Raw genomic sequence first — 54,888 nt, 5'->3', positions numbered from 1 at the left:
GATTAAAAGACACTTGCTCCTTGGAAGAAAAGCTATGGCCAACCTTGACAGCATATTAAAAAGCAGAGACATTACTTTGCCAACAAAGGTCCGTCTAGTCAAAGCTATGGTTTTTCTAGTAGTCATGTAGGGATGTGAGAGTTAGACTATAAAGAAAGCTGAACACCAAAGAATTGATACTTTTGAACTGTGGTGTTGGAGAAGACTCTTGAGAGTCCGTTGGACTGCAAAGAGATCCAACCAGTCAATCGTAAAGGAAATCAGTCCTGAATATTCATTGGAAGGACTGATGCTGAAGCTGAAACTCCAATACTTTGGCCACCTGATGCAAAAAGCTAACTCTTTTGAAAAGACCCTGATGCTGGGAAAGACTGAAGGAGGGAGGAGAAAGGGACAACAGAGAATGAGATGGTTGGATGGCGTTACTGACTCAATGGACATGAGTTTGAGTAAGCTCCGGGAGTTGGTGATGGACAGGAAGCCTGGCATGCTGCAGTCTATGGGGTTGCAGAGTCGGACATGACTGAGCGACTTAACTGAACTGAAAAGGCACATGAGTGAAAGGGCCAGGTAGGGATCAATGTCTTGGTTCTCCTTATGGCTGGAGGCTATTAAGAGCCATGAAATTTGGAAATTAAATCTAGTATGATTGTTATCTATGTTCATCTACTGGGAAAGTCTGGGGATATTTAGATTGGTTTCAGATGGGTAAAGAAAAGTCAGGAAAATTTAACTTTTGCCCCAGTATTACAGGATTGGTGAGAGCAAGAGTTTGGGCTTAAGCCAAGTCGCTTTCCCACTTAAGAAGCTGATTCCATTGGAGTTCACTTACTGAGAAAATAGTCTATATTTTAGTGCAGCATAGTTTCAGTGATTTTAGGAAACTGATTTAAGTTCTAAGAGAAGGGGCCAATGCCTTGTACATCTTTCCTGTAGGGTGTGTGTTTGAAGCTTAATCAATATCTCATGAGTCATTTTATTCACTAGAACCAGCATCAGCATCCTCTCTTAAATGTTGTAGGAAGTTCACTGGCAAAGAATTGGGAAGACGTAGTTAAACAATAGACCTTGTATCTAACATTGCCACCCCCTCCAAAATGAAGAAGTGAAAGCCCTGGTAGCTTCATGGTTAGACAGAAACCAAGGGGAAGAGTACATGCAAGATGGTAGGAAGGAGACTGAGTTTAGGGACTTCAGTAAATATTAGGAGTAGTCAGATCTCTGAAACAGAAAGAAGAGTTGAAAATTGACCATCATTCAACAGAGATTTATCAAGTGCTTAGTACATGTCAGGTATTGTTCTAGGGACCAGGGATTCTGGGGACCACTGCTGAGTGGACAAAACAGAATTGATTTACAATGAAAGCATTTCAAGGATTGGGTTATATTTTATTTACATCTCTCCTTATTATGTTCTTGTTATTCAAAGATGATGGAAAGACTTGGATTTGTAAAATTTGTATCCTCCTTGTTCAAAAAAACAAAGCAACTTCTAAAGTAGTATGCAATTAATGATGAGATTATAAAATAGAAGTAGAAGCAATAGGTAAATACATTTCAAAAATTTAAAAATCATTGGAATATGGACCTGGCCCAGAGTAAGCCTTGTTACTAAGACACATGTATCTTTGAAATGCTAGACACCACAGGTGAGCCACAGACAGGGCTTTAGGCTTTTCAGTGGGGGAAGATGATACCACCACTGAAACAACCAACCAACCATGGTCTTTGGAAGAAGAATAATAAGTCCTAATACCAAGAGGAGGGAAAAATTTAAGAATCCTCCAAAAAGCAGGTCACTCTGTGAATATGCTAAAGGGCTGTATCAGAAACCAAACAGCACTTGGGTGAGGCTGGGAGAGCTCTCACCTGAATCCAGCGGCCGGGTCTCTGTGGGTTCACATGGCATCTCCTCCAACAACAGAGGGGAGGCATGCTCCCAGTGAGTCAGTCCCTGCAGCTTTCTTTGGCAGACATTAACACATGGGAAAGCATGGCTATTGATCCTGCATGTGTTTCATGAGATAAAGAACTTTAATGTGATTCGCAGAATCGCTAGAAGCAAGGCAAGAGGGAGATAAGAAGGCTTGAAGTGAGCTTCCTGCAGAGAAATGTGTGCTTGTAAACATGATCAGAACCATCTCCACTCGGGCCGTTTCGCTCACCCAGCTTGTTATGTACAAGTGGGTCTGGCCATAGCTGTGCTATCAGGTGGGTGAGGAAGGCCAGAGAAAGGATGGAAACAGGCTGTCACATTTTGTTAGAATAGAAAGAATAAAGCTGGAATGAAACTGCTTTGCCTGTTCCATAGGAATCATCTAGAGTGCCCTGCTGCCCTTTAAAAACGGAAGTACCCACGGTTCAGTCAGCCAGGATATCTGTGAATACAATACACGGAGAAAAGGTGAAGCTGCGTCTTTATGTCTTTCTTTCAATGTAACTCCGTGTCTTTTCTCTCTGATTTTAGAAAACAATAGAATTGGTAAGAAATAGTGAAGGAAGTTTGGTTCATCATTAGAAGGCAAGAAATGACACTAAAAGACAATGAGTAATAAAGATTAATGTGTAGGATACAGACTCATATAACCAACCATGATGAGTGGTTTTGGGGAACTTGCCAAACTGACATCCTCTTCTGGAATGAGCACACGCACAGGTACATGCAAGCACGCACATGCACACGTGCTCACACACACACACACACTCACATACTCTGCCCCCAGCCCCTCCCTGTAGCTGTGACTCATCCCTCTCTTTGCTTGTGTGGAACAAGGGTGGGCACCTGACCAAGGGCATCTGGTACAGAGGCTGGCTGCTTCATTTTGATGTTCATTCTCTCTCTCTCCCACTCTCTACCCTCTCCCTCCCCTACTCCCTCTCACTCATTGGTCCTGGGTCTTAGGGGATAATGTAGATCTTGTAGACAATGTAGAGATGGAGTTTCTCCTCTCATACTATAAAAAAAAACAAAGAAAGCTGGTGAGCAGAAAGAGAGGGGGAAGTGAATTAAAGGCTTAGGGAGAAAACAGGGGCCTGAGCCATGTGGCCTTAGATCCACACACACAGAGGAGGAGTAGGAGAGAAGAGAAAGGAAGGGAAGGGCAACCTTGGTCTCACTGGACTTTCCCATAGACTTGGCTGTGCCGGGGCTGAGTGCACACAGCGCCCTGGTGTACCAGTGAGATGAAGATGCCTTGTGTCTTTCAAGTGAATCTCTCTCCCATGCATTCTCTCTCTCACTCCTTTCTGACTTGAGATGTTTTAAGTGGGTCTTTGTTTCTAAATTAAATGTTTCCTGACCAAGATACTAAGTAAAACAGGATGTTTTCTTTCTTTTGAGGTAAGGAATAGAGGATTAATGGATATGGCAAAAATATATTTTATGTTTTTATATATTTATAAATTTTAAAAAAGGAAATAGCTTATTTGTGCAGGTGGAAGGGCGGCTGTGAAATTTGCTAAAAACTGAAAAAGAAGTGAAGCAGAGTTCCCAGTGTCACATTTCTTTTTAATTGATGTATAGTTGATTTACAATGTTGTATTGGTTTCAGGTGTACAGCACAGTGATTCAGTTGTACATTTTATATATACATAGTCCCTTGGACTTCAAGGAGATCCAACCAGTCCATCCTAAAGGAGATCAGTCCTGGATGTTCATTGGAAGGACTGATGCTGAAGCTGAAACTCCAATACTCGGGCCACCTCATGCAAAGAGTTGACTCATTGGAAAAGACCCTGATGCTGGGAGGGATTGGGGGCAGGAGGAGAAGGGGACGACAGAGGATGAGATGGCTGGATGGCATCACCGACTTGATGGACATGAGTTTGGGTAAATTCTGGAAGTTGGTGATGGACAGGGAGGCCTGGAGTGCTGCAATTCATGGGGTTGCAAAGAGTCGGACATGACTGAGTGACTGAATTGAACTGAACTGATATATATATATATATATATGTATCCATACTCTTTTACAGATTCTTTTCCCTTATAGGTTATTACAAAATATTGTGTTTAGTTTCCAGTTCTATATAGTATGTCCTTGTTGCCAGTTTTATGTTTATGTGTGTTTGTAGGGTGGGGCAATATTTCACTCGTTCTATTTGCTTTTCTGCCCCTCCATGCCTGTTTCACTCCTACACCTGTACTCCAAACACCTCTGCCCAGTCCAGGTAGCTACATATACAATTTGGACAGAAGCAGATGACTGTGGTGAGTGTAAAAAGTGATATTAAGTTCAATGGTCACTAACTTAGGAGTGAAACAGAGTCAGATACATTCTTGCAGAAGAAGGTTGCTTTTTTCTCCAAAGAGTGATAGTGTTATTCACTCAGTCATGTCTGCCTCTTTGCCACCCCATGAACTGTAGCCTACCAGGCTCCTCTGTCCATGGGATTCTCCAGGCAAGAATATTGGAGTGGGTTGCAATGCACTTCTCCAGGGGAGTCTCCCAACCCAGGGATCGAACCCAGGTCTCCTGCATTGCAGGCTGATTCTTTACCATCTGAGCCACCAGGGAAGCCCCTTTTCCTCCAAACTAGCTAGGAAATCCCTAGGGCCAGGAGGGGCAGGAAAAGGAGAAGAAGTACACTGCTGCTGCTGCTGCTGCTAAGTCGCTTCAGTCGTGTCCAACTCTGTGCGACCCCATAGACGGAAGCCCACCAGGCTCCCCTGTCCCTGGGATTCTCCAGGCAAGAGTACTGGAGTGGGGTGCCATCGCCTTCTCCAAGAAGTACACTAGATTATACCTAAAATCTCTGCTGGAGTGAGGGTCATTTTTTCCAGCACCAGAGAACACTGGGGAAACTGAGGCAGTGCCCAGGTGTCATCCTCACCGAAGTCCAGGTGAAGCCCTAGTTGACAGTAGAGAATGAGTGTCCTGTCAGTGGCCTTGCAGGAAGGACACCACTCAAGGCCTCAAGACTTGGCTTAGGACTTGTCTGACCCAGAACTGTGGAAAATTCCTCCTCTCAATGCCATGACCCCTCAGAAGGGGGAAGTGAGGGTAAGTGGGGCTCTGGAAGTGACAGTGGCTGCCTGAGGCACGACCCAGCTGACACCACAAACCTGGGTGGTTATGGAAGGCTCCCCCTCTCTCTCCTGACTCTTTCAGATGCATTAAAAAAAAAAAAAAAAAAAAAAAAAAACCTTTACTTGGTCTTATTAAGTATAGAGTTCTTACAACATCTTGTGAAAATCGGAACTCTAGGATAATTTTTGATTGGGGGGTGCAGAATTTATGTAGTTAAGGAGTCTCAACTACTTAGTTGGAATTTTTACTACAAATAAGCTCTGTCTTTAATAATAAATTGAAGCTTTAAAAAGAAACAAGGATATTGAAAGGACTTCCCTAGTGGCTCAGATGGTAAGGAATCTGCCTGTAATGTTGGAAACCTGGGTTTGATCCCTGGGTTGGTAAGATCCCCTGGAGAAGGGAATGGCAACACTCGGGGGTATCCTTGCCTGGAGAATTCCATGGACAGAGGAGCCTGGTGGGCTACAGTCCATGAGGTTGCAAAGAGTTAAGACACAACTGAGCGACTAACACTTTCACTTTTTTTCAAGGCAATTGAAAGATATTTTTCTTGGCTCTCAACCAAAGATCAAGAAAAAATGTTTATTAAAAAATGAAAAAACATTTTCCTGACTGTACATTTCCTCCCCCATCTTCAATGCTTTACATACAGCTAGATCCACTGTAGACGAAAGATTTGAATGAATGAAAAGGGATTTACTAACCAGCATTTGGGAAGCATGCTGAAGGATACCAGCATAAGTTATAGTATTCATCTACTCTTGAGATATTTACGCAGAAAATTCATTCTCTGGTCTTCATTTTGGGGATAAGGGGAAGAGTAATGTGGCTAGAGGGCCGGGGTTTCAAGGAAGGCAATGGTACAGACAGTCACTCAGTGGTTGTGGTGGAGGGTGCCCCTGGCCTGAGGCTGTATCTCAAGGGGCTTAGAGAGTGTCTCGTTGGCGTGAAGCAGAGCTTTCCTGGAGAGCAAGGCTTTGTTGGCGAGGCTTGGGTACTAAAAAATAACCACCCCAACTCAGTGGCTTTACAGAAAGTTTATTTACCACTCTTGTCACACTCAGGCAGGTCACAAAGCCCGCCTCTGTTTCGTTACCTCACCTCCTGGATCCCATGACTTCCCAGGCTGTACTGCCAGGGGCGGACAGAGGTGGAGGATCTCAAGTGAGAGTCTTCAGGGCCAAGCCCGAGAGTAGCTCAGGTCACTTCAGCCTACATCCCATCACACAGACTCACTCCCATGGCCCCAGCTGCAAAGGAGCTGGGAACTGTGGCTTAGCTGTGTGCCTGAGAGGAACCAGATGGGGAATGCAAAACATTATCCACTACAGAGGGCCAGCGGCGTAAAGGGGGCAACAAATGAGCAGGGCCAAGGGGGCCCCTGTGTGGCAGCCAGTGTGAGTCTGCAGCTTCTGGTGGGCAAGGATGCGCGTCAGACACTGCCCTTCCTTGTGTACAGGCACTGTCTCCATTTTGCACCGGCCTTGAGAGCATGTAAAGGGATGTGAGAGCAGCTGCTCTGAAGGAGCCAAGGGGACCTCCAGAGCAAAAGACTTTTGTGATCGGCACAGCCTGCACGGAGGGAAGGCGCCCTCCTCCGCCGCCTCCTCTCCCGCCCCATCTGCATGTGTTCGGTTCTGCAGCCTCCACGGGCTTCAGGGAGCTTATTGTGTACGTGCACAGGCAGCTCTGCCCCGGAGCACCTGGCTTTCCGTTCCTTGCTGTTCTTTCCCACAGCGTAGTAAGCACAGATGCTGATGGTGTGTGTGGACACCGGGAAAGGAGCGCCCTGCTGCGCTCCTGTTTGCTGCCCCGGAGCCAGCAGGGGGCCCCGCGTCCCCGTGAGAATGTGAGACCGAGGCTGCCACCTGGGGCGGGAGGTCAGACAGAGTGATGATTGTCATCCCTGGGCTGTGATCCTCCCAGAGGGACTCTCAGAGATCGACCTGGCCACGTCCTTCTTGGAAAGCTTTACTCGCAGGCCACATGGCACAGAGGTTTCTTCTGAGAGAAGAGAGGGAGCCAGCTTAAGTGCTGTCCTCTGAGGGCCTGGGTGGTATCTTGTGTTTTTGGGTGCGACCCACTTTGCAGGGACCGGCAGCCCTGCCTCCACTCCTCAGGGAGTGATCGTTCTCATCGGGGAAGATCATTCATTTGCTTGTTAGGCTGTCACTGGATTTTCAGCTGCTGCTCTGAGTTTTCTCTGTTTATGGAACAGAGAACAACCAGGGAGGTGTTTTCTAAAGAAGAAAGTTTGGTGTTAGAACTGAGGACAGAGAAAGGAGTCAGAAGGGACTGTGGGGCCTCTCGGGATCTCAGGCCAGTTGCCCTGGTCTGTGGAGTTCCTTGTGCTGTCCTGTCCACTCCTAGAGCAGCTGCTCTGAAGGAGCAGACGGGACCACGAAATGCTTCCGTATGTAAGTGTTTCATGAAGACTTCCAGAACTGGGTGCCCCCAGCCCATTACTGAAATAAGCAGCCTCTTTCTCACTAGATGGACTCATGGTCTTCTAGAAGTTCTCCAGGTTATCTTTCCTGAATGAAGGCAGAGAGACTAACATCTGGAAACGAAGTGAGTGTTCTGGTGTTAGCCTGTGGGCTTCAGGTCACCATCAGAGCAAGAATATGGTCATGTACACGGTCAGTCATTTGTTTCTTGTAAATTGTTCCCCGCCAAAAAAAGGATTTTTTAAAAAAGAGCCCTTTCAGAACCTCTTGTGTGGGGACTGAGTGCTGAGCAGCTGTGGGAAAGGGCCTGGTGGTCTGCTCTCTGTCATTCCCCACCTCTTCCCGAGTGCTTTCTCGGGAAGCAGCCGTTGGAAGACAGACGAATGGTCAGTTCTAGGTTCAGTTGCGGCCTCTGGTCAGCAACTTCATGGGTAACTGAGGAAAAAAGTCAGCTTGGGTCATGCTTTGTGACAGACCACCACCCAAGATGACAGTGATGCCGTTTTAATTCCACAACGTAATACGATTTTCATAAGTGGGACTTAGTGCTTGAAGACACTAAAAAGTTTGAAGCAACAGCTCCAATGAGTCATTTTGCAACGAATTTACTGGGAAGAATCACTTTTCATGATTCCTCAGTGGTCCCAGCAATTATGTCTGTTGAAAGTACTGAGTTTCTTCTTTTTCCCTTTTAGAGGTTTTATACATTTTGAATAACAGGCATGGAAATAAGACAGTGCTTTGAATGAGTTTTTAAAAAGTGCCTGATATACTTAGCATTGCTCAATTAATGCAGTATCATTTTAGGAAAGCAATTCCAGTTCTGTCTTCTGGTATCTGTGGCAACAAATGTGTGGATATTATCAGAAATAGTATTTGTTTGTTTTAAAATGTGTTCCTCAGACCTCTTGATTTCTTCCTGGCAGAGCAGACATTTTGCACTCTGGTGTGGATGTGGAGTAATGGTTTGTTCATTCTAGTCAACGGTCTCAACTAGCCAGGTGAAGCAATTTCCCACCCGGTTGAACAACCTTCTGAAGCCTTTCTTCTGTTCCCCTTCACTTCTGGCCTGTGTCCTTAGCACCCAGTTTGTATATAATATCACATAGGGTTTGGTGCTTTAAGCTGTGCATCTAAAAGGTTGAGCAAAATTAACCACAGCCAAGTGACCAGAGCTAGTCTCGTCTCTCACTGAGAATGACAGACATGTTGGCCTTTCAGTACATTAGGTCTGCAGCTACATTAGTTGTTTCTGTGTCTTTAGATTTCGCAAAAGGGAACTGAAATCCAGCAAATCGTATTAGAAGCCCATTCAGAAAATGAACAAAAAAGCAAATGAAAACCACCCAGAAAGAGGTGGTATATTTTTCACTTTGCGTTTTGTAGGCGTAAGTCCCTTCCTTGTAATTTGCAATTTTTTCTGAGAGGTGGTGGAGTTTCACTTCAGAGGCAAACAATATCATGACAAGACAGCCACAGGAGCCTGCAAGAGAAAGAACAAACATCGTGCTGGGACAAACATTTCCTGATTGTAAGGGACAAAGAAGAGGGTTTACGTGCAAACTAAAGAAAGCCTTTCCCACCATCTCATTTACATTCGTCTACAAAAATACTTCAAATATGTAATCATGAGCCTGATACCCCAATGACGGGTGGTAGTGTCTGGGTTATGGCTCTGAGCGAGAAGACTTGTTGCAGGGTAGAATCGAGCCAGTCTTACAAAGACTAGGAGATGTTCCACTTTGCATGAAGAGAGGCTGAATTGCTGGGCACCTTAAAAGCACGGTGGTGGAATCAGGCTACACAACAACCACGGCTGTGGTGTGACTTCAAGAGAACACATTTCTCTGTACTTCACAGGCCATATACGAGAAATGGTTGTCATCTAGTCCCCTTGTGAAAGGGCTAAAAGCTTTCTCCTTCCCCTCTTCTGGCTCCCACCTGGCCACAGCTGCCCAGAGGTGTCCCTGCGCAAAGGCAGCCATGTCTAACATGTTGAGGTGGAGAGTATCTATTCTCCTTGTTTGTAACAGAACTCAGGATTTTTACCTAGGTATGTGGCTGCCTTGAACAAAGACTACATTGGTTGAGGGAGGTTGGTATGTGGGGCTAGAAAAGTTTCCTTGAAGTGTGCAGCATTAGGGGCCTCCACTTTCTTTCCCTGTTGTCCTTCCTGTCGCTGAAATATGTATGCAATGGCTGGAGCACCATTTTGGGCATTGTGGCCTTAGAAATGGAAGCCGTGTGTTATGGAAAAATAGGAAAGGAGGAATCTTGAATATCAGATACCAGGAGTCACCAGACCAGCCCTGGACTTCAACTTCTAGGTTTTTACATGAGAGAATAATAAGTATTTATTTTGTTTAATCCATTATTGTTATTTTCATCTCATTTATTACTCATTGGTAGCCTAATCTACTTTTAAATGTTGTGACTATGGCCTGGAGTTCTCTGCAGGACAGGGGCACAACATATTGAGTAATGCCTGAAAACTCAGGCCCTCTCCCCTGAGGATGGAGGAAGGGAGCCCCCCAGAGGGGTGGGTGGCACAGAGGGGCAGAAGCACGTGGCAAGGAGGGGCAGAGTCAGGGACACCATGGAGAGCCAGGGCTCTGAGGGCTCCCACAGCTACAGATGCATCCCAGGTCATCATAACAGGTTGCTAGTTAAAAGGAGACTTGCTGAAATGGTTTTCTGACTTTGATTAAAACAATTTTGTTTCACACTCTGAATCTCCCTTTTGTTATATGAAAGTAGTCCATTTTAAATTTTATTTATTTGGTCACTCTGTGCTGCATGTGGGATCTCAGTTCCCTGATCAGGGACCAAACCTGCACCCCCTGCAGTGGAAGTTCAGAGTCTTAACCACTGGACCACCAGAGAAGTCCCGAAAGTCAGTTTTAACCTCCCAGTCTCCACTTCCTTGTCTATAAAATGTGGATAAGAAAGATGATTTAAGATTAACATTTGATATTAGAATTGTCACAGAGAAAGGCTTGCTAATTGGTCACTATTCCTCTGGTGTTTATGTATTCTTTTTGCCTTGCAAGTCTTAACCATCATCCCTTACTGCACTCTACTACACACCAAAAAACCCCCTAACTCCATCAGTTAGGCTACCCTGCCTTGTTCCTTCACACGCTCTCCCATTAGCTTTGTGACTCCTTGAAGAGGAGTAAGTGCTTTTGCCTTCAGTGACAGTTAATTCAGATGTCTGGGAGCAGCAACGTAGGGGCTTAAGTTCTCATTCATTAATTCACTCAATCCTTTATTCAATGAGACTTATTGATGGGCCAAGCTGGTAATAGTGGTGGAGCTTTCAACATGAAAGAAAAGGTAGATGGTGGTTTCTGCTCTCACAGAGAGTATAACTGGGCAGGGAACTCAGATAAAAAAGTTATAAACCTATCGCAGTGAGCGTCATAGTAAAGGGAGGTGCGGGTGGCTATACCTGAGAGGGTGGGCAGCATCCTAGAAGGTTCTTTGGAAGTAGCTGTAGGAAAAAGTTAGCCAAGGGAGGCTGGACTGTGTGGGGAGAACATTCCAGACATGAGGTGCTAACATGCAAATGTTGCCCCATTCCTTTTCCAAAGGCTGGGTTTGGGTTGGTAGAGAGGGGTAGGGTCAGGAGTGAAAAGGAAAAGTGAAATTCCATTTCTTCTATTAGAATTTCACTGAGGACTGGCCCCACCAGCTTGCTCCTCGTAATCATACACCCCCAAATAATCAAATGATATAATTTTCTAGAAACTTCACTTCCCACCGGCCTCGGGGAATATTCCTTTGTAAAAATTGTCAGCCTATTTTTGTATTCTGAGCTTAAAACCAGAGCTCTCCCCTGGCAAAACCGTATTATTCCTTTATTGTTCAAACTAACAAAGAGGCTGCGATGCTGTTTTCTCTTTATCTTTTATTTGAAAATTGTGGAGAAAATGCCATTGCTTTTACCATGAGAACCTTCTTTGTGTGAGGAGATGGTGAATTTCAGACAGAAGTGAAACACTGAATATTCTTGGTGCTTGAAAGAAAAATTCAAGTTCGGTTTCCTTTTTCAAGTTGTTTAATATTTTAAAGGTACTACTTTGTTAAGGAGACTGCATCATAGTGAGACCACATTTCAAATTCTTAAAGTCAAGGTTGCTGGGGTATCTTAAAACCAATAGCCCTTTGCTGGAGCTAATACTTCAAGCCTGCAAGCTCCCAAAACACGATGTAGTCGTTAAGAGGATAGTCTATGATTTCGCTCTGGATTTGGGAGTTATCCGTGAAGTAGACTTGGTCATTTCAGAGTCAGAGCATGGAAACCCAGCCTGAGTTTCTGCCAACCCCTGAGTGATGCTAAGACACATCGAGGGAAACAGCTCAGTGTGAACTTGGGGCATTTTTGCTTCTCTTTCCCCAGCTCTAAAAGAAATATGGGGCCACTGATACCTCTTTATGGCTTATGGAACAAAAGATACCCAAGAAGTGTTTCTCTTTTGGGCGTGGCTGCTGGGGACATGGAGAGAGGGGTGTAAGGGACAAGAATAAGTGTGAGTAATGATAAGAATAGGGTTCAGCATGTTTCCAGTTTGGTCCTTAGACTCCATCGAGGGGGTTCCTGCTATGGGCGCCATATTTAAAGGGTTCTGCTCTCTGTCCTGTTGATACCTCTCCCCCATAAGGTGAGGAATCCTTGATGTCAATGGAATGGGTCCGTCTACTGTCCTTGACTGCGTTCTAGACTATACTCTTGCTGTTGTTCAGTCACTAAGTTGTGTCTGACTCTTTGGACTGCAGCATGCCAGGCTTTCCTGTCCTTCACTATCTCCCAGAGTTTGCTCAAACTCATGTCCATTGAGTTGATGATGCCATCCAACCATCTTATCCTCTGTCAGCCCCTTTTCTTCCTGCCTCCAATCTTTCCCAGCATCAGGGTCTTTTCTAATGAGCTGGCTCTTTGCATCAGGTGGCCCAAGTATTGGAGCTTCAGCATCAGTCCTTCCAATGAATATTCAAGGCTAATTTCCTTTAGGATTGACCGGTTTGATCTCCTTGCAGTCCAAGGGACTCTCAAGAATCATCTCCAACACCACAGTTCAAAAGCATCAATTCTTCAGTGCTCAGCCTTCTTTATGGTCCAACTCTCACATCCGTACATGACTGCTGGAAAAAGCATAGCTTTTATATGGATCTTTGTTGGCAAAGTGATATCTCTGCTTTTTAATATGCTGTCTAGGTTGGTCATAGGTTTCCTTCCAAGGAGCAAGCGTCTTTTAATTTCATGGCTGCAGTCACCATCTGCAGTGATTTTGGAGCCCAAGAAAATAAAAGTCTGTCATTTTCCATTGTTTCCCCATCTATTTGCCTTGAAGACTGTACTCTTGGGACTCAGGAATTTTCTCTGCACACAGTCCTGAGCACTCTTCCTGAGCTGGCATGAGTGTCTCTCCAGGGTCCGTCTCCCCAGGGGTGGATTTTGTGGCAGGTGCTGTACAGCCCCGAGGCCTGAGAGTGGCCAAGGAAAAGAACAGCTGTTTGGCAGCATGGTCAGAGGTTGGATATGTGGTGGAGTGTTCATATGTGCTTGCTTGAGGCCCTTTACAGTGTGGATGGAACCAGGCATGGGAAGAGAAGTGAAAAGACAGGGGATGGTACTCCTCCCTTAGCCACATTCAGGTGCAGAATTTCCAGAGCTCAAGAATTCTAAATTTGGGACTTCCCTGGTGGTCCAGTGGCTAAGACTCTACACTCCCAATACAGGGAGCCTGGGTTCAATCCCTGGTTAGGGAACTAGATCCCACATGCTGCAACTAAGACCTGGCACAGCCAACTAAATAAATATAAATTTTTTTTAATTATAAGAGAATATTATTTTTTTAAGTATTCTAATTTGAATCTTGCTTCCCAGACCTCATTTGTCAAGGGAGAAGGATAGAATATGTTTCATTGAATAGTTTAGCTTATAACTTTGAACTGTTTAGACATGTGGTATGGGGACTTGCATTCATGCTCTTGCCCACAGCCTCTCAGAGGTTAGGATCATGCCTGCCTGCTTCCTTCTTTCTTTGCCCAGTTCCTTGTGTGTCCCCCAAGAGCCCAAACTCAGCTGGGGCCATTTCAATCCCCACCCCTCAGGTCTGTCTATCTGACCAACACTGCTCCAGCTCACAAGAAAGATTAGAGTACAACAGGTGTAGGAAACCCCGACAAGCCTTGCTCAAGCTAGGATTTAGACTATAACCAGGCACATGACTGAGGTTTTTCTGCCGGTGTCTTACTCAAAGACGAGCCATTTTCCTTTCACGTATTTGATTTCCCCACCATCTGGCTGGTACCATAGTGGCTTTTTCCCCTTCTCCTTTTAATGACTTTGATTACTCAGTTAATTTCTGACTGAATAGGATAGCCAAGTTATAAGGCCATAAAACCATGAATCATCAGTCAATTAACAAACATGTGTCATGTACTAGACACTCCACACTCAGGGCTCCCCTCTGGCAGCTGTCTGGGGCTGCAGGATTGGACCTCTCTCTCTTCTCCAGTCCTTACATGTAGGGAATGAAGGTCACAGCCAACAAGAACACCGCTTCTTCATCCCTTGGTGACCCCTGAGGTTGACTATGCTCTCATGGGTGGGAACATCCTGCCAGGATCCATGGAGTCTGGTGGAAATGTGCCCTCAAAGGTGAAAAAATAAAACAAAACCCCAACTCTGAAGCATTCTATTATCACTAAGATTGCATTTGGGAAATAGTAAATTAGTATTTCAATTCATTTAAAACAATGGCCAAGATTTCCAAAGAGCTAACACGTCATCTTTAAACTCTTTTAGAGATAATTGGGGTCAGGATTTGCCACCCTAAATTATCCCCCTTCAACATATTGATTATTTTGAATTTAAGTTACATAAGAAACAGCTAGTACAAGAAGGATACTCTGACCCTCCTCTGTCTCCCTGAAATCAGGAAATAAATTGCCCACTTGAAGGGTACCCTCTCTGCACCTGGAGGGTGGAGGACATCCTTATCACCAGAGATAGAGAATTCAGGGCCAAGATGCCTGTCTAAACAAAACTTGTAAGTTCTTCACCAATTTACTACCCCAAGCCCCAGCCACTTTGTCTTATTAATTTTTCACAAATTATTGTTTCTTTGTCTGAAAGATGTAAAAGCTGCCTGCTTGGGTCAGTTCTTCAAGTCTCATATTTTATGAGCCCCAGTACGAAATTAAATTTGGTCTTCTCTTGTTAATCTGCCTTTATCAATTTAATTATGAGACCAGGCAAAGAACCTGAAAGGGAAGGGAGAAAAGTTTTCCATACCTGCGATGGCAACTCTTAGAGGCATTCCATTTCCTCCACAGCATGATAAATTGAAAATTTCCTTCTTTAAAGAGACTTCAGAGATGATACATGGTGGTAGAAAAACCACAACTTTTCAGGTGTAAGTGCTAATTTTCTGTGAAATTATGTAATTTCACTAGAAAATCAGTTTTATTGGTGAGATCTCTGGCCATGATTTCTTCCCCAAAAGGAAACTGCTCCAGTTCCAGACTACTTTAGAGACCAGTGGCTACCATCTAGACTAGTAAGGCAAGCTAATCCCTAAGAATAGATTGAGGTTATCATGAGAGCCATTTGGTCACGTGTTTCTAAATAGCAAGTGTGGATGAAGTTATAATACCAGTTGCTGTTCTGTTGCTCAGTCTTGTCCAACTCTTCGTGACCCAATGGACTGAAGCCCATTAGGCTTCTCTGTCCTTCACTATCTCCCCAAGTTTGCTCAAACTCACATCCATTGAGTCGGTGATGCCATGCAACCATATCATCCTCTGTCACCCCCTTCTCCTTCTGCCTTCAGTCTTTCCCAGCATCAGGGTCTTTTCCAATGGCTCTTCACAATAGGTGGCCAAAGTATTGGGGCTTCAGCCTCAGCATCAGTCCTTCCAATGAATATTCAGTTGATTTCCTTTAGAATTGACTGGTTTGATCTCCTTGCAGTCCAAGAGAGTCTCAAGAGTCTTCCCCAGCTCCACAGTTCAAAAGCATCAGTTCTTCAGCACTCATAATACCAGTTAGGTTCAGCTTTCCTCCTTCTTCTGTAATGTATGTCTTCTGTCATAGAGAGTTGCAGAGCCCATATCTAACTTAAGTTTTATAAATGTCACGTGAGTGAGAATGATTCATGCAAAGAAGAAATGGTCTTAAAACACCATGTTTGTCTAATCTAAATCAATTTTCAGAAAAGGAGATGGTCATTTGTTACTAGAAAATGTTTAGAGCTTCTTCTGTTTTATTCATTTATTCAACAAATACTGGATGCTTACTGAACTATTCTAGGTACTGGGGATACAGCACTGAAAAAGCAGATGAGCAACTTCCCTGGTGGTCCAGTGGTTAAGACTTTGCATTTCCAATGCAGGAGACATGGGTTTGGTCCTTGGTCACAGAACAAAGATCCCACATGCCACGTGGCATGGCCAAAAATAAATAAGATGCTATCTTCTATACCATAGTATCCCGACTCCTGCAAAAGCAGATGAAAATTCCTATCTTGATGGGATACGTATCTTAGTGATGGTGAGAATGGAGAGAGAGGCAATAACAAAATAAGTAAGTCCATTTTATAGTTTATCAGAGTGTGATGTGTACTAAGGAGAATAAAATAAAGCAGGGAAGAGAGATGGCCAGAGGAGGGCTCAGAGAGAAGATGACATTTCAGTGCCTCTTGATGAAGTCAGGGAGTTAGAAGACAGGTATTTGAGGGGAGGAGCATTTCAAACAGAAGGAACATTGAATGCAAAGGAATCAGGTGGTTTTAGAAGAGAACCAGGCAGAGAGGAGTAAGACATGAGGCACCTGTGCAGTTTTTGTGGTGGGCAGAGCAAGTACTGCTTTGAAAGTTGTAGAAAGGACTTAGGTTTTGACTCTAAATTAAAGAGAGGGTGGGACTTTCCTGGTGGTCCAGTGGTTAAGAATCTGCCTTCCAATGCAGTGGACACGGGTTCGATCCCTCGTTGGGGAACTAAGATCTCACATGCCATGGGACAACTAAGTCCATATGCCACAATAACCTCTGTACTGCAATGAAGAGCCCACACTGCAATGAAGATCCAGTGCAGCCAAAATAAAAAACTTAAATGAAACAGAGGGAAGACGTAGGTGACCATTCTGAACAGACAGGAGTCTTTTTGCAATGGTGTTAGGACAAGATTGAGGGTCTCCTTGCCGGAGATCACACACAGCCAGGCCCTGTGCTAAGTGATCTAAACAGTCCTTCTACTGCATCCTTCCCATGAATGACCTAGAATGCAGTCCCCTCACTATGATTCTGGCCCTTCAGAGGGTACCCTGCACATCTAGACAAAACTCCTTGCCCATCGCCATGACAGGCTGGCTAATATTACTTCTCTCCCTCCTGTGGTCTCCTTCCAAAGTATATGCTGAGAAACTAGTGGAGTATTTTTGTTGCTGACTTTTCTTACAACCAATCCTATCCTCCTCAGGCTCTGTAGCTTTGATGCCTGGACATCCTTGATTTCTTTCTCAGACCCTGAACAACAGCTCCTCCATAAGGATTGATGTGGAAATAAGTTGCAGTTGGTTTTTCAACTAACAGTTGCAGAATAATATGCCCTAGACTTATTACAGGGCTTCCCATGTGGTACTAGTGGTAAATAATCTGCCTGCTAATGCAGGAGTTGAAGGAGATTTGGGTTCAATCCCTGAGTCGGGAAGATCCCTCAGAGTGGTAAATGGCAACCCACTCCAGTATTCTTGCCTGGAAAATTCCATGAACAGAGGAGCCTGACAGGCTACAGTCCACAGGGTCACAAAGAGTCAGATACAACTGAGTGACTTAGCTGGCACACACACACACACAAACACACACACATATGCATACACAGACTTGTTAGAGAGGCCAGGATATTATTAATCCTGAAACTGATCTATGACATAAGCATCTTTCTATTTCTGTACTGTTCTTTATTTTCCTGTCTTCATATTTTATATTGACTGTGCTTATTAATGTCCCGTGCCATGGTTACAATTATCCTAATTAATTACTCCCATATTAGGAGCGTCCCCTTTTTAAAGAAAAGCGGTATTTTCATTGTTTACCTTGATTAGTGTAACTCAAACATGATGCTGCATATAAGAGAAGATACAATAAGTACAATTTGCAGTAAGTCCACATTTTGATGGTTTTCATCACCTCTAAAAGGCATGAATCAATGCATTTTATAGCATCCTCAGAGAATATTCACTGAACTGCCTAGAATATTCTACCATGGGTCCTTGGCAAGTCTTCCATGTAACCTGCTTTCTTACATGCACATGAGAGTTAGACTCTCTATCATCAATTGGAAAGTTTCTTGAATGGAATGTAGAAAAGGCATACACTTATATAGTCAGATCTTCAGTGTGAAGCTGCAGGTCTAGTTGCTACCATGTTCCACTCCTTCTGTTTGGGTTCCCTCTATTTCTCTATCTCCTTTATTTGAGTACATTTCTCTCTCTCCTACCATATTATGAACCTTGAAGGAAGGTTTTTTCACCTTGTTTTCCCCATTCTGCCTTCCCTGGCCACACTCACCTCCCTCTCATTGACTCTTGTGGGTGGCCTCCTTTTCACAAAGCTCACTGGTGACCTGTACTGGTTTTTTTTTTTTTTTAACTTTTAATTAAAGTATAGTTGATTTACAATGTTGTGTTAGTTCCTGTCTGTGCTTAGTCGCTCAGTTGTGTCCAACTCTTTGTGACCCATGGACTGTAGCCCGCCAGGCTCCTTTGTCCATGGGGGTTCTCCAGGCAAGAATACCGGAGTGGGTTGCCACGTTCTCCTCCAGGGAATCTTCCCATCCCAAGGGTCAAACCCAGGGCTCCCACACTGCAGGCCGATTCCTTACTGTCCAAGCCACTGCTAGTTCCTAGTGTACAGCAAAGTAATTCAGTTACGTATATATATTTGTATATAGTCTTTTTCATATTCTTCTCCATTATTATTTATTACAGGATTTTGACTATAGTTCCCTGTACTATACAGTAGGACCTTGCTGTTTATCTATTTTATATATGGTTATATATATAGTATTATATTTATTAAATATAGTTTATTTATTTTATATATAGTTAGTATCTATTAATCGCAACTCCTAATTTATCCCTCCCCCGCTACCTTCCCCCTTTGGTAACTATGAGTTGGTTTTCTGTTGTTGACCTGTACTCTTGAAACTTTCCCATCTTGTAGCCTCCAGGATACCACATCTCCTGATTTTCCTTCTTCATCTCCAGAGAGGCCTGGTCAGTGTCCTTTCCTGGCTCCTCCTTCTTCTCAACCCCAGAACCAACTGATGGGATTGGCCCTAGGCCAATTTTTCTGTATCTACATTCTCTTTCTAGATGATCTCATCCATTTTCATTGCTTTGAATAATATGTATATCCTGACAACTCCTAAATTTATGTTTTTTGTCTAGACCTCTTCTCTGAGTTCCAGACTCATATATCTGACTGTCTACTCGACATGTCCTCTTGAACATTTCATAGGATCTCAAACTTGACGGGCCCTAAATAGAATTCTTGATTTCTAATGCTAAGCTCCTCTCCCCACCACTTTTTTGCCCTGAACTCTAAGCCTGTTCTACCCCCAACTTATTCATCTTGGTTAATGCCACCACTGTCTACTAATTGCTTAAGCTGCCTGCAAAACATTTTGGATCTACTTTCAAAATGTTTTTAGAATCCATTCATCTCTCTCCATCTCCAATGCAATAGCCTACTCTTTCACCAGACATTTCTTAAAAGGTAAATCAGCTATCAGACAGCTTCTTAAGGCCTTTCAAAAGAGCTTCTCTGTGCAATTAGAATCAATTCTAAAAGACTTATGGTGGCTTTTGAGGTCTGATATTAACTGATGTTAGCTGATCTCTCTAATTTCTTTCTTTCCTTTTTTGGCCATTTTCCCCTCACTGCCTACCCTCTAGTCACATGGGCTTTCTTTCAGTGCCTACAGCAAGCTGGCCTCTTTCCCTAGCATCTCCTCATGTGTGTTTTCTCCTCTCGTTCGGAAAGTCTCTGAGGGTTCTCAGCTTTGTATCTTTAGAACTCAGCTACCTGGAGAAGCCTTCACCAGCCACTGTATTAAGACTTGATCTCCCCTCCCCTTCATTCTCCATCATGGCAGTCTGTTTATCACCTTTTTTGTGATTATTGTGACCTTTAATTCCCTGTGTACACTTCTGCTGAACCTCCCACTAGATGGTTGGCTCCACGAGGGCAGGACAGTATGCCTGTGAATTGTGGTAACACCGGCACCCACTCATAATGGCTGGTTCATGGTGGCACCCAGTCAGGGTTTGTTGAATAAATGAAACACAGGCCCCTTATCAGTGGTTCTTGACACTGGTCACACATTTAATCACCTGTTCAATTCAGTTCAGTCGTTCAGTCATGTCCAACTCTTTGCAACCCCATGGACTGCAGTATGCTAGGCTTCCCTGTCCACTCAAACTCATGTCCATCGAATCAGTAATGCCATCCAACCATCTCATCTTCTGTCGTCCCTTTCTCCTCCTGCCCTCAATCTTTCCCAGCATCAGAGTCTTTTCCAGTGAATCAGTTCTTTGCATCAGGTGGCCAAAATATTGGAGTTTCAGCTTCAGCATCACAGTATTCAGGACTGATTTCTTCTACAATTGACTGGTTTGATCTCCTTGCAGTCCAGAGGAACTCTCAAGAGTCTTCACCAACACCACAATTCAAAAGCATCAATTCTTCAGTGCTCAGCTTTCTTTATAGTCCAATTCTCACATCCATACATGACTACTGGAAAAACCATAGCTTTGACTAGATGGACCTTTATTGTAAAGTAATGTCTCTGCTTTAGAAACCTCTAAAAAGACCAGTGCCCAGCCTCCACCCCCAGAGATTCCAATTTGATTAGTGTGGTGTTGGATCCAGCATCCGTATATTTAGAACTTTTTTTTTTTGGCTGCTCTGAGTTTTCACTGTGGCATGCAGCCTTTCTCTAGTTGTGGTGAAAGGGCTTCTCATGGCCATGCGTGGGCTCCTCTTGTTGCAGAGCATGGGTGCACAGGTTCCGTAGTTGCAGGATATGGGCTTCTCTTGTTGGCCCTGAGGCATGTGGGTTCTTAGTTGCTAACCAGTGATTGAACCTGCATCCCCGTTATTGGAAGGTGGAGTCTTAAACACTGGACCACCAGGGAAGTCCCAGTATGTTTAGAACTTTCTTCTGGTGATTCTAATACACCGTCCAGGAAGAGAATCACTGTCCAAAATGCACAGTGCATGTGTGTTAAATTGCTTCAGTCATGTCCAACCCTTTGTGACCCCTATGGCCTGTAGCCTGCCAAGCTCCTCTGTCCATGAGAGTCTCCAGGCAAGAATACTGGAGTGGGTTGCCATGCCCTCCTCCAGGGAATCTCCCCAACCCAGGGATCTAACCTGTGTCTCTTCCATCTCCTGCATTGGCAGCTTGGTTCTTTACCACTGGCCCTGCCTGGGAAGCCCCAAAATGCACCGTGGGAGACCATTAGGAAATCTAGTTTTATATCTCAGATCTAGACTATAATTGACAAGATGAGAAAAACCAAATTAACTGACTTGGGTGGTTTCATGAGAGAATGATAATAGGAGACTGAGGATCGTGAGCTGGACTGGAGGCCATGAGAAGTGGTAGGCGCTTCTGGTCCAGGATGGCACCAGGATTCTGGACCGTAAAGACAAGCCAGCCGTGGTGACTGCACTGTTGCTGGCCTCGCCCAGAGCTTGGCTCCCTTTCCTTTCTCCCCAGAGGGTCTGGCATGCAGCACATCGGGACACACCAGGAGATGCTCACGGCATTGTTACTCCAGGCAGCGTGCAAGGCCCCAGACAGACAAGCAGGAAGAGCTCTTTTCCCTCCCCTTCTCCTGTCTTCACACCTCAGGATGCCAAGTGTGGGGTTCCCACCCAGCAGGGAGGTGGACAGCTGAAGAAATAGCCCTGGCATGACATAGCACAGGGAAGGGGGGATCCTGGGGAAGCCAGGGTAGTGAGAGGAGAAGAAAAAAAGGAGGAAGAAATTTTTCTCTGCTGGCTGTGAGGGAGGCCACCTGAGCAGAGAAACAGGGGAGGCCACTCAGCCGAAGGGAGCTGCCCCGGGGGAGGGGTCTCTAAGTGACGTGTGACCCCCCCACTGCCCCACCCAAACCCCTGCACCCTAGGGCACTAAGGGACTCCTCCCCCAGTACAAGCTCCAACCTCTGAGTGTATGTTCCAGTGGCTCACATTCTAAGTGTCTGTGATTAAGGGCTGTGAAATCCCCATCTTTCCACAAGTGGAAACCTGGGAGTCGCTGTGACTGTTATAGCTTTAGAGAAACTTTTCCAAACCTCCAGGGACTTCCAGGTACTATAGGCACACCAAACAGAATGGAGTAGTTAGTCTGTGATTCAAGAATGGCCTGTTACCTCTAGAGGTCACAAAGTGTCAGTCCATCTGACCGTGACACATGTTTTGTTGTCATGCATAATTTTTTTTAAATTGTTGAAAATTTTGGCATTTCAAAATAAGAAACGGGGGACTTCCCTGGTGGTCCGATGATTAATAAGACTCTGCATTTCCAATGCAGGGGGCATGGCTTCGATCCCTGTTCTGGGAACTAAGATCCCACATGCCCCATGGTTGGGCCAAAATGTAAATAAATAAATAAATCCCATTGAAAAATAAGAATTTGGGACTTTAAGAAAACAGATAATCTGGCAACACAGGGCGTTTATCCTCTGCCAGAGGCCAGTCTGTAGCTGATTCATTCCTTTCTCCCCCTCTTCCTTCTCTCATCCACAAAACTTCATTGAGCACCTGCTTTTGCAATAAGTTCAAGGATAAATCCAATACAGTATAAGCACAGGGCCTGTGTTCCCGCATATATTTCTGTGCTCAGGCTTTCTTTGGATTGGACTTGGCCAAAAGCCGAGATAAGAGCTGGGACTTGGATTAAGTTCTGCATCCTTCTGAGTCATCCTGCTTTTCAAATACCGTTAGTTCGGTCGTCCATTAGAACTGTCAAATAATTTGTCTTCCAAATGGGCTGTTCTCAGTTTTCATTCAGAAGCCGGAGTGTGAGATAGCTGTGCCACTTAATAAGCTGCTGTGTCTCGGCGTCAGACCAACTCTTCTTTCCTCTACCCTGTGATGCTGGGTCCAGACTCCCCACACTCGGGTTCTGCCTTGTTGGCTGCCTCCTGTTCTGCCCACAGGGAGAGGAACAGGCAGGGAAGAGAGGTCTGGCTGGTCTTGTCGTGGGCTAGCGCTTTGCCAGGCAGCAACTGGGGAGTTCCCAAGCTCTTGCCACACTCCCAGAGCTGCCCCCTGGTGTCGCGTGAGAGTGACATCTCCTCAAGGGACAGTGCCACCTCCTCAGAGGGCTGAGACCCAGTGCCCTTGTGCCTCTCCTCCAGCCTCAAGGTTCTGGTAACCCTAAACTGTTCCCTGGGTTCTCTAAGCCCTAGGGATGGCCACTGCTGTCTGACATTGCCATCTCTGAGTTGCCTCTGGGTCTCCTTTTTTTCAGTGCTCCAACATCTGTGTAGTCAACTCCCTATAACCCTGGTTCTCAAACCTGAGCTTTCAGCAGTCACCTGGCATGCATGCTCAGTCACGTCCAACTCTTTGGGACTCCATGGACTGTGGCCCACCAGGCTCCTCTGTCCATGGCAAGAATACTGGCACGGGTTGCCATCTCTACATCCAGGGGATCTTCCCGACTCAGGGATCGAACCCAGTCTTTTGTGTCTCCTGCAGTGGCGGGCAGATTCTTTACCACTGTGCCACCTGGGAAGCTGTGAGTCACCTGGAGGGCTTGCTAAAACACAGATTGCTGGGCTCCACTCCAGAGTGTCTGATTCAGGAGGTCTGGGGTGAAGTCAGAGAATTTGCTTTTCTATCAAGTTCCCAGGTGATGCAGATGGTGCTGGTCTGGGGCCTCCACTTGAAGAACCACTGCGGAACATTATGTTCCCTCTGATAAGTTAGTATGTATCCTGTGGTCTAGTTGGCCCTCGGCTGATGCAAGGAGTTCCACTAAAATGGCACACCATCCAGATCCACCAGTTTGGTTTGCTGTATGGGGTGGGGGTGAAGTAACCCCAATACCCACTTTTAACTTGGCCTTCCCTTGGGATTGAATCACTGTCTTTGTCTGTCTGTCTGCACCTTGTACCTGTGTTCTTGCTCCTCAGCCCTGATTGCAAAGGCCTTGGCCTCCCTTTAAGCTGTTCTATCCTATCTCTCTGGAGCCTGTCCCACCACCTCTATGGGCCTCCTCTGCTAATTCTGTCCCATTCGAGTTCTGATTTCTCTGACCTGTGCTGTTTACGTGGCCAGCTTCACATCGCGTTCTGGACTAGCTTTTGCCAAGCCAGTGAATATGTACTGAATTGTTTGCTGTGTGCAGAGCCCCATGCTGGAGGCTTTTGTGAGAGCACCGAAGATGGAAGGACTCAGACGCTGCTGTCATAGGGTGATCACTGCTGCACAATTGAAACTGTATTGTTTACTTGTGAAAACTATGGAAACTATCTTAGCAGAACCCTCACTAGAGAGAGAACTACTTCAGTTGGGTAAATAATTTGATTAGCAAGATGTAGAGGGGGTAAAGGGCTTCCCAGATGGCTCAGTGGTAAAGAATGCCTGTGGGGCAAGGGACCTGAGTTTGATCCCTGGATTGGGAAGATTCCCCTGGCAACCCACTCTAGTGTTCTTGACTGAGAAACATACACGCACGCATGTTGAAAGGGGGTAAGACCCCAAGAAGTTGAGACAGGCTGAGACCTAGGACATTTTACTAGAGTGTTAACACCTGGACAAATATCTCTTTGAGAGACAGGATGTAAAGAAACTCTAAGGGACTAAAAATCACTGGATGCATGGGCAGTTGGGGCAAATTATGATCAGTAAAATACAAAAAGGCCAAAGCTCAGCTGCCACTTCTGAGTAGCAGGGAACAAAAGCAGGGTACTCCTCGTGACCCCTGCACACAGCACCCCGAGCGGGTGGCAAGAGCACTTAGGCCACCTCTCCAGCCTGACCCACAGATCTGCCTCCCCCCTGCCCCCCCTCACCCCGCCCAGCCAATCCTCATCCCATTTAAGGAACCAGCTCCCCGTAAACTCAGGGAGCAAGCAAGGACACCTGTTATTTCTCTTTACTCCCTCATGCTTCAGCACAAGTCCCCATAAAGCCTTGCCTGGATGCCTCCTTTGGCCTCTGAGCAATTTCTATTGATTAAGAAGCCCAAGAGCCCAGGGCAGTAACAAACTGTGCTCAGGTTATCATGTAGAGAGGCTGGTATACTGCTTTCTAAGATGAGTGAGCATCTGTTAACTGCACGGGTTTGTTTGATAGAGAAGGAGCTGTGCAAGTTGGTGAACAGAGTTGAATTGTGCAAGGAGAAGGGAGTGGTGTCAAGAGAGAGAAGGGGTCTGGGGGCTGGAGTCTGGGAGGGGGAGCTGGCAGCCAAAGGGAAAGCTGCAGAGGAGAAGGAAAGAGTCTAATATGGATCTTCAATACAGCATTTGCTAGTGTGAGCTGTATTCTGTCTTGTCTCTCTGTGAAATCACTAATAAAATTACTCGCTTCCTGGGGACAGGACAAACACTGAGTCTCTGCGAGTTTGGAGTGGAGTGAAATCAGAGACCTCCCATAGAAGAGCGGTGCATATGAGCTAGACTCCTTTGATTTTCTCATCTGTATCTTTCTCTTCCTTGTAAATATATTGGAAACATCCTGTGGCATGAACTGGGTTTTATATTGTTTCCCATCAGCCTTGGTTATTGAGTAGGATGTTTATTGATGAACTAATTTCTGGGTTTAGAGTTTTACTTGTTCAGATACACCTCTGTAGGCTACACAAAGTCCCTATAGGCCTGAATATGGCCACTCATGTGTGGGGGTACATTGGCTCTTTACTCTTTTTTGATGCCTTGTATTTATTTTTCTGATTATGAATAGATATATGCATATTACCGAACATTTGGAAATATTAAGAAGTATGAGAAAAATGAAAACCACTCATAATTTTACTGCTCAGAGATTACCACCAACAGAATAGACTCTCTCTCTCTCTCTCTCTCTCTCTATATATATATATATATATATACACACATATGTGGGGGAGGGGTTATATATATGGAGAGTCTATATATAATGTATGTATACATTCTCTGTATTTATATGGGAAATCAAATTAAGTTTATCTTTATAAAATCTTATATACAGCTTTTCCACTTTTTGATATGAGCATTTGTTCTTTCGATTACATCTTCTTCAAAACAATTTAATGCCAGCTAGGTGGATAGACTACCGTCAGGAATTTGTTGGCTCCCCTCTTGTTGGATAATTATACCTTACTCTGTCTTTTGCTCTCATAAATACCGCCACAGTGAACGTCCACATATATGTACTGTCATTTTACATGTGGGTAGGTGTATCTTTTGTACACTGACAAGCCCATTTATCTTCAGAGGTAGAATTTTGTACTCACCTGAAATGAAGCTCAAGAGATACAACCCCAGTGGACCATGCAGAGTTTCAAAGGGCTTGCCAAAAGCATTGTACATGAAGAAGGCTGTCCCCACCAGGGTTAAAACGATAAGGATTGTGGAGAAGAGAATGACATTGACGTGAATACTGACTGGGATAGCTTTGAGCAAATCCGGGAAAACTGAAGACAAAACAAAGATTGGGAGAAATTTCATCAGTGGTCATTTGCAAGTGTAGTTTAAAAGATTAAATCCCTCTTTTTTCACTTCAACAGTCACTAAAATCCTTCAGATGAATACATTCTCACTTACTCATTTACAAGGGATTTACAAAAAGGTTTAAACATGGTATTATTTTATAGAACTCACCAGTAAAAACTAGCAGTGGGGAAAATTTGAGGCATTTTTTTTGCCCTTGGTCATATATAATTACTTAAGTAAACAAGTGCTAGTCTTATAACCAAAAGCTATACATTTTGATGACCAAACTTTTAAAGACATTTCTCCATAGCCTTTTTTTTTTTTTCAATCTATCTTAACTTGTAATGACATTTTCAGAACTGGGAGAGTTAAACCATCAGGAGATTTTTATACTTCCTTTGCTACAAAAAAAAAAATCTAGTCCACACCAAGATTAAAGAATGAGGTATTTTCAGTTGACTTCAATATTTTGATGTAGCACAAACTGTGGGAAAATAATTTCTGGTGATACAAGAAATATTTTCCATTTAGAAAACATGCCAAATCTATTTCTAGATTTTGTGTTCAGGGCAAGTTTTTCTTGTTTGCAGAGGAAATGAAATACTTCATAAATGTAGCATTTCTCTTATCTGGTAAGGCATCAGCTTGCTTAGCATCAGCAAACCAGGCAAAACCTATCTGGATAAGTTTAGTCTAGTCCACAAACTTGATTTATTGAACACCTACTGTGTGCCAAACATTGTTCTAGGTGCTGGAAATAGAGCCATAAAATAAGACAAGGTTCCTGTTGTCTTGTGGAGTTTATAACCTAATGGGAGTTGATAGATAAATAACAGATAAATAAATGAATGTGATAGCTTATTGCCAAAGAAGGCCCCCATCAATTCCTTGCCTCTTTTTACATATATGTTACTTCCCCTATAAGAGGTAGAATTTATTCCTTAGTCCCCTTGAACCTGGGGGACTGCTCTATGACCATTTGAATATGGCAGAGCTTCCCAGGTGGCATTAATGGTAAAGAACCCGCCTGCCAACGCGGGAGACATGAGACATGGGTTCAGTCTCTGGGTCAGGAAGATTTTCTGTAGAAGGAAATGGCACCCACTCCAGTATTCTCACCTGGAGAATTCCATGGACAGAAGAGTCTGGTGGGCTACAGTCCATGGGGTTGCAAACAGTCAGACACAACTAAAGCAACTTAGCACACACCCAGAAGTACATCATGCCACTTTCAGGCCTGGTCTATAAGAGGACCAGCTATTTCCACTTCTTTTCTTTTGGAGGCTTGAGCTGCCTTGCAGGAAGTCCAGTTCTCTGCTGGGAAAAGAGACCACCCAGAGGAGCACCAGGGCACCAGACACAGGAGGAAAGAATCTTACACATCCAGCCCAGAAAAGCCTCCAGGTGACTCCAACCTCAGCTGCTGTTCAACTGCAGCAGGGAGAGACCCAATCAAGAGCTGTCCCAGCTGAACTGGTACATTTTTGTTTTAAGCCCCTGAGCTTTGAGCAGCTATTGCACTGGGAACAAGACACTTTCAGATAGTGATAATGCTATGGAGAAATAAAAGAGGGTGATGGGATTTTGAGTGATGGATGAGTGGATGGGGGTGGTCAGGAAAGTGACACCAGAGCTGACACCTGAATGTTGAGAGGGAGGTGGCTATATAGAGATCTGGGGAAGAGCATTCCAGGGGAAAGGAACACAGCTGAAGTGGGAGGGAGCCAGCGCAGGTTCCTGGTGAATGAGGTTGAGGCAGAAGTGGGGTTGCTAGGCTGGGATCAAATTGTTACACCTAGTAGTTCCTGGTCTGTTGACCATGGTAAGGGGCGGGGGATGGTCTGCCCTTATGCTAAATTCATTTGGAAGCCACTGGAGGGTTTTAAGTAGGAGAATGACATAATCTACTCCAGGATGTAAAACAGTAGCTCTGGGGCTTCCCTGGTGGTCCACTGCAATACAGGAGACACCAGTTCAATCCCTGGCATGGGGAGACCCCACATGCTGCGGAGCAAATAAGCTCGTGTGCCACAACGACAGAGTCTGAGCTCTAGAGCCTGGGAACCACAAGTAATGAAGCCCATGCACCCAGAGCCCATGCTCTGCAACATGAGAGGCCACTGCAATGAGAAGCCCGAGCAGTGCAACTAGGGAATAGCCCCTGCTTGCTGCAATTAGAGAAAAGCCCACCCGCAGTAAGCAAGACCCAGCACAGCCAAAACTAAAAAAGCAAATCTTTTTTAAAAAGAAGATTGCTCTGGCTTGCAGAGTCATGAGTCTAAGGGGGAGAGGGACTGGGGGAGGGTACATGTGGAAGCTGGGATCCTGAGGATGGATTTGGGGCGACAATAAGAGATGGAGGCCTGGCCCAAGGCATAAGTGGCAAAGGCCGTGAGAGGTTGTCAGATTTGTATTGTATTTTGGAGACGGAAGATAGACTTGATGAAAGTAAGAAATTGAGGATAACTCGTAGAGTAACTGAATAAACGGTGATGCTATTAAGTGGAATAGACAAGTAGAAGGAACAGGTTTGGCCATTGGGGTGGGCAGTGATGCAAGAGTTCTATTTTAAATATTTGAAGTTTGAGTTGCATTTAAGCTATCCTAAGTAGAGACGACAAAGAGGTTGTATGTATCTGGAGGTCTAGGAAGCAGGCAGAGATATTGAAGGAGGTGAAACTAGGGTGAGGAAAGCAAGGTGTCTAGAGCAAAAAGGAAAGCTTAAGGATATAGTGACACTCTGGGGCCAACCCTGTACTTGTACGAACCCAGGGTAGATGTCTCATTAACTTCTATGACCAAGGTGTCTTAATGGCCTCACCCTAGTCCTGGCCCTGGTCATTAAAGCCAGGGGAATGGCTATCACTTGTGGAAAAGCTATAGCTAGAGGAAAGATGGACTCAGGAGAGGACAAGAGCTTATGAGTTAGGAGCAAATTCACAGATTGAACAGCAGGGAAGCCAAGGGAAGAAAATGTCTCAAGGAGGAAGTGGTCAGCTGTGCAAATACAGGTCCTGTGGTCACAGTGCTGTGCTCCTGATCATGTGTCCGAAAGCGACCAAGAGAAGGAGGTGCATTGGTTCAGAACAAACCCTTCACCACTTGTAAGATATAACTCACAACATATGGACATGCATGAAGCATGCTTAGTGCTATCAGAGAGGGAGCATCCTCTTCACGAGTACAGACAAGGTCCTTCTTTTAAGCATAAAAATCTACCTTTTATTTATGGGCTTCCTTGGTTGTTCAGGTGGTAAAGAATCTACCTGCAATGCAGGAGACCCGGGTTCGATCCCTGGGTTGGAAAGACCCCCTGAAGAAGGAAATAGCTACCCACTCTAGTATTCCTGCCTGGAAAATTCCATGAACAGAGAAGCCTGGAGGGCTACAGTCCATAGGGTCACAGTCAGACAAGACTGAGTGATTTAACACTACTACTGCCTTTTAGGTAAAAGGAAGCAAATTCTGAAATGCCATAATGTAAAACCCCAAGAATAGACTGACGCGTAAACATTGCTTTACCATGAAATTTAAGTAATTGCTCTGTAACTGAAAAGCAGACACACAAAAAGGAGAGAGTACTTATACTTAAAGAGGCTCATGTTCATTTGTCACTCTAAACAAAAAAAGTTCATGTTTTTAAATATCATTTTGGAAATTCAGTCACTGTGAACCAACCCCTCAGTGTATCAATAAAAATGAATGTATCTGGGGAAAATAGGTGAAGGATACCCGAAATGATAGTACTCTCTGCACGGTCATTGCAACTTCCTGAGTCTAAAATTGTACCCTCGCGGTATTCTCTGAGTCCTCACTCAGGAGTCCTGGGCAGGTCATTTGAACTGAGGTTTACTTACACAATGTTTCCTTTACAATCTCATAATAAGAGGGAAAAAAGTGAAAGTGTTAGTTGCTTAGTCATGTCTGACTCTTTGCAACCCCATGGACTATTAAGCCCGCCAGGCTCCTCTATTCACGGGATTTCCCAGGCAAGAACACTGGAATGGGTTCCCTTCTCCAGAGTATTTTCCTAATCAAGGGATCAAACCTGGGTCTTCTGTATCACAGGCAGATTCTTTACCATCTGAGCCACCCGGGAAGCCCCATAATAAGAGAAAATGAAAGAAAGTGAAGTCGCTCAGTCGTGTCCGACTTTTTGCGACCCCATGGACTGTAGCCTACCAGGCTCCTCCCTCCATGGCTCCTCCTTCCTCTTACTCCAGGCAAGAGTACTGGAGTGGGTTGCCATTTCCTTCTCCAGGGGATCTTCCCAACCCAGGGATCAAACTCGGGTCTCCCAAATTCCAGGCAGACGCTTTAACCTCTGAGCCACCAGGGAAGCCCCGTAATAAGAGAAATGCACATTAAATCTGTGAGATACCATTTTCCACAAATCATATTTACAAAGATGAAAACATACAGTGATAGATTGTGTTAGTTAAGACGTAGGGAAATGGAGTCCTTTCTGTACTTTTCTTAGGAGTATAAATTGATGTGGCTTCCTTTGGGGCTTTACATGACTGTAAAGCATTAAAATACATGTATCCTTCGCTCAGCACTTTACTTCCAGGAGTTTATCCTATGGATGCTTTGTGCATGAATTCAACAGAATATCACAAGGATATTCATGGCAGCATTTTTTAAATTTATTTATTTTTAATTGAAGGATAATTGCTTTACAGAATTTTGTTGTTTTCTTTCAAACATCAACATGAATCAGCCATAGGTGTACATATCATGGCAGCATTTTTTTTGTAAAAACAAAAGGTGGGAAATGATTTACATGTCTATCAGTATGGCATCCATACAAGGGAATGTAAGTCAATGATTTCAAACAATGAAGCGAATCTTTAAGAACAGGTATGGACTTATCATTAAAATGTGATGTGTGATGAAAAAAACACACTGAAGGAGAAAGTGCCTGATTCTGTCATTTGGGGAAAAGCCAAAGGAGGATGTATATAGAAACAAGTAATAAGTATTTCACATATCTGATTTAATTCTCTCAACGATGCCACGGTATAGGTACCATTATTAGTTTTTTTCCTCTGGCAAATAGTTTCCTCTCTTTCCCAGAGGAAACATCTGGGACTCAGATGTAATGTGCCCAAGGTTTTTATTTAGTGAGTTGCAGAGACTTGAACTCATGTCCACTCTTATTCACCAGGCTAGAGCCTTGGGGACAGGCATGCTTGTCTAGGCAGAGACTATTTCTAAAAGATTACACGTGAAACTGGTAACATTGCTTCTGGGCAAGGAGACTGAGAGATTTTTCATTATGTACCTTTTAAAAGCATCATTTTTATTTACTTATTTATTTTCGGCTGGGCTGGGCTTTGTTGCAGTGTGGGTTTTTCTCTAATTGCAGAGAGTGGGGGCTACTCTCTAGCTGCGGTGTGTGGGCTTCTCATTGCAGTGGCCTCTCTTGTTGGGGCACATGGGCGGTAGGGCGCCAAGCTTCAGTAGTTGTGGCACACGAGCTCAGTGGTTGTGGTTCCCAGGCTCTAGAGCACAAGCTCAGTAGTGTGTCACGCCAGCTTAGTTGCTCCATGGCATGTGGGATCTTCCCAGTTCAGGGATCAGACCCATGTCTCCTGAATTGGCAGGTGGATTCTTTACCACTGAACCACCTGCGAAGTCCCCATGATATTCCTTTTAGTTCAGTTTGGAAAAAAAAAATTACCACTCTACACGCATTATCTATTCAATAAATACATGAATATTAAAAACAACACAAAAGGATAAATGAAGACAAAAAGTTCCCATGACTGCTCTAGATTAAAAGAGACTTTAGGAGATATACTAACCAAATGCAATGTGTGGGTATTGTTTGCGATTTGAACAAAACTTTGTAAAAGACATTTTTGAAATAACCAAGGAAAATCGACAGTGGAGTGAGTTTTAGATATTACAGAACTGTTATTGCTGTTGTTGGTTATGTTAAAGGTGTTTTGTGTTTTGAAAAGTTCTTATTAATTAGAAATTGGATGGATGGATGGATAGATAAAAATAAAATAAGAAAATGCCTCTGCTTTGTTTGGAAGATGGAGGCACACGGGGTGTAGAAATGCTGAGCCTGGTTGTTAGTGATTGTACTGGTCCATGCTGCCCTGTGTTCTGAGGGCACAGAGTGAACCAGCTGGTCTGTGATCACTTGCCCTCCAAAAATTCCAACTTCTGAGACACCTCAATCAATCTGACCTGCTGTTCTTATACTTGGTCAGCTGTTGCTTTGGTTTTGACCAGCAGTTATCAAAAACCTTGGTTGCTTCTATCTCCACACCTGTAGAATAAGTAGCAACCTCTTCATGTCTGACAGGGCAGGTAGGTGAAACCTGTTTGAAAATGGAGGGTTGTTACCAAATCGAAACAAAGGCAGAAGAAATTGTACTGATTTGCCTCCTGGAAAGAAAAGCCAGAAGCTAAAGTCAATATCACGTGGAGCATGTTAATTCTTAACGAAGTCTCTTAAAATTCCTACAGTTGTGAGAAAGTTACCCAGGAGGGCACTAATCCCTGCTTATTATTGCTTACATCTTATCAAGTTTCTTTGTTTGATAAAAATTCCCTGAGGTCTATAATGACCAATCAGAACTCTGATAACAACCCTCCATTTTCCAACCAACACTGATCCGACTTTTCCTTTGCTGAAGATGAGAGCAGACCATTCAAATAAAAATTGGAAGTTGTCACTTTAATGATATTGGATATTTTGTGTCCAGGAGGTAGATTTGTTCCTCTCCATTCTTTGAGGTGTAGGATTACAACACAGAAGAAGGATTTGAACATGTTGATCTCCGGAGGGGCTGTCATTAATCCAGCAAGTCACTTCTGGCCTCGAGAAATTACTTGATTAGCTGTTGACAAGTGAAAGGGAGTTTTTTATGAAAACGGGCAGCCGATGCCATATTAATAGCACAGGCTTGGTCTGTGGGTTCAGCATTACTCTCCCTCTCTTTCATTCCCTTATCACTGATTTCCTCCATCTGTCTATGACTCCGTGTGTCTAGGTCTCCTCATCCTTCAACCATCCAAACCCCTAATTACCCTTCCTTTTTTCATCAGACTTCTTCAAAGAGAAATATGTGAGTAATAAAAATACGAATAAAAATAACAGTCAAATAATTATATGGCATTTGCTGTGTGCCACATGCTTTAGGTATATTGCATAAATCAGCATACTTAATACAACAATATAAAGAAAGTACTATTATATGCTCAGTGTATAGATTTTAAAAAAAGAAGGCATAGAGAAATAAGTTGTATAAAGTCATACAGTGGCCTCACTGCCTTTGCTTTTACTTTGCCCTCTATTGTCAAGATTAAATAAAATTAATACAGTAAAATATTCTCTTTTTAATGTAATTTTGTGCATTTTGACAAATGCTTGCAATCATGTAACCACCACCACAATCAATTTATCTTATTAGAACTATTCCACATTTCCCCAAACTTCCTGTTTCCCCTTTGTAGTCAACCCATCCCCCATACAAAGCTCCTGAATGCATGACTTTATAAGAAACTGCCAAGTGTTTTCCACAGTCTCTGTACCGTTTCACTTCCCTACCCACCATGTATAAGAGTCCCAGTTGTTCTCCTTTCTTGCTGACACTTGGCAGGTTTTTAAAAATTGTAGTCATTTAATAGAAGTGTAGTTTATCTTGTAGCTTTAATTAGTATTTGCCAAATGACTGATGATGTTGAGTATCCTTTTGTGAGTTATTTGCCTTCTATATATCTTTTTTTTTTGTTGAAGTGTCTGTTCATATCTTTTGTGTGTGCATTTTTTACTGAATTGTTTATTACTGTTATTATTGAGTTTCAAGAATTCTTTCTGTGTGCTGGATACAAGGCATTTATCAGATAAGTAATTCACAAATATTTTCTCTGAGTTTGTGGTTTGTCTTTTCAATCTCTTATCAGTGTCTTTTGAAGAGCGGTCCTTATTTTAAAGAATTCCAATTTATCATTTTTTTTCTTTTATATATCATGTTTTAGATGTCAGATCTAAGAAGTCTTTACCCAATGCAAGGTCACAAATAATTTCCCCTATGTTTTCCTTCTAGAAATTTTTTAGTTTTAGGTTTACAGTTAAGTCTATGATCCATTTTGAGTTATTTTTTGTGTATGGCCAAGGTTAAATTTTTTTACATATGAATACCTAGTGTTTGAAGACTTTAAAAGCTGACCATAGACTTAACATATGACCCAGCAATCCTATTCCTAAATGTTTACAATGGCTTTATTTATATTTGTTAAAAACTGGAAACATTTTAATATCCATCAACTGGTGAATGGACAAACAAACTGTGGCCTGTCCGTAAAATAAGCGACCCCATGGACTACAGCCTGCTAGGATCCTCTGTCCCTGGGATTTCCCAGGCAAGAATACTGGAGGGGGTTGCCATTTATTTCTCCATAGTAATACAAAGGCATGGACTGTTGGTGTGCATGATAGCATGGGTGGATCTGAAATGTGTTATACTAACTGAAAGTAAGTGAATTCGAAAGGCTGCATATTGTATGATTCCATATAGATGACATTCTGGAAAAAGCAAAATGATAAGGACAGAAACGATAAGGATCATTGGTTACCCAGGGTTAGGGGTGGGGAGGAGACTGACCACAAAGGGGCATAAGGGAAACTTGGGGGGTAATGGAAATGTTCTATATCTTGATTGCGCTGGTATTAACATGCCTCTATGCATCAGTCAGAATTCATAGACCTGTACACCTAAAAAGGATGAAATGTACAGTATGTAGTTATACCTGAGGTGGTTAGATAACATCACTGACTCAGTGGACATGAGTTTGAGCAAACTCCAGGAGATAGTGAAGGACAGGCAAGCCTGGCGTGCTGCAATCCATGGGGTTGCAGAGTCAGACACAACTGAGCAACTGAATAACAATGACAGCAAAGCTCACCAAAAACAAAGAAAAGCAGGAGGAACAAGGTGTAAAGTGAGTGCTGCCTTCCAGGTGTGAGTGATAGCCTCGGCAAAGGTGACCGTTTGGCATGGAGGAAGGAAGAGCTTGGTTAGAGATGAGAAAAGGAGCACTGGGCCAGGAGTCAGGCACTCAGATTCAGGTCCACTCTGGGACTGTGACCAGGTTAATGGATCCCTCTTTCTCTCTGTAAAATAAGGGTCTCCATGGGGATGGACTAGGCATTTGAAATTAGACAAAAGAAATTCAGTTTCAGCTTCTTTTCTAACTCTCTGAACTCCCTAAACCTTGATTTCTTTGAAAAAAATAAGACTAAGGGGATTCCTTGACGGTCCAGTAGTTAGGACTCAGCACCTCCACTGTGGGGACCTTTATTTGATCCCTGGTCGGGGAACTAGGATCCTGCAAGCTGCATGGCATGGCCAATTAAAAACAACAATAATAATAAGACTAATCCCATCTTCCGCTGACATCTGTAAGGATTTAATGACGTCATGGAAGGAGAACCTAGTGTGTGATCAGTGCTCAGGAGGGATCTGCAACAGTGCACCCCTGTCTTAGGCCAATTTCCCTACCATCCATCCCTTCCCACCACCTCAAAGATACTGGTCTCCTCTCTCTGCCAGAGTATCAGTTTCCCCGTCTGTTGGATAAGTCCCATCAGCATACAAACATGCTCTCATTTTTCTCATCTTAAAAAGAAAACCTCACTTAAGTCCTCCTCCAGCTCTTACCCGCTTTCTCTGTTTCCCTTACAGCAAAAGCTCTCAGGGAGTTGCCTACATTCTCAGCGTCGTCTTCTTCTTTCCACCTTCTCTCTTGAACCCACTGCACTAATACTATTAATACATTTCCCAGGGCAGCCAAGAGCTTCAAGCTGTCAAACCCAGGGGTCCATCTTTCTCCTCATCTTACCTGGTCTACGTTTGGCACAGTGGCTCATTCCCCTGCTCCTGGAAACACTTTCTTCTCTTGGCTTCCAGACATTGCCATCTCTTGGGTTTGTTACCTCCCTGGCCAAGATCTTGATCTACTTTGTTGGCTCATCTTCATCTCCTGAGTCAACCAGAGGACAACTCATTTATTTGACCTCTTCTCTCCCTCTTCACTCTCTCCCCCAGTGCTCTATACAGTATCATAGCTTTGACCAGAAATACTCTCAAACAGATGTTTCCAGCCCAGACTTCTTCTTGAATCCCCTATTTGTATGTCCTCCAATTACCTACTGAACATGGGATATTGAGTAGGCATGTCACTGTGTCCCAAAGTGAACTCAGAATCTCCTCTTCTCACTCTTGCTTCCTTCAGCGTTCTTCATTTCGGTTGCTGGCAGTCCCATTCTTCCTTGGCCTCATCCTCAATTCCTCTGTTACTCTCACACTTTGTGTTGAACCCATCAGGAAAACCTGCTGGTTCTGCCTTCAGAGTCAGACTACGTCTCCCTGTCTCCACTGCTCCTCCTGGTCTAAGCCACCAGTATCTCACTTGGAGGACTGCAAGGGCTTCCTAACCGGTCTCCCTGCCACCACCCCTCCATCCTGCACTCTGCTCTCAACCCGGTGGCCAGTGGGATCTTTCAAAAGTGAATTGGGTTATTTCAGTTCCCCACTTAAGCCCTTCTGGTGGATTCTCATCTTGCTGAGTATAAGCCAAGTCATTACAATGGCCTACTAGATCACACACACACAAGGTTGGACTTCTTGTCAAACCTCTGACTTCATCTGCTGCCTGTTTCCTTGTTGGTGTGCTCCAGCCACTGGTCTCATTCCTGTACTTCAAATGTGCCAGAAACACTTCCATCTCCGGGCCTTTGCTTGTACTGTATATCCCCTAGATATCCTCACAGCCTGTTCCTTCAGCTCCATGTCTTTACTTAGATGTCACGTTCTCAGGGAGACCTTCTTTTCTAAAAAATTATTTATGTTTAATTGAAGAATAATTGCCTTACGATATTGTGTTGGTTCCTGCCATACATCAACATGAATCTTAAAGTTGCAACCTCCTGCCCGGTCCCCCACCCCCCGCACTACCAACCCCTTTCCTTGCTTTTATCTTTCTCCACAGCAGTTATCATCATCTGATAAATTGTATATTTTTATTTGTTTGTTTCCCCCATAACATGAGGACAAGTGCCTTGGTCTGTTTTATCCACCGTGTCTTCATGACACCTAAGGATGCTGGCAGAACAGTATTTCCTAACTTTTTTTTTCACTATTGCTTCTCACCCCAGGAGTCTTTTTAGACATTTCTCCTAATCGCCCTCCACTCATGAAATTTTAATGCCACAGATATACTATGTATTGGTTTCTTTATTATATTTGTATGTGTACTGTATACCATAGAATATACACTTTTTGAAGGAGTAGGGGTTTTTGCTTGCCCTGAAGAACTAATTTTCACCTCCTTAGGGGGTTTCTGCTGCTGTGGAGAATGCACGATGTAGCTGCTGGACACATGTGTGTTGGATGGATATGTCTCGCTCTGGGGAGGATGTAGGGGCAGAGCCTGGTTAGCAGGTCTGGGGTTTTTTGGTGGAAACCAGTGATTCTGATGGGAGGGCGTTAGTGCAGCATCTATGAGGAAGGAAGGAAGGAGGGGAGAGGTCAGTCCAGACAGAGACCACAGGGCCAAAGTAGATGAAGAAGCAGGTTGGCAGTTTTAAGTGTGTTGGGAGTTTCTGGTTGGGAACCAGAATTTGTCCTTTGAGTCAGGCAGTCACTGGTGACCTTAATAGAAGCTGTTTCTGGGGTTGGTGGTAATCGAAGCTGAATTGAAAGAGCTGTTGGAGAGAATCTGGGACAATGTGGAAATAGAATAGTTGCCAAAGGGATGAGAGGAGCTGGTGTGGGTCTTTTTTTTTTTTTTTTTAAGAAGTTGAAAGACCTGGCTGGCAACTAGAATGGAATTTCAAATCTCTTTATTAAAAGAAAAATTTTAATCCAACATACTTGAGGGATTGTCAACATGTTAGATGGAAACTGATGGCTGTTTAATAATAAGGTTTAAAGTTTGGAATTTGTGAAAGAATCCACATCAAATGTTAACATGACACAGCTCTTTTTTGTTGCCAGGGTGGGAGAATGGGGCAAAACGGACTTGCTCTCTGTGTTTCTGTTAGTTTGTCCAACGTTCCTGCTGTTTATGGAGGGACCTTATAACTGAAAAATGTTATAACATTGAAATGGAAATTAAGATATGAATTTCACCTACAATCCCATCAACATAAAAAGCAAGCCTTTCCTTTGTTTTGTTTTTTTTTTCCTTTCAAAGATATTACTGTAATCCTAATGAAGTTCTGAGGTCACATTCTGTTCTTTTTATTCAGGATATAAGCAATCCCCATGTCACACAGATTGTCTTCATAACTACCATTTAGATAACTGCATGGATTTTCCATCAAACTGCTGCCCTGCTGCCCATTAGGTTGACTTCCATTATTTCAGCATTATGGTTACTGCTTCCTATGAGCATTTTCAAGTATATACCTTTTTCTTTCTCATTATAGGGGTGGGTGATGTGCAGGAATAACCTTTTTGGAGGCATTCCCAGGAATAGAATGACTTGGGCCAGAATACTAAGAGAACACCATCTAGATATGTAGATACAAGGGAATCTAAAGACGAGTTATATTCTATAACACTCATGTTAAACTCCTGGTTCAAAGCTCAGTTCCTCTTTGGGAAGTCTGGAAAGCAGAGATTTCAGACAAGATATCAAGTCAGAAACAGAGCTAGAAGAAACCAGACGTTGAGTTGACTGTCCTAATAGAATAGAAGGCGCCCAGGTCATAGGAGGGCTTCTCTGGTGGCTCAGGTGGTAAAGAATCTGCCTGTAATGCGGGAGACTAGAGTTTGATCTCTGGGTTGGGAAGATCCCCTGGAGAAAGGAATGGCTTCAACCACTCTAGTATTCTTACCTGGAGAATTACATAAACAGAGAAGCCTGGCAGGCTATAGTCCATAGGGTTGCACAGAGTCAGACATGACTGAGCTACTAACACATACATACATGCATATACAAGTCATAGGAAGGCAAGGGAACCCACATGGCTGAGCACACAGAGAAAGGCTGTGGGACCCTTGTGACTACAGTCTGCTCTCATGAAACAGCCGAGTAAATCATAAGTTAACGGCTGGGAGTGAAAACACAGTCACTGTGATGCTCTCTGGAGGAAGTTTACCCTCCTGCCATCATTCAGTGGGAGGCTCTGTTCCTCAAGCTGTATGTCTTGTGTCTGGACCCCCACTCTCCTTGAGCCTCTGAACTGTGGTCCCCCCATTCCCGCAAAGCCTTTCCCAGCCTTTCCCCCTTCTGTCCCTCTTTGTATATTCCAGATTCCCCAGCTCTTAAGCACCCACCACGCTCCAGCTCTGTCTCCCTTAGTCTTATCTGGCTTACAAAAGGCTCAAAGATATCTAGTGAACCGAACTCTTCCATTTCAGAGAGAAAACAGAGGCCATCAGAAGATTTCCCATGTCTAGGCCTACTCCTGGTGCTCTCTGACCCTTTCCCACACTGTCCTTTCTGAATCCATTAATCATCTACCTGTCCCATCTGTCTATGGCCTTTTCCTCCTACTGCTGTATCCCCTCAGTGTAGACTTGTACTCAATATCCTCCCACTATATGTACGTACATACACACACACACACACACACACACACACACACACGTAGACACACACACACACACACACACACACCCTAGCCTGGCCTTAGGACTCTTCTTGCCACTCCCTATCCTCAGTCTTCCCTGGGTCCTTACCTCTCCTTCCCTCCTCAGCTCCCACAAGGTCCTTACCTCCCCCTTCCTACAGGAGGACCACTCCATCAAGACTGCTTTAGCAAAGGTCCCCTGTGACCTTCTGGTATAAGATTCAAAGGACCATTTTCATTGTCTCTCATGTGATACCTCTGTTGCTCCCTGGTTGAACATTGCTCCTCCCATGGTTCCCCCTCAGCCAGTTCCCTCCCAGTTCACTGACCATCTCCTCTCCTCCTCTTTGCATGTCCCTCCTCTTCTACCTGGAAATATTAGCGCTTTCTAGAACACATCTTCTTTTGCCTTCTCATTTGATTCCCACCTCGAGAAGCCTCCTCTTCAGTTGTAGCTCCAACCACTACCTCCAATCTGCCGGGTCCCACCTCTCTGCCTTTGCCCCAGCCTTGCTCATGACCTCCAGATCTGTATAACTGATGGACGTCTCTTGTTGCTAACCCATACGTGAACTCATTAAACGTGACCAAAAGTCATTCCACCTCCACTCTAAACTGTCCCCTTCTGTATTTATCTTGTGATCCCAACCATCTAGCCAGTGGAAGCCTGGGGTTCATCCTCTATCATCAAGTTCTGTTGATATTTGCTTCTGATTATTTTGGGAATATTTGCACCCCCCTTCCAGCCTTCTGACAATGCTTTAGTTTGGACCTCCAAATCTTGGAGGAATCTTCTGACTATACTCCCTGCCTCTCTTTCAGTCTTCTAATCTGTCTTCTGTTCTGACACAAACTTACTTAACATCCTTAAGTGGTACCCCAATGCCTACAAGATAAAGTTAACCTGTGAAGTCCCTCACATTCTCTTCTCTTCTTCCTCTCCAGCCTTACCTTCCTCCTTCTTTTGTCTCTCATGTGTCCTCTGTGCTCTGGCCACAATAGGCTCTTCCTACTTTGGTTCATGCTGTACCTTTGCTCAGAATGGCTTGTTCAGTGCCATCTAGTGATATCTAACTCTAATCCTTACTTTCCTCTGATCTCTCTGCGCCTTGCCCTGACAGACAGTAGTTCTGTTTCTTGGAACTTTGTAAACAAAAATGATTGTGTTGATGATAATGATAATGGGCACGATTACACCGTCCATAGTTCTGGTTCTTCCCCCTTCTGGGCCCATGGGGATTTCATGTTTTGGCTCCTTTGAGGGCCCGGTCATGTAACATCCTTGGTGTGTGTCAGTTCCAGGTCAGAGAATTTAGTTGCCTGGGTGAGAGCTCTTTGTTACAATAACTGGTAATATTACAGATGGTGACTGAATCCTGGAATGGAACTACAGCTAATCTCTGATGAATATGTACTGTGAGCAACAAATCAATCTTTGTTAATTTTTTTTTTTTTTGGCTGTCCTGCATGTCTTGGAAGATCTCAGCTCCCCAACCAGAAATTGAACCTGGTCCACAGCAGTGAAGACCCAGAATCCTAGGCCATCATGGAATTCTAAGTCTTCTGTTGATTTAAACCTATAATATTGGACTTTATTATTAAAACATAGCCTCGCCCATCTTGACTGAGAAAACTGTACATACAGCTCTTACAAGTGGTCAGTTATTTAAAAACACTTCTGCTAGATTCTTGGGTGTTTAGGAACAAGTACTATCTCATTCCCCTTGTGTCCTCAGAGTCTAGAAGAGCACTGGAGCACGTAAGCACCGATGATCTTTTCCGGGGGTGGTGAGAGCACCACACTCTAACTTACAAAGAATTTGTATTTTACATATGAAGTGACATTGTTTTCAATAGATCATTGGAAAGTAATAAGATTTTTTTTAAAAGCTGTTTGTTTTTACTAACTGCTAAGTATGTTCTTTTATTGCCATTAATCCATGTTTTATTTGATCTCTCTAAATGTATGGCTTTCATTTCAGTTGCCTTAAAATTTATTTCATTTCTGTCTCCTGGGTTCTTCTGCTGTATTTTATCCCAAAACCTTGTTCTCTGTTTATCTCTAACTGATTACATCTTTCATCCTGCAATTCTTAAAACAGGACTCAGTAAACCTGGTCTAAGCCTCTGTTTAGGCACTAATCAAGAGTATGAGGTGGTTAGAATATCACACATGACCAAAGGAAGAAGAGCAGGGAGCTTGGTGGGAAGAGAGAAAAATAGTTAGACATTAATCAAAAGATGACAGGCTGGGAAAAGAGTAGCTTTTGGAATTGGAAAAGTGAAAGTGTTAGTTGTGCAGGCGTGTCTGACTCTTTGCAACCCCATGGACTGTAGCCCACTTGGCTCCTCTCTCTGTCCATGGAATTCTCCAGGCAAGAATATTGGAGTGGGTTGCCATGCCTTCCTGCAGGGGATCCTCCCAACCCAGGGACTGAACCCGGGTTTCCTGCATTTCGGCAGATTCTTTACCGTCTGAGGCACTAGGGAAGCCCAAGTTTGAGATTAAATCTGGTTTTGCCATTTACTGCTCATGATGCTTCAGCTCCTTGTCTGTAAATGTGGATGGTAATAGAAATAAGTTGCAGAACTTTTGAACAACACAATGAGATCATTTATATGGAAGTTCTATAAATTTTACATAATCACTTAAGCATTTTTTTAACATAATGAAAATGGCAGAAGAGTTGTATTTTTACCAAGAGTGAGATACTTAATGGATTTCCCTCATGATCCAGCAGCTAAGACTCTGCTCTCCCAATGCAGGGGGCCTGGGTTTGATCCCTGGTCAAGAAAATAAATCCCACATGTAGAAACTTAAAAAAAAAAAAAAGATCCTGAATGCCACAGCAAAGATTGAAGATCCTGTATGCCACAACGGAGATCCAGTGCAGCCAATAAATAAATATTTTTTGGAAAAAGAGTGGGAGATTCAAGAGCCCAGTGCAGTGTGAGAGCACTGGCGTTTTCAAGTCTCAGGATTGATCCCTGGAACTAGTGGGAGTTATCCAGCCCATAGGTGGAGCCATATCTGTATATTAGGACTTAATATCCTCCCAGAGAGGCCCTGAGATTACATGGCATTCAGATGATCTGTCTTGCAGCTCAGGGTTTTTTTGTTTGTTTTGCTTTGTTTTGTTTTTCCCCTGGCCTGACAGGTGACTATTGCTGTACATAATCCAAGAACTTCAGATTTGATCACTTATTTGCTCCTTGTCACACACTCCCCTCAGTAACTGATCTACTGCCCCCATCAGATCAGATCAGATCAGTTGCTCAGTCGTGTCCGACTCTTTGTGACCCCATGAATCGCAGCATGCCTGGCCTCCCTGTCCATCACCAACTCCCGGAGTTCACTCAGACTCACGTCCATCGAGTCGGTGATGCCATCCAGCCATCTCATCCTCTGTCATCCCCTTCTCCTCCTGCCCCCAATCCCTCCCAGCATCAGAGTCTTTTCCAATGAGTCAACTCTTCGCATGAGGTGGCCAAAGTACTGGAGTTTCAGCTTTAGCATCATTCCTTCCAAAGAAATCCCAGGGCTGATCTCCTTCAGAATGGACTGGTTGGATCTCCTTACTGCCCCCATTCTCACTTCTATTTCCCTAGTATTATTCCTTGAACATTTTCTAATGGCACACCTCTAAAGAGGGGCCCTGATAGTCTTCAGGAGACAGGGAGATGGAGGCCAAGATACTAGCTTTATCTTGATAAAGTGTTGGAGAGGTGGTTTAGATTGTCCACCCAGTTCCATTGAATTGGTTGGCCTCACACTCCCAACCCCCTCAGCCCGTCAGCCCTCGCCTATCAGCGAAAGTCCTCCTTCCCCTGGGCAGACCTGGCACCCTGACTCTGGCCAGGAGAAGAGCAGACTCCTGTAACTGGTGGGCAGATTTGGAAAGACGGAATGCCTTTGAAGCCACTGAGGCTGGAAGCCAAACTTGCTCAGTTTCTTACTATAAACCCACCATTCAGATCTGTTGTTCCCTCCGAGCCCAGGTGGGTGTGGATGAAGTGTGAGACCCTTCCTAGAAATACGCCCGCTAAAGGAACGGAAGGCAAGCATTCCAGCTTGAACTTGACCAGAAAACCTCCCAATTGTTTGGGAACAATACTAAACATGATTTCTCCCCCTGCCCGCCTTCTGGTGACCTCATCCAGCCCTAACACAGAGAGCTCCTGACTCTTCGACCTCACCCGATTCTGCCAGTCTCGGCTGTCATCTGCCACAGTACTTCTCAATCTTGGCTACACATTAGACTCACTTCGGAAGCTTCTAAGCCATCCAGTGCTCAGGCCCCGCCTCCAGAGATCCTGATCCAGCTGCTCAGGGATGGGGCCTTGGCATCGGTAGTTTTCAGGACTCCCTGGGTGATTCTAAAGCACAGCAGGGTTACAGACCACTGATCTAATGATTTAGGTCTCATCGACCCTATCTGTCTTCATCTGGCCAGATGTAAATTGCAGGTGACACCATCTGTGAAGCTCTCAAAACGAAGGCAGCCTCTGACAATGATGTTAGCAATGGTGCCGCCTCTTCTTCCTAGATTAAAGCCGTGGTGGTAGCTTCAGAGGTCCTGTTTTTCCTCTCGACTTGTCCTTCACATGAAAGGGATGTTTCAAAAAGAAGTTGTATTTGGCCCCTTGGTGCTCAGCTATTCATTTTCTTGAAAGGGACTAAGGGGAAGATTTCTTTCTTCTTACAGAAATGCTCTTTATCTGACTTTTCCCCTCAGCCCGTCTGCAGCCTGTTATTATGAAAATCCAGTAAAAGACATTTCCTGACATGAACTCAGTGCATTCATCTCCTTTAATATCACCCCGAATCTCACACCCAGGTATCAAGCCAGGCTTCTGATGGCTCCATGGTCAGTCAGGGAGAACGAAATCCATGACCCCAGCACTTAAAAGGAAGAGACTCGATGATACGATAGAACCACTTAAAATGCAGTTTTCTCAATACCTCGCCTGAATTTCTCTCAGCTGAACTCTACCTACCTGACTCCAGCCTATGGGAAGCAGCCCCATCAGTGAGTCTTAATCACCCACAGCGGCTGAGGGACGGCAGATGCTTTGGTGCATATGTGTCTTCGATAACAGAACCCATTTAACTGCTCCGAATCCACAGGGTATGATTATGTTGGGGTAATAACTCCCAAGAACGGCTTTGCCACAGTTATAACATGCTGAGAGGGAGCGAAATACGAATCCTGCATAAATTAGTCTGCCAGGTACCGTTAGCTATTAGTCAGTGCTATCAGACCTGTAATAAAAGGGTATCACACCACAGCCACTCTGGCTGTTTAGCTACATGACTGGATGAAAGGCAAATCTGATGTTGTTTCATTTAAATGAGTTTTTTTTTTTTTAAATCTACCTGCTTTTAGCTTTATGAAATCCCTAATACAGTTCAGAGATTAAAATGAGCTTTTATTTTTCATCTTTTGAGAAAAGAGATCTTGATTTGTACTCTAATTCTATCCCATTGACTCCTCATATCAGTTTTTGTAGTGAATCAAATGTACCTGCATTTTTTTTTTTTTAATTCCTGCTTCTGTTTTGAAACCTGTTCTTGTCACCTCAGGAAGGAGCCCGCCATTTTCATCATTGCTGTGGTTAAATAATTATTGTAGTGCAAGTAACTAAGTGGGGCTTCCCAGGTGGCATGGGTTTGACCCCTGGGTCGGGAAGATCCGTTGGAGAAGGAAATGTCAACCCATTCCAGTATTTTTGCCTGGAAAATTCCATGGATAGAGGAGCCTGGTGAGCTATAATCCATGGAGTCACAAAGAGTCGGACATGACTGAGAATGTGTACTCACACAAGTAACCAACTTTGAAGATCTTACCATGAAGGTTTTCACTGGCAGAGATTTTTAAATGAGCTGACCACAGTTGAAATCAGGTATCTCTGCCTTCAGCGTTAACTATCAACATCAAGGTAATATAATTATAAAACCCAAAGATTAGCCACAAGCATGTGACCTGCTCAAGCTAGATCCTGGCTTAACTATTTTATTTTCTAAAGGTCAAAATTGGGGCTGAAATATCAGGGCCACTGAAATGTGAAATAAAGAGGCAATGAACCCAAAGCAATTTATAGATTCAATGCAATCCCTATCAAGCTACCAACAGTATTCTTCACAGAGCTAGAACAAATAATTTCACAATTTGTATGGAAATACAAAAAACCTCAAATAGCCAAAGCGATCTTGAGAAAGAAGAATGGAACTGGAGGAATCAACCTACCTGACTTCAGGCTCTACTACAAAGCCACAGTTATCAAGACAGTATGGTACTGGCACAAAGACAGAAATATAGATCAATGGAACAAAATAGAAAGCCCAGAGATAAATCCACGCACATATGGACACCTTATCTTTGACAAAGGAGGCAAGAATATACAATGGATTAAAGACAATCTCTTTAACAAGTGGTGCTGGGAAATCTGGTCAACCACTTGTAAAAGAATGAAACTAGAACACTTTCTAACACCATACACAAAAATAAACTCAAAATGGATTAAAGATCTAAACGTAATACCAGAAACTATAAAACTCCTAGAGGAGAACATAGGCAAAACACTCTCTGACATACATGACAGCAGGATCCTCTATGACCCACCTCCCAGAATATTGGAAATAAAAGCAAAAATAAACAAATGGGACCTAATTAACCTTAAAAGCTTCTGCACATCAAAGGAAACTATTAGCAAGGTGAAAAGACAGCCTTCAGAATGGGAGAAGATAATAGCAAATGAAGCAACTGACAAACAACTAATCTCAAGAATATACAAGCAACTCCTACAGCTCAACTCCAGAAAAATAAATGACCCAATCAAAAAATGGGCCAAAGAACTAAATAGACATTTCTCCAAAGAAGACATACAGATGGCTAACAAACACGTGAAAAGATGCTCAACATCACTCATTATCAGAGAAATGCAAATCAAAACCACTATGAGGTACCATTTCACACCAGTCAGAATGGCTGCGATCCAAAAGTCTACAAGTAATAAATGCTGGAGAGGGTGTGGAGAAAAGGGAACCCTCTTCCACTGTTGGTGGGAATGCAAACTAGTACAGCCACTATGGAGAACAGTGTGGAGATTCCTTAAAAAACTGGAAATAGAACTGCCTTATGATCCAGCAATCCCACTGCTGGGCATACACACTGAGGAAACCAGAAGGGAAAGAGACACGAGTACCCCAATGTTCATCGCAGCACTGTTTATAATAGCCAGGACATGGAAGCACCTAGATGTCCATCAGCAGATGAATGGATAAGAAAGCTGGGGTACATATACACAATGAAGTATTACTCAGCCATTAAAAAGAATACATTTGAATCAGTTCTAATGAGGTGGATGAAACTGGAGCCTATTATACAGAGTGAAGTAAGCCAGAAAGAAAAACACCAGTACAGTATACTAACGCATATATATGGAATTTAGAAAGATGGTAACAATAACCCTGTGTACGAGACAGCAAAAGAGACACTGATGTATAGAACAGTCTTATGGACTCTGTGGGAGAGGCAGAGGGTGGGAAGATTTGGGAGAATGGCATTGAAACATGTAAAATATCATGTATGAAACGAGTTGCCAGTCCAGGTTTGATGCACGATACTGGATGCTTGGGGCTGGTGCACTGGGACGACCCAGAGGGATGGAATGGGGAGGGAGGAGGGAGGAGGGTTCAGGATGGGGAACACATGTATACCTGTGGTGGATTCATTTTGATATTTGGCAAAACTAATACAATTAGGTAAAGTTTAAAAATAAAATAAAATAATAAAAAAAAAGAGGCAATGAATGAATTCAAATCTGAAGGCCAACTACCGTCACTTGGTTATATGAGAACTAGGTCGTGTGAAGTACTAACGTAACGGTTTTTCATCTGTGAGTTTTTTTTTTTCTTTTAAAATAAACTGAAGTAAAGTCGACTTATAATATTATATTAGTTTTAAATGTATAGCATAGTAGTTTTATCCTTTTATAGATTATACTTCATGCAAAGTTATTATAAAATATTGACTACATTTCCCATGTTGTATCTTAATGGTAGTGGGTAACTCTTAATCCTCTTCACCTACTTTGCCTCCACCACCCATCTCCCCTCTGATAACCAACCACTAGTTTGTTCTCTGTATCTGTGAGCCTTTTTCTGTTTTATTTGTTCACTTTTTATTTCAGATCCCACATATAATTGAAAACATATGGTATTTGTCTTTCTCTGTGTGACTTATTGTACTAAGTATAACACCCTCCAGGTCAATCCACATTGTCACAAGTGGCAAGATTTCATTCTTTTTTATGACTAATATCCCATTGTATATGTAAAACATATCTTTTTTTAATCTATTCATCTGTTGATGGACACAGTTTCTATATCTTGGCTATCCTAAATGATGCCGCTAAGAACATAGGCTTACATATATCTTTTTGAATTAGTGTTTTTGCTTTCTTTGGATAAATATCTAGGTGTGGAATTGCCAGGTTGAGTGGTCATTCTATTTTTAAGTTTTTGAGGAACCTCCATACTGTTTTCCATAGTGGTTACCAATTCCCACCAACAGTACACAATTTTTCCGTTTCCTCCACGTCCTCAGCAGCCCAAAATAGTATTTTAAATAGGTGGTGAAACTAAGTCCTGCTTGTACATTTTCCTCATCTCTTTGCATAATGTATGGAGACAGAAGGTGGTAGAGGAATGAGTAGATCAAGAATTTCAATCCTAGGTCTGCTACTTACTGGGTCTGTGACTTTGAGAAATTTTTGTGACCTCTCTTGAGTTTCCACGTCTTCCACTTCTATTTGTTCAAGAGAAGCAGGATCATAACGCCTCCATCTAAAGGTTGGAGATCATATATGCAAAATGCCTGGCACCCGTGAGGCACCCAGTAAATGGGCAGCTGAAACTAGTATTTGTTTCTTCTGGATTGCCTGAAAGTCCTTGGGGAAGATGAGTCACCCTCAGAGATTAGAAGAGAAAGCAGGATGGGGGGTGGGGTGGGAGGGAGGCTCTAGAGGGAGGGGATATATGTATAATTACAGCTGATTCAATTTGTTGTACAGCATAAACTAGCACAATGTTGTAAAGCAATTATACTCCAGTTTTTTAAACAAGCCTTCTTCTAAGCATGAAAAAAATAAATGAGAAAGCAGAGCAGCAAATTATAAGAACAATTTATCAGCCTTGTTTGACAATTTGACATCTTCCAACAGATAAAGTTCACCCACCAGGGTTAAGTTCCAAAAGTTCCACTGAGAACCTGCCACACGGAGTTTCAGAAGCAGCCCCATCCACCTCTACTGCCTCTCTCAGGAAAGCACAGGTCAATGACATTACTCGCTGTCAGGATGGAGGGTAATTTAAAGGGAAGGCAGGGGTGTGTGTATGTGTGTGTGTGTGTATTTATACATATTTTGTTGCTGTTGTTCAGTCACTAAGTCGGGTCTATTTTGTGACTCCTTGGACTATAGCCCACCAGGCTCCTCTGTCAATGAGATTCTCCAGGCAAGAATACTGGAGTGGGTTACCATTTCTTCCTCCAGAGGATCTTCCCGACCCAGGGATTAAACCTATGTTTTCTGCATCGGCAGTGGATTCTTTACCACTGAGCCAACAGGGAAGCCTGTTTATACATATAAGCAAGACTATAATTGTCAAATAAGGCTGATTTTGTGGATTATTTTTTCCAATACGGATATTAGATGTAGTTGTTAGGAAGGAAGCAGAGATAAATGCTCTTGTCCTGGACTAGCCAAGGAGAACCAGAAGTTCCTTCTCTCAAAATCACCTTTTCTGTTAGTCTCACTAATTTGAGGATGATTTCTGCTTAAGTTCTGCCTTTGGGTAAAGAACACCCTTGGAGTGTTAAATATACTAGTCATTCTTCATTTCTTGACATTACCAGTTAATAAAATCAGATTCAGGAAAAAGGAGTTTTGCAGTGAGGATGGGAGAGGAGTTTCTAGAGAAAATGAAGAGGAAAACATAGAAGGAGGTTGGACAGCCTCTCCCTGCATTTAGATCTCCCTTTTTCTCTTTCTCAATAATTCTCTCTTAATTCCTTGAGGGTTTATGGCTGTTCCTGCTCTTTGGAACCAACTAACCCCTCTCCCTAGAATTCTAAAACATCTCAGTTTTCACTTTCTCCTTCTTTAACCTGCAATTTTCTACACATAAAGTGAAAGGTTATGACAGGGGAAAAAAAGAAGCATTGACTTTGATAATGAAATTCGTCTGGGTCCTAATAAATGGTAGGTATTTCAGAATACTTCAAAAATCAGGTGCTTTAAGCATGAGAGAGCAAAGGCACACAAAACTCGCCACTTCTGATGATGGTGGCTAACATCTGTCAGTGGAAGCTGTGAGCATTTGAAACTAGAAGGGTCATGCAAATTTAAAGCTGGAGGGACCTTGTCTAGAACAGCCAGCCTCTTGTTATACAGATCATAGAGTGTTTGAACTGGAAGAAATGTTAGAAATCACCTAGTTTCACCTCCCATTTGATAGATGCAAGAGCTGAAAAGCAATGCAGTGACATAATTTGCTTAAAGTCTAATCTGCAGCGAGTGGTAGAGTGCTGCCCCCATCCCACATTGCTTATTCTTGATAGCGCCAGTTTAGCAAACACTGATTAAGCACCCCCTTGTGACATGCATTGTACTAGGTCCTAGTATGAGGGAGCACCAGGATGCATAATAGCCTCTGCCTTCTTAGGGCTCAGGATCTCCTTGCAGAGAAATCTCAAGAACTTTTAATATAGGTGATGAGAAATAGCAGAGTGAGCATCAAGGTCTGGGAAGGAGAGAGGAGCAAACAGTTATTTGGCCGTGAGAAGTTGGCTTTCCCCTTCGCATTAGTGAAGATAGCTAGAACATTACTATCTTCTAATCACTTTTTTCCTCAATGGGAGGTAAACAACCTCTCATTGGCGGAACTGTTCTAATGGGTGAGTAAGGCTACACAATAGGGCACCTAAGCTACAATGCCAGAGGGGCCCTGCAGGCTGAGTGAAACAGTACAAGTGTATCCTATCCACCTCCCTCCCACCAGCTAGTCTTCCTGAACACAATAGGTGTCCTCCTACCCCCACTGTGCCTGCTTCCTCATGGCAGTACGCTAAGGAAGAGGGGAGAGACAGGCAGTGTTACCAGAAGGGGGAACGTCAAAGACGTTTGCAGCCCCGCCATGTGTAGGCAGAGTGATGGGAAAGATGCAGGACATATAGAATGGTGACCAATAGATCACCTGGAACAGCTGGGATCAGTAGGAGACCATGGGGATAGAACGCCAACTCTCAGTGATGGTCACAGAAATCCAGAATCCCAACTATTCTACCCCAAAATATGTTTGAGAAGCCACCTTCTTGCTCACAGAAGTAGTTTCAATGCTCCCTCTGCAATCTGGGTCATATGCCTCAACTGGTCAAGAAGCTCTGCTTCTCTAAAATATGAAGTAAGCTAAACCTCTGTTAAGCTTTTTACAAATTTTCAATCATAAGGTCCAAATTAAGATGCTTTAAAAAGTATGACTCAAGTTACAAGCTACAAAATGCTGTGATTGGTTAAATTTTGTTTTTCTGATTAAAAAAAATAAATTATCCCATATGTTTTCCCCAGCTCATTGAACGGTCTTGGCAATGAAGAGATCAGCACATCTAGGAATGATTAATGCCATATGATTCTTGAAGATCATATTTTGATAATGCTCTGCAGTGTTTCAAACCAAAACAGAAACCCACCCACACACACTGAGCTCAAAACTGATACTTTTTGTCTTGATGGCTACATTTAAAGTTTAAACACCATCATTAAAATTTTACAGGTGACATATCAGGAAAAATTAAGCCGACCAGTCGTGCTGCCTTGAAAGGAAAATAGTCCTTCATTATAATGAATGAATTTGTGTGCTACATATGAATGCTAGTGATCTCGAGAAGATGAACCGCTGACCCATAAATGGATGAGAATCAGCCAGAGTAAACGAGGCAGAAGTTTTCCCAGCATAATTGTGCAGGCTCACAGGGGAGAATTTTGTTATAATTAAAAGAGACAGAGTGGTCAATAGGGAATATTTAATAGGAGTAAACATGACAACGTTGCCTAACTATTTTCTGGTTCATTCTTCATCCCCATGTTATACTTATGTCTGGGTTTTAAAAGTAACACATATGTTGCACATAAAAATAATACACATAAACTTGTACAGCAGAACCAAGCAAAAACTCATTTAGAACATGGACACTGACAATGTCCAATTTATTCAGAATAAATCTCCAACTAAATTTGTCCAATGCAAAATTTTCTTCATTAGGCTGGGGGAAACATTCAGAGAATCACAGGGACTAATGCAATGGTGTGAGGTAGGCGGGGGTATTGTTTAAACCCCATCAGCTCTGAAACTTCACAGAAAGCAAAGGGACCCCCAATTAGAACAACTTCATTACAGACAGAGCTGGCATAGGACACAGCCGTGAAAAATGGCTTCACTGAACTACAGAGGAATGTGGCCCTGGGAGGATTAAATGAGACAAAATATGCATAGTGCTTACTGTCAAGTACGTATTTAGAAAACATATTATTGTTTTGGAACATATCCTGTGCTATGAGTAAAGTTTATCTTCATTTCACTGGAAAATGCAGAGACTCCAGAAAACCCCTGTAAGCTCTCTGCTTTTGTCTAAATTCATTTATGAGAAGCTTTACTCACACTTTAGCTTGCCAATGACTCATGGTTAAATCATTTCACTCATCTTTTTTCCTTCTTTGTCTTTTAATACAGTTGCAATTCATGTGACATCCTGCTTTGTTCTTACCCTGAACCCCTTGGGAAGCTAAACAACTCTTAACAGCCCCCTTACCTTAAGGAAATAAAGCCATTCAATAAAAAGGGTGGGGATCCACTTCATCCAATCTAGTCAATGCTGATTTCTTAAAAAGCCGAAGACTAATTCTTGGGGATTTTCTGGATCCCTGTGCAAATTTCTGTCACTTAATAGCCTACATGAGTTGAAAGTTGGTGTCCAATGGTGCTAAGAAGTGGAAAGGAATGTTGTGGAAATATAAATAGGCCAGCACTGAAATTTAATTAGACACTGCATATGTTAATAATAAATTCAATTAATTTAGCTTTCCACCTATGCTAGAAAAAAAAATACCCAGGCAAAATAATAATTCATTTTAAATGCCTCAATTGGTAACCTCCTTTCCTGAAGACTGATTTATGCAGTAATTTACTGGCTGTGTCTTCATAAGATTGTTCCAAACCAGCCCATTTGAAATAATAATAATTTCTGAATGTGTGCTGGGAGAGATATAACAAATGACTTCTTATTAATTTTCATTTAATGAGTTGCCTATTCACATGGTAATTTTTAAAAAATTGTCTTCTTAAGACACACAGGTAGTAAATAGTCTGGGTAACACTTCCATTTCACAAATACCGCAATAGGAAAATCTGTCTCTTATGCTCCACATAATTCAAAGGTCAGTCAGTGGCAAATTTTCCTAAATAGGTATCTAATTTTTTCTCAGGTAGCATGGCACATTATTTTACATTTCTATAGTCAGGTGATCCAAATTAGGTAAGGAAAAAAGAAAAAATATTTATCAACAAGAAAGTTCCTAGCAGGGGAAATGGGGGTATAGACAGGAAACAAACTTATGTGCCAGGAGTAAAAACAGCTAGAGTTGGTTAAGGAGCTCATGACACTGGTTCTTTTTTTTTTTCTTTTAAACTTGTTATTTTGTATTGGGAAATCGCCAATTAACAATGTTGCGCTAGTTTCAGCAGAACAGTGAAGGGTCTCAGCCACACATACATGACACTGCTTCTATTTTAAAGAACAAAACAAAGATCTTCTCTTACACTTTCCTATTTCTCCAAGCTCCCCTCTTTTAAAAATAAGAGCCCATAATTTCTTACATAAATATTAATATTTAAGAATGTTTATCTTTACCAAAAGTTCAATTCCCTGGTAACGCATTAACTGTAAGTTGTCATAAGAAAAATAGAATGAAATAATAAAAACCAGAAAGAAGCTGCTCAGAAGAGATTTATGTATTTCAGATGGTTCATACCTCTTCAACAAGTCCTGCAATAGACAGGGCAAGGTTCTTAAAAATAATTTCTTGCAACACTTGGAAGAGCTTGCCTGCACTATTAAATAATTCAAATGGAATAGTTACTTACACGAGAACCGAAAGGGCCTCTTTCCCAGGCCACACTGTCTCACTCCCTCTCCATGGAAAAGCCCGTACTGCATCTCGCCCATGAACTTGTCCAGCTCTTGCCCTGAGGCGTTGACGAGCAGAGCCCCAGTTTTGCAGAGAAAGGTGGCTTTGATCCACAAAGGTGTCCCCAGGGCTGTCACAACTCCGAGGGCACACACGAAGCTTAACATCCCAGCCATGCAAAAAATGACTTTCTTCTGTTGGCTTGGCATGATGAGCAATGGCTCTTATGAGGGTGAGGTTCAGAACCCAGACCTTTGTGACCAAGGAGAAATGACTGCCCCTTTGACTGTATTTATTATAGAAGCTGAACAGACAGATCCCAACTGAAACAGAAACTTCACCACTGACGGCATCTCTCGACAGGTTAAATGTCAGAATCCCAGGGTGCAGGCGGCTTCATCATGCTTGCTTGGTTTTTTTCCTCTTTTTCTCTGCTTCTAATTTGAAATCTTAAGACTAAGAACCTAGAGAATAAACCTCTTTCAAAGTGCCTGCAAGTATCTGCTCTTCTATCCCCTGGTAACAGAGGTCTAAGATAACAGATGGAGTCCTCTGTGTAACCTGATAAATGCCTCCCCTTTCCTCTGCTTATTGTCTGATTGGGTGAGTTGAAACTTTCAGAAACAGGCTTGGCTCCCTTGGTAAATGATCAGCTACTTGAGAAGTTCATTTATTGATGTGCTTTTATTTTTGTTTTTGTTTTTGTTTTAGGTGGGAGGAGAAGAGGAGTTGCATTAGAGGTAGGAAGAATATATATATATTCTTATATATGTATATATATATGTAAATATATATATGTACACAAGCAAATATACTGGCAATTAATTGATTTTGAAAAATGTT

At 43.2% G+C, this 54,888-nt stretch overlaps 1 protein-coding gene across 1 annotated transcript; it reads right to left on the bottom strand.

Annotated features, from left to right (window-relative positions):
* Positions 1–8,694: 8,694 nt before the first annotated feature.
* CLRN1 (clarin 1) lies at positions 8,695–54,254 on the bottom strand. The gene is made up of 3 exons (XM_055570354.1): positions 54,002–54,254; positions 26,003–26,182; positions 8,695–8,960 (listed from the first exon to the last, which is right to left on the bottom strand). The coding sequence occupies exons 1-3, from the start codon at positions 54,252–54,254 to the stop codon at positions 8,695–8,697; spliced, it is 699 nt and encodes a 232-aa protein (XP_055426329.1).
* Positions 54,255–54,888: the final 634 nt, after the last annotated feature.

Source organism: Bubalus kerabau, chromosome 2 (assembly GCF_029407905.1).
Source record: "Bubalus kerabau isolate K-KA32 ecotype Philippines breed swamp buffalo chromosome 2, PCC_UOA_SB_1v2, whole genome shotgun sequence".
NCBI classification, from domain to species: Eukaryota; Metazoa; Chordata; class Mammalia; order Artiodactyla; family Bovidae; genus Bubalus; species Bubalus kerabau.
Note: the sequence above shows the minus strand (reverse complement) of the source record. Positions and strands in the feature narration are given on the sequence as shown.

Excerpts from the sequence above, each read along its gene's own strand:
- CLRN1 (XM_055570354.1), bottom strand. The coding sequence starts at position 54,254 with ATGCCAAGCCAACAGAAGAAAGTCATTTTTTGCATGGCTGGGATGTTA. Across the intron at positions 26,183-54,001 it reads GAGGCCCTTTCGGTTCTCGT|TTTTCCCGGATTTGCTCAAA; the intron begins GTAAGTAACTAT and ends TTTTGTCTTCAG. Across the intron at positions 8,961-26,002 it reads TCTCTTGAGCTTCATTTCAG|GCTCCTGTGGCTGTCTTGTC; the intron begins GTGAGTACAAAA and ends TTTCTCTTGCAG.